We start from the raw sequence: 70,583 nt of genomic DNA, 5'->3' as shown, positions 1-70,583 counted from the left end.
ATATAGGAGGAGTATATATAGGACAGTGTGTGTATAGGAGGAGTATATATAGGACAGTGTGTATATAGGAGGAGTATATATAGGACAGTGTGTATATAGGAGTATATATAGGACAGTGTGTATATAGGAGGAGTATATATGGGACAGTGTGTGTATATAGGAGGAGTATATATGGGACAGTGTGTATATAGGAGGGGTATATATAGGACAGTGTGTGTATATAGGAGGAGTATATATAGGACAGTGTGTGTATATAGGAGGAGTATATATAGGACAGTGTGTATATAGGAGGAGTATATATAGGACAGTGTGTGTATATAGGAGGAGTATATATAGGACAGTGTGTATATAGGAGGAGTATATATGGGACAGTGTGTATATAGGAGGAGTATATATGGGACAGTGTGTGTATATAGGAGGAGTATATATGGGACAGTGTGTATATAGGAGGAGTATATATAGGACAGTGTGTATATAGGAGGAGTATATATAGGACAGTGTGTATATAGGAGGAGTATATATAGGACAGTGTGTGTGTATATAGGAGTATATATAGGACAGTGTGTATATAGGAGGAGTATATATAGGACAGTGTGTATATAGGAGGAGTATATATAGGACAGTGTGTGTATATAGGAGGAGTATATATGGGACAGTGTGTATATAGGAGTATATATGGGACAGTGTGTGTATATAGGAGGAGTATATATGGGACAGTGTGTATATAGGAGTATATATGGGACAGTGTGTGTATATAGGAGGAGTATATATGGGACAGTGTGTGTATATAGGAGGAGTATATATGGGACAGTGTGTGTATATAGGAGGAGTATATATAGGACAGTGTGTGTATATAGGAGGAGTATATATGGGACAGTGTGTGTATATAGGAGGAGTATATATGGGACAGTGTGTGTATATAGGAGGAGTATATATGGGACAGTGTGTATATAGGAGGAGTATATATAGGACAGTGTGTGTATATAGGAGGAGTATATATAGGACAGTGTGTATATAGGAGGAGTATATATAGGACAGTGTGTGTATATAGGAGGAGTATATATAGGACAGTGTGTATATAGGAGGAGTATATATAGGACAGTGTGTGTATATAGGAGGAGTATATATGGGACAGTGTGTGTATATAGGAGGAGTATATATGGGACAGTGTGTATATAGGAGGAGTATATATAGGACAGTGTGTATATAGGAGGAGTATATACGGGACAGTGTGTATATAGGAGGAGTATATATAGGACAGTGTGTGTATATAGGAGGAGTATATATGGGACAGTGTGTATATAGGAGGAGTATATATGGGACAGTGTGTGTATATAGGAGGAGTATATATGGGACAGTGTGTGTATATAGGAGGAGTATATATGGGACAGTGTATATATAGGAGGAGTATATATGGGACAGTGTGTGTATATAGGAGGAGTATATATGGGGACAGTGTGTGTATAGGAGGAGTATATATAGGACAGTGTGTATATAGGAGGAGTATATACGGGACAGTGTGTATATAGGAGGAGTATATATAGGACAGTGTGTGTATATAGGAGTATATATGGGACAGTGTGTATATAGGAGGAGTATATATAGGACAGTGTGTGTATATAGGAGGAGTATATATAGGACAGTGTGTATATAGGAGGAGTATATATAGGACAGTGTGTATATAGGAGGAGTATATATAGGACAGTGTGTGTATATAGGAGGAGTATATATGGGACAGTGTGTGTATATAGGAGGAGTATATATGGGACAGTGTGTGTATATAGGAGGAGTATATATAGGACAGTGTGTATATAGGAGGAGTATATATGGGACAGTGTGTGTATATAGGAGGAGTATATATGGGACAGCGTGTGTATATAGGAGGAGTATATATAGGACAGCGTGTGTATATAGGAGGAGTATATATGGGACAGCGTGTGTATATAGGAGGAGTATATATGGGACAGTGTGTGTATATAGGAGGAGTATATATGGGACAGTGTGTGTATATAGGAGGAGTATATATAGGACAGTGTGTGTATATAGGAGGAGTATATATAGGACAGTGTGTATATAGGAGGAGTATATATAGGACAGTGTGTATATAGGAGGAGTATATATGGGACAGTGTGTGTATATAGGAGGAGTATATATGGGACAGTGTGTATATAGGAGGAGTATATATAGGACAGTGTGTATATAGGAGGAGTATATACGGGACAGTGTGTATATAGGAGGAGTATATATAGGACAGTGTGTGTATATAGGAGGAGTATATATGGGACAGTGTGTATATAGGAGGAGTATATATGGGACAGTGTGTGTATATAGGAGGAGTATATATGGGACAGTGTGTGTATATAGGAGGAGTATATATGGGACAGTGTATATATAGGAGGAGTATATATGGGACAGTGTGTGTATATAGGAGGAGTATATATGGGACAGTGTGTGTATATAGGAGGAGTATATATGGGACAGTGTGTATATAGGAGGAGTATATATAGGACAGTGTGTATATAGGAGGAGTATATACGGGACAGTGTGTATATAGGAGGAGTATATATAGGACAGTGTGTGTATATAGGAGTATATATGGGACAGTGTGTATATAGGAGGAGTATATATAGGACAGTGTGTGTATATAGGAGGAGTATATATAGGACAGTGTGTATATAGGAGGAGTATATATGGGACAGTGTGTATATAGGAGGAGTATATATAGGGACAGTGTGTGTATATAGGAGGAGTATATATGGGACAGTGTGTGTATAATAGGAGGAGTATATATGGGACAGTGTGTGTATATAGGAGGAGTATATATAGGACAGTGTGTATATAGAGGAGTATATATGGGACAGTGTGTGTATATAGGAGGAGTATATATGGGACAGTGTGTGTATATAGGAGGAGTATATATAGGACAGCGTGTGTATATAGGAGGAGTATATATGGGACAGCGTGTGTATATAGGAGGAGTATATATGGGACAGTGTGTGTATATAGGAGGAGTATATATGGGACAGTGTGTGTATAAAGGAGGAGTATATATAGGACAGTGTGTGTATATAGGAGGAGTATATATAGGACAGTGTGTGTATATAGGAGGAGTATATATGGGACAACGTGTGTATATAGGAGGAGTATATATAGGACAGTGTGTGTATATAGGAGGAGTATATATAAGACAGTGTGTGTATATAGGAGGAGTATATATAGGACAGTGTGTGTATATAGGAGGAGTATATATAGGACAGTGTGTATATAGGAGGAGTATATATAGGACAGTGTGTATATAGGAGGAGTATATATGGGACAGTGTGTGTATATAGGAGGAGTATATATAGGACAGCGTGTGTATATAGGAGGAGTATATATGGGACAGCGTGTGTATATAGGAGGAGTATATATGGGACAGTGTGTGTATATAGGAGGAGTATATATGGGACAGTGTGTGTATATAGGAGGAGTATATATAGGACAGTGTGTATATAGGAGGAGTATATATAGGACAGTGTGTGTATATAGGAGGAGTATATATGGGACAGTGTGTGTATATAGGAGGAGTATATATAGGACAGTGTGTATATAGGAGGAGTATATATGGGACAGTGTGTGTATATAGGAGGAGTATATATGGGACAACGTGTGTATATAGGAGGAGTATATATGGGACAGTGTGTGTATATAGGAGGAGTATATATAGGACAGTGTGTGTATATAGGAGGAGTATATATGGGACAGTGTGTATATAGGAGTATATATAGGACAGTGTGTGTATATAGGAGGAGTATATATAGGACAGTGTGTATATATAGGAGGAGTATATATAGGACAGTGTGTATATAGGAGGAGTATATATGGGACAGTGTGTGTATATAGGAGGAGTATATATGGGACAGTGTGTGTATATAGGAGGAGTATATATAGGACAGTGTGTATATAGGAGGATATATATAGGACAGTGTGTATAGGAGGAGTATATATGGGACAGTGTGTATATAGGAGGAGTATATATAGGACAGTGTGTGTATATAGGAGGAGTATATATGGGGCAGTGTGTATATAGGAGGAGTATATATAGGACAGTGTGTGTATAGGAGGAGTATATATAGGACAGTGTGTGTATATAGGAGGAGTATATATGGGACAGTGTGTATATAGGAGGAGTATATATGGGGCAGTGTGTATATAGGAGGAGTATATATAGGACAGTGTGTATAGGAGGAGTATATATGGGACAGTGTGTATATAGGAGGAGTATATATGGGACAGTGTGTGTATATAGGAGGAGTATATATAGGACAGTGTGTGTATATAGGAGGAGTATATATGGGACAGTGTGTGTATATAGGAGGAGTATATATAGGACAGTGTGTATATAGGAGGAGTATATATGGGACAGTGTGTGTATATAGGAGGAGTATATATGGGACAACGTGTGTATATAGGAGGAGTATATATGGGACAGTGTGTGTATATAGGAGGAGTATATATAGGACAGTGTGTGTATATAGGAGGAGTATATATGGGACAGTGTGTATATAGGAGTATATATAGGACAGTGTGTGTATATAGGAGGAGTATATATAGGACAGTGTGTATATAGGAGGAGTATATATGGGACAGTGTGTGTATATAGGAGGAGTATATATGGGACAGTGTGTGTATATAGGAGGAGTATATATAGGACAGTGTGTATATAGGAGGAGTATATATAGGACAGTGTGTATAGGAGGAGTATATATGGGACAGTGTGTATATAGGAGGAGTATATATAGGACAGTGTGTGTATATAGGAGGAGTATATATGGGGCAGTGTGTATATAGGAGGAGTATATATAGGACAGTGTGTGTATAGGAGGAGTATATATAGGACAGTGTGTGTATATAGGAGGAGTATATATGGGACAGTGTGTATATAGGAGGAGTATATATGGGGCAGTGTGTATATAGGAGGAGTATATATAGGACAGTGTGTATAGGAGGAGTATATATGGGACAGTGTGTATATAGGAGGAGTATATATGGGACAGTGTGTGTATATAGGAGGAGTATATATAGGACAGTGTGTGTATATAGGAGGAGTATATATGGGACAGTGTGTGTATATAGGAGGAGTATATATAGGACAGTGTGTGTATATAGGAGGAGTATATACGGGACAGTGTGTATATAGGAGGAGTATATATAGGACAGTGTGTGTATAGGAGGAGTATATATGGGACAGTGTGTGTATATAGGATGAGTATATATAGGACAGTGGTGTATATAGGAGGAGTATATATAGGACAGTGTGTATATAGGAGGAGTATATATAGGACAGTGTGTATAGGAGGAGTATATATGGGACAGTGTGTATATAGGAGGAGTATATATAGGACAGTGTGTGTATATAGGAGGAGTATATATAGGACAGTGTGTGTATATAGGAGGAGTATATATAGGACAGTGTGTATATAGGAGGAGTATATATGGGACAGTGTGTATATAGGAGGAGTATATATGGGACAGTGTGTATATAGGAGGAGTAATATAGGACAGTGTGTGTATATAGGAGGAGTATATATGGGACAGTGTGTGTATATAGGAGGAGTATATATGGGACAGTGTGTATATAGGAGGAGTATATATGGGACAGTGTGTATATAGGAGGAGTATATATAGGACAGTGTGTGTATATAGGAGGAGTATATATGGGACAGTGTGTATATAGGAGGAGTATATATGGGACAGTGTGTATATAGGAGGAGTATATATGGACAGTGTGTATATATGGAGGAGTATATATGGGACAGTGTGTATATAGGAGGAGTATATATAGGGACAGTGTGTGTATATAGGAGGAGTATATATGGGACAGTGTGTATATAGGAGGAGTATATATGGGACAGTGTGTATATAGGAGAGTATATATAGGACAGTGTGTGTATAGGAGGAGTATATATGGGACAGTGTGTGTATATAGGAGGAGTATATATAGGACAGTGTGTGTATATAGGAGGAGTATATATGGGACAGTGTGTGTATATAGGAGGAGTATATATGGGACAGTGTGTGTATATAGGAGGAGTATATATAGGACAGTGTGTGTATATAGGAGGAGTATATATGGGACAGTGTGTATATAGGAGGAGTATATATGGGACAGTGTGTGTATATAGGAGGAGTATATATGGGACAGTTTGTGTATATAGGAGTATATATGGGACAGTGTGTATATAGGAGGAGTATATATAGGACAGTGTGTGTATATAGGAGGAGTATATATGGGACAACGTGTGTATATAGGAGGAGTATATATGGGACAACGTGTGTATATAGGAGGAGTATATATGGGACAGTGTGTGTATATAGGAGGAGTATATATAGGACAGTGTGTATATAGGAGGAGTATATATGGGACAGTGTGTGTATAGGAGGAGTATATATAGGACGGTGTGTGTATATAGGAGGAGTATATATAGGACAGTGTGTGTATAGGAGGAGTATATATGGGACAACGTGTGTATATAGGAGGAGTATATATAGGACAGTGTGTATATAGGAGGAGTATATATGGGACAACGTGTGTATATAGGAGGAGTATATATAGGACAGTGTGTATATAGGAGGAGTATATATGGGACAGTGTGTGTATATAGGAGGAGTATATATAGGACAGTGTGTATATAGGAGGAGTATATATAGGACAGTGTGTATATAGGAGGAGTATATATAGGACAGTGTGTGTATAGGAGGAGTATATATGGGACAGTGTGTATATAGGAGGAGTATATATGGGACAGTGTGTGTATATAGGAGGAGTATATATAGGACAGTGTGTATAGGAGGAGTATATATGGGACAGTGTGTATATAGGAGGAGTATATATGGGACAGTGTGTGTATATAGGAGGAGTATATATAGGACAGTGTGTGTATATAGGAGGAGTATATATGGGACAGTGTGTGTATATAGGAGGAGTATATATGGGACAGTGTGTGTATATAGGAGGAGTATATACGGGACAGTGTGTATATAGGAGGAGTATATATAGGACAGTGTGTGTATAGGAGGAGTATATATGGGACAGTGTGTGTATATAGGATGAGTATATATAGGACAGTGTGTATATAGGAGGAGTATATATAGGACAGTGTGTATATAGGAGGAGTATATATAGGACAGTGTGTATATAGGAGGAGTATATATAGGACAGTGTGTGTATATAGGAGGAGTATATATAGGACAGTGTGTGTATATAGGAGGAGTATATATAGGACAGTGTGTATATAGGAGGAGTATATATGGGACAGTGTGTATATAGGAGGAGTATATATGGGACAGTGTGTATATAGGAGGAGTATATATAGGACAGTGTGTATATAGGAGGAGTATATATGGGACAGTGTGTGTATATAGGAGGAGTATATATGGGACAGTGTGTATATAGGAGGAGTATATATGGGACAGTGTGTATATAGGAGGAGTATATATAGGACAGTGTGTATATATAGGAGGAGTATATATGGGACAGTGTGTATATAGGAGGAGTATATATGGGACAGTGTGTATATAGGAGGAGTATATATGGGACAGTGTGTATATAGGAGGAGTATATATAGGACAGTGTGTGTATATAGGAGGAGTATATATGGGACAGTGTGTATATAGGAGGAGTATATATGGGACAGTGTGTATATAGGAGGAGTATATATAGGACAGTGTGTGTATAGGAGGAGTATATATGGGACAGTGTGTGTATATAGGAGGAGTATATATGGGACAGTGTGTATATAGGAGTATATATAGGACAGTGTGTGTATATAGGAGGAGTATATATGGGACAGTGTGTATATAGGAGGAGTATATATGGGACAGTGTGTGTATATAGGAGGAGTATATATGGGACAGTTTGTGTATATAGGAGTATATATGGGACAGTGTGTATATAGGAGGAGTATATATAGGACAGTGTGTGTATATAGGAGGAGTATATATGGGACAACGTGTGTATATAGGAGGAGTATATATGGGACAACGTGTGTATATAGGAGGAGTATATATGGGACAGTGTGTGTATATAGGAGGAGTATATATAGGACAGTGTGTATATAGGAGGAGTATATATGGGACAGTGTGTGTATAGGAGGAGTATATATAGGACGGTGTGTGTATATAGGAGGAGTATATGTAGGACAGTGTGTGTATAGGAGGAGTATATATGGGACAACGTGTGTATATAGGAGGAGTATATATAGGACAGTGTGTATATAGGAGGAGTATATATGGGACAACGTGTGTATATAGGAGGAGTATATATAGGACAGTGTGTATATAGGAGGAGTATATATGGGACAGTGTGTGTATAGGAGGAGTATATATGGGACAACGTGTGTATATAGGAGGAGTATATATAGGACAGTGTGTATATAGGAGGAGTATATATAGGACAGTGTGTATATAGGAGGAGTATATATAGGACAGTGTGTATATAGGAGGAGTATATATAGGACAGTGTGTGTATAGGAGGAGTATATATGGGACAACGTGTGTATATAGGAGGAGTATATATGGGACAGTGTGTATATAGGAGTATATATAGGACAGTGTGTGTATATAGGAGGAGTATATATGGGACAGTGTGTGTATATAGGAGGAGTATATATGGGACAGTGTGTGTATATAGGAGGAGTATATATGGGACAGTGTGTGTATATAGGAGGAGTATATATGGGACAGTGTGTGTATATAGGAGGAGTATATATAGGACAGTGTGTATATAGGAGGAGTATATATGGGACAGTGTGTGTATAGGAGGAGTATATATGGGACAGTGTGTGTATATAGGAGGAGTATATATGGGACAGTGTGTGTATATAGGAGGAGTATATATGGGACAGTGTGTGTATATAGGAGGAGTATATATGGGACAGTGTGTGTATATAGGAGGAGTATATATGGGACAGTGTGTATATAGGAGGAGTATATATGGGACAGTGTGTGTATATAGGAGGAGTATATATGGGACAGTGTGTATATAGGAGGAGTATATATAGGACAGTGTGTATATAGGAGGAGTATATATGGGACAGTGTGTATATAGGAGGAGTATATATAGGACAGTGTGTATATAGGAGGAGTATATATAGGACAGTGTGTGTATATAGGAGGAGTATATATGGGACAGTGTGTATATAGGAGGAGTATATATAGGACAGTGTGTGTATAGGAGGAGTATATATAGGACAGTGTGTATATAGGAGGGGTATATATAGGACAGTGTGTATATAGGAGTATATATGGGACAGTGTGTGTATATAGGAGGAGTATATATGGGACAGTGCGTGTATATAGGAGGAGTATATATGGGACAGTGTGTATATAGGAGGAGTATATATAGGACAGTGTGTATATAGGAGGAGTATATATAGGACAGTGTGTATATAGGAGGAGTATATATGGGACAGTGTGTGTATATAGGAGGAGTATATATGGGACAGTTTGTGTATATAGGAGTATATATGGGACAGTGTGTATATAGGAGGAGTATATATAGGACAGTGTGTGTATATAGGAGGAGTATATATGGGACAACGTGTGTATATAGGAGGAGTATATATGGGACAACGTGTGTATATAGGAGGAGTATATATGGGACAGTGTGTGTATATAGGAGGAGTATATATAGGACAGTGTGTATATAGGAGGAGTATATATGGGACAGTGTGTGTATAGGAGGAGTATATATAGGACGGTGTGTGTATATAGGAGGAGTATATATAGGACAGTGTGTGTATAGGAGGAGTATATATGGGACAACGTGTGTATATAGGAGGAGTATATATAGGACAGTGTGTATATAGGAGGAGTATATATGGGACAACGTGTGTATATAGGAGGAGTATATATAGGACAGTGTGTATATAGGAGGAGTATATATGGGACAGTGTGTGTATATAGGAGGAGTATATATAGGACAGTGTGTATATAGGAGGAGTATATATAGGACAGTGTGTATATAGGAGGAGTATATATAGGACAGTGTGTGTATAGGAGGAGTATATATGGGACAACGTGTGTATATAGGAGGAGTATATATGGGACAGTGTGTATATAGGAGTATATATAGGACAGTGTGTGTATATAGGAGGAGTATATATGGGACAGTGTGTGTATATAGGAGGAGTATATATGGGACAGTGTGTGTATATAGGAGGAGTATATATGGGACAGTGTGTGTATATAGGAGGAGTATATATAGGACAGTGTGTATATAGGAGGAGTATATATGGGACAGTGTGTATATAGGAGGAGTATATATAGGACAGTGTGTATAGGAGGAGTATATATGGGACAGTGTGTGTATATAGGAGGAGTATATATGGGACAGTGTGTGTATATAGGAGGAGTATATATGGGACAGTGTGTATAGGAGGAGTATATATGGGACAGTGTGTGTATATAGGAGGAGTATATATGGGACAGTGTGTGTATATAGGAGGAGTATATATAGGACAGTGTGTGTATATAGGAGGAGTATATATGGGACAGTGTGTGTATATAGGAGGAGTATATATGGGACAGTGTGTATATAGGAGGAGTATATATGGGACAGTGTGTGTATATAGGAGGAGTATATATGGGACAGTGTGTATATAGGAGGAGTATATATAGGACAGTGTGTATATAGGAGGAGTATATATGGGACAGTGTGTGTATATAGGAGGAGTATATATGGGACAGTGTGTATATAGGAGGAGTATATATGGGACAGTGTGTGTATATAGGAGGAGTATATATGGGACAGTGTGTATATAGGAGGAGTATATATGGGACAGTGTGTGTATATAGGAGGAGTATATATGGGACAGTGTGTATATAGGAGGAGTATATATGGGACAGTGTGTGTATATAGGAGGAGTATATATGGGACAGTGTGTATATAGGAGGAGTATATATAGGACAGTGTGTATATAGGAGGAGTATATATAGGACAGTGTGTGTATATAGGAGGAGTATATATGGGACAGTGTGTATATAGGAGGAGTATATATAGGACAGTGTGTGTATAGGAGGAGTATATATAGGACAGTGTGTATATAGGAGGGGTATATATAGGACAGTGTGTATATAGGAGTATATATGGGACAGTGTGTGTATATAGGAGGAGTATATATGGGACAGTGCGTGTATATAGGAGGAGTATATATGGGACAGTGTGTATATAGGAGGAGTATATATAGGACAGTGTGTGTATATAGGAGGAGTATATATGGGACAGTGTGTATATAGGAGGAGTATATATAGGACAGTGTGTATATAGGAGGAGTATATATAGGACAGTGTGTGTATATAGGAGGAGTATATATGGGACAGTGTGTATATAGGAGGAGTATATATAGGACAGTGTGTATATAGGAGGAGTATATATAGGACAGTGTGTGTATATAGGAGGAGTATATATGGGACAGTGTGTATATAGGAGGAGTATATATAGGACAGTGTGTGTATAGGAGGAGTATATATAGGACAGTGTGTATATAGGAGGAGTATATATAGGACAGTGTGTATATAGGAGTATATATAGGACAGTGTGTGTATATAGGAGGAGTATATATGGGACAGTGCGTGTATATAGGAGGAGTATATATGGGACAGTGTGTATATAGGAGGAGTATATATAGGACAGTGTGTATATAGGAGGAGTATATATAGGACAACGTGTGTATATAGGAGGAGTATATATGGGACAGTGTGTGTATAGGAGGAGTATATATAGGACAGTGTGTGTATATAGGAGGAGTATATATAGGACAGTGTGTATATAGGAGGAGTATATATGGTACAGTGTGTATATAGGAGGAGTATATATGGGACAGTGCGTGTATATAGGAGGAGTATATATGGGACAGTGTGTATATAGGAGGAGTATATATAGGACAGTGTGTATATAGGAGGAGTATATATAGGACAACGTGTGTATATAGGAGGAGTATATATGGGACAGTGTGTATATAGGAGGAGTATATATGGGACAGTGTGTGTATATAGGAGGAGTATATATAGGACAGTGTGTATATAGGAGGAGTATATATGGGACAGTGTGTATATAGGAGGAGTATATATAGGACAACGTGTGTATATAGGAGGAGTATATATGGGACAGTGTGTATATAGGAGGAGTATATATGGGACAGTGTGTATATAGGAGGAGTATATATAGGACAACGTGTGTATATAGGAGGAGTATATATGGGACAGTGTGTGTATATAGGAGGAGTATATATGGGACAGTGTGTATATAGGAGGAGTATATATGGGACAGTGTGTATATAGGAGGAGTATATATGGGACAGTGTGTGTATATAGGAGGAGTATATATGGGACAGTGTGTATATAGGAGGAGTATATATAGGACAACGTGTGTATATAGGAGGAGTATATATGGGACAGTGTGTGTATATAGGAGGAGTATATATGGGACAGTGTGTATATAGGAGGAGTATATATAGGACAGTGTGTGTATATAGGAGGAGTATATATGGGACAGTGTGTATATAGGAGGAGTATATATGGGACAGTGTGTGTATATAGGAGGAGTATATATGGGACAGTGTGTGTATATAGGAGGAGTATATATAGGACAGTGTGTGTATATAGGAGGAGTATATATAGGACAGTGTGTATATAGGAGGAGTATATATAGGACAGTGTGTGTATATAGGAGGAGTATATATAGGACAGTGTGTATATAGGAGGAGTATATATGGGACAGTGTGTGTATATAGGAGGAGTATATATGGGACAGTGTGTGTATATAGGAGGAGTATATATGGGACAGTGTGTATATAGGAGGAGTATATATAGGACAGTGTGTATATAGGAGGAGTATATATAGGACAGTGTGTGTGTATATAGGAGTATATATAGGACAGTGTGTGTATATAGGAGGAGTATATATGGGACAGTGTGTATATAGGAGGAGTATATATAGGACAGTGTGTATATAGGAGGAGTATATATAGGACAGTGTGTGTATATAGGAGGAGTATATATAGGACAGTGTGTACATAGGAGGAGTATATACGGGACAGTGTGTGTATATAGGAGGAGTATATATGGGACAGTGTGTGTATATAGGAGGAGTATATATGGGACAGTGTGTGTATATAGGAGGAGTATATATGGGACAGTGTGTATATAGGAGTATATATGGGACAGTGTGTGTATATAGGAGGAGTATATATGGGACAGTGTGTATATAGGAGGAGTATATATAGGACAGTGTGTGTATATAGGAGGAGTATATATGGGACAGTGTGTGTATATAGGAGGAGTATATATGGGACAGTGTGTGTATATAGGAGGAGTATATATGGGACAGTGTGTATATAGGAGGAGTATATATAGGACAGTGTGTATATAGGAGGAGTATATACGGGACAGTGTGTATATAGGAGGAGTATATATGGGACAGTGTGTATATAGGAGGAGTATATATGGGACAGTGTGTGTATATAGGAGGAGTATATATAGGACAGTGTGTATATAGGAGGAGTATATATGGGACAGTGTGTGTATATAGGAGGAGTATATATAGGACAGTGTGTATATAGGAGTATATATAGGACAGTGTGTATATAGGAGGAGTATATATAGGACAGTGTGTGTATATAGGAGGAGTATATATGGGACAGTGTGTATATAGGAGGAGTATATATGGGACAGTGTGTGTATATAGGAGGAGTATATATGGGACAGTGTGTATATAGGAGGAGTATATATAGGACAGTGTGTGTATATAGGAGGAGTATATATGGGACAGTGTGTATATAGGAGGAGTATATATAGGACAGTGTGTGTATATAGGAGGAGTATATATAGGACAGTGTGTGTATATAGGAGGAGTATATATGGGACAGTGTGTGTATATAGGAGGAGTATATATGGGACAGTGTGTATATAGGAGGAGTATATATGGGACAGTGTGTGTATATAGGAGGAGTATATATGGGACAGTGTGTATATAGGAGGAGTATATATAGGACAACGTGTGTATATAGGAGGAGTATATATGGGACAGTGTGTGTATATAGGAGGAGTATATATGGGACAGTGTGTATATAGGAGGAGTATATATAGGACAGTGTGTGTATATAGGAGGAGTATATATAGGACAGTGTGTATATAGGAGGAGTATATATAGGACAGTGTGTGTATAGGAGGAGTATATATAGGACAGTGTGTGTATAGGAGGAGTATATATAGGACAGTGTGTATATAGGAGTATATATAGGACAGTGTGTATATAGGAGGAGTATATATGGGACAGTGTGTGTATATAGGAGGAGTATATATGGGACAGTGTGTATATAGGAGGGGTATATATAGGACAGTGTGTGTATATAGGAGGAGTATATATAGGACAGTGTGTGTATATAGGAGGAGTATATATAGGACAGTGTGTATATAGGAGGAGTATATATAGGACAGTGTGTGTATATAGGAGGAGTATATATAGGACAGTGTGTATATAGGAGGAGTATATATGGGACAGTGTGTATATAGGAGGAGTATATATAGGACAGTGTGTGTATATAGGAGGAGTATATATAGGACAGTGTGTATATAGGAGGAGTATATATAGGACAGTGTGTATATAGGAGGAGTATATATAGGACAGTGTGTATATAGGAGGAGTATATATAGGACAGTGTGTATATAGGAGGAGTATATATAGGACAGTGTGTATATAGGAGGAGTATATATAGGACAGTGTGTATATAGGAGGAGTATATATGGGACAGTGTGTATATAGGAGGAGTATATATGGGACAGTGTGTATATAGGAGGAGTATATATAGGACAGTGTGTATATAGGAGGAGTATATATAGGACAGTGTGTGTATATAGGAGGAGTATATATGGGACAGTGTGTATATAGGAGGAGTATATATAGGACAGTGTGTATATAGGAGGAGTATATATAGGACAGTGTGTATATAGGAGGAGTATATATGGGACAGTGTGTATATAGGAGGAGTATATATAGGACAGTGTGTATATAGGAGGAGTATATATAGGACAGTGTGTATATAGGAGGAGTATATATAGGACAGTGTGTATATAGGAGGAGTATATATAGGACAGTGTGTATATAGGAGGAGTATATATAGGACAGTGTGTGTATATAGGAGGAGTATATATGGGACAGTGTGTATATAGGAGTATATATGGGACAGTGTGTGTATATAGGAGGAGTATATATGGGACAGTGTGTATATAGGAGTATATATGGGACAGTGTGTATATAGGAGGAGTATATATGGGACAGTGTGTATATAGGAGGAGTATATATGGGACAGTGTGTATAGGAGGAGTATATATGGGACAGTGTGTATATAGGAGGAGTATATATGGGACAGTGTGTATATAGGAGGAGTATATATGGGACAGTGTGTGTATAGGAGGAGTATATATGGGACAGTGTGTGTATATAGGAGGAGTATATATAGGACAGTGTGTGTATATAGGAGGAGTATATATAGGACAGTGTGTGTATATAGGAGGAGTATATATAGGACAGTGTGTGTATATAGGAGGAGTATATATGGGACAGTGTGTGTATATAGGAGGAGTATATATGGGACAGTGTGTGTATATAGGAGGAGTATATATAGGACAGTGTGTGTATATAGGAGGAGTATATATGGGACAGTGTGTGTATATAGGAGGAGTATATATGGGACAGTGTGTGTATATAGGAGGAGTATATATGGGACAGTGTGTATATAGGAGGAGTATATATAGGACAGTGTGTGTATATAGGAGGAGTATATATGGGACAGTGTGTGTATATAGGAGGAGTATATATGGGACAGTGTATATATAGGAGGAGTATATATAGGACAGTGTGTGTATATAGGAGGAGTATATATGGGACAGTGTGTATATAGGAGGAGTATATATAGGACAGTGTGTGTATATAGGAGGAGTATATATGGGACAGTGTGTATATAGGAGGAGTATATATGGGACAGTGTGTGTGTATAGGAGGAGTATATATAGGACAGTGTGTATATGGACATTAGAGGAACAGCGGAGGTGAGAAGTTCAGCTACAGCAATATATATATATATACAGATGATGCGTATGTCACTTGTGGTGTGTTATATTCTCTCCGGTGAAGTAAATAATAGAAGGAAGATTTGTATTACAAAGTCGGTTCCGTCATGTGACCTCATTGTACAGACGGTGGCTCGGGTTTGTCAGGGATGAGAATGGGGCGGAGCCGACGGGATGTATATTGGGGGACACATTTCTGGTGCTCATATATCTGCTTCTATCAGCTCACTCCCTGCCTTACAGAGTCCCTTCTCCCAGAACCAGGTGTACGAGCCGCCCCGGGACCTCAACCGCTGCTGCGGACAGTGCCGAAACGTGTCCTGTATACAGGCCCTGCTCAACGGAACTCTTCTCACTCACAGGGTAAGTCCCACCGTCTGTACATCATCCATAACACCATCCATCCCATCCATCCATCCATCCCATCCATCTATACATCACATCAATCCAACCGTCTATACATCGTCCATAACACCATCCATCCATCCCATCCATCCCATCCAACTATCTATACATCCCATCCATCCAACCGTCTATACATCATCCATAACTCCATCCATCCAACCATCCATCCATCCAACCATCTGTACATTGTCCATAACACCATCCATCCCATCCAAACATCCATCCATCCAACCATCTATACATCGTCCATAACACCATCCATCCATCCCATCCAAACATCCATCCATCCCATCCAAACATCCATCCATCCAACCATCTATACATCGTCCATAACACCATCCATCCATCCCATCCAAACATCCATCCATCCCATCCAACCATCTATACATCCCATCCATCCAACCAACCAACCGTCTATACATTGTCCATAACACCATCCATCCATCCATCCATCTCACCATCCATCATCCATACCATCCAACCATCCCACCATCCATCATCCATACCATCTATCATCCAACCATCCATCATCCATACCATCCAACCATCCCACCATCCATCATCCATACCATCCAACCATCCCACCATCCATCATCCATACCATCCCACCATCCATCATCCATACCATCCAACCATCCCACAATCCATCATCCAACCATCCATCATCCATACCATCCAACCATCCATCCATCACCCATACCATCCAACCATCCATCCATCATCCATACCATCCAACCATCCATCATCCATACCATCCAACCATCCCACAATCCATCATCCAACCATCCATCATTCATACCATCCATCATCCATACCATCCATCATCCATACCATCCATCATCCATACCATCTATCATCCAACCATCCATCATCCATACCATCTATCATCCAAGCATCCATCATCCATACCATCCATCATCCATACCATCCAACCATCCCACCATCCATCATCCATACCATCCAACCATCCCACCATCCATCATCCATACCATCCATCATCCATACCATCCAACCATCCCACAATCCATCATCCAACCATCCATCATCCAACCATCCATCATCCATACCATCCAACCATCCATCATCCATACCATCCAACCATCCATCCATCCATCCATCCCACAATCCATCATCCATACCATTCAACCATCCATCATCCATACCATCCAACCATCCATCATCCATACCATCCAACCATCCCACCATCCATCATCCAACCATCCATCATCCATACCATCCAACCATCCCACAATCCATCATCCATACCATCCAACCATCCCACAATTCATCATCCAACCATCCATCATCCATACCATCCAACCATCCCACAATCCATCAGCCATACCATCCAACCATCCCACAATCCATCATCCATACCATGCATCATCCATACCATCCATCCATCCATCCCACAATCCATCATCCAACCATCCATCATCCAACCATCCATCATCCAACCATCCCACCATCCATACATTGTCTATACACCAGCCTGCCTTTCATTGACTGTGCTCCATCCCAGATACAGTAGTTGGATAGTGCCCTGTAGATAATGGGCTCTCTTCTCCTCTCCTGACCTGTAGATAATGGGCTCTCTTCTCCTCTCCTGACCTGTAGATAATGGGCTCTCTTCTCCTCTCCTGACCTGTAGATAATGGGCTCTCTTCTCCTCTCCTGACCTGTAGATAATGGGCTCTCTTCTCCTCTCCTGACCTGTAGATAATGGGCTCTCTTCTCCTCTCCTGACCTGTAGATAATGGGCTCTCTTCTCCTCTCCTGACCTGTAGATAATGGGCTCTCTTCTCCTCTCCTGACCTGTAGATAATGGGCTCTCTTCTCCTCTCCTGACCTGTAGATAATGGGCTCTCTTCTCCTCTCCTGACCTGCATATAATGGGCTCCCTTCTCCCCTCCTGACCTGTAGATAATGGGCTCTCTTCTCCTCTCCTGACCTGTAGATAATGGGCTCTCTTCTCCTCTCCTGTCCTGCAGATAATGGGCTCTCTTCTCCTCTCCGGACCTGTAGATAATGTACTCTCTTCTCCTCTCCTGACCTGTAGATAATGTACTCTCTTCTCCTCTCCTGACCTGCATATAATGTACTCTCTTCTCCTCTCCTGACCTGCATATAATGGGCTCTCTTCTCCTCTCCTGTCCTGCAGATAATGGGCTCTCTTCTCCTCTCCGGACCTGTAGATAATGTTCTCTCTTCTCCTCTCCTGACCTGTAGATAATGTGCTCTCTTCTCCTCTCCTGACCTGTAGATAATGGGCTCTCTTCTCCTCTCCCGACCTACAGATAATGGGCTCCCCTCCTGACCTGCAGATAATGGGCTCTCTTCTCCTCTCCTGACCTGCAGATAATGTGCTCTCTTCTCCTCTCCTGACCTGTAGATATTGGGCTCTCTTCTCCTCTCCTGACCTGCAGATAATGGGCTCTCTTCTCCTCTCCTGACCTGCAGATAATGGGCTCTCTTCTCCTCTCCTGACCTGCAGATAATGGGCTCTCTTCTCCTCTCCTGACCTGTAGATAATGGGCTCTCTTCTCCTCTCCTGACCTGTAGATAATGGGCTCTCTTCTCCTCTCCTGACCTGTAGATAATGTACTCTCTTCTCCCCTCCTGACCTGTAGATAATGGGCTCTCTTCTACTCTCCTGACCTGTAGATAATGGGCTCTCTTCTCCTCTCCTGACCTGCATATAATGGGCTCTCTTCTCCTCTCCTGACCTGCAGATAATGTGCTCTCTTCTCCTCTCCTGACCTGTAGATAATGGGCTCTCTTCTCCTCTCCTGACCTGTAGATAATGTACTCTCTTCTCCTCTCCTGACCTGCAGATAATGGGCTCTCTTCTCCTCTCCTGACCTGCAGATAATGTGCTCTCTTCTCCTCTCCTGACCTGCATATAATGGGCTCTCTTCTCCCCTCCTGACCTGCATATAATGGGCTCCCTTCTCCCCTCCTGACCTGCATATAATGGGCTCCCTTCTCCCCTCCTGACCTGCATATAATGGGCTCTCTTCTCCTCTCCTGACCTGCATATAATGGGCTCTCTTCTCCTCTCCTGTCCTGCAGATAATGGGCTCTCTTCTCCTCTCCTGACCTGTAGATAATGTGCTCTCTTCTCCTCTCCTGACCTGTAGATAATGGGCTCTCTTCTCCTCTCCCGACCTGCAGATAATGGGCTCCCCTCCTGACCTGTAGATAATGGGCTCTCTTCTCCTCTCCTGACCTGTAGATAATGGGCTCTCTTCTCCTCTCCTCTCCTGACCTGTAGATAATGGGCTCTCTTCTCCTCTCCTCTCCTGACCTGCAGATAATGGGCTCTCTTCTCCTCTCCTCTCCTGACCTGCAGATAATGGGCTCTCTTCTCCTCTCCTGATCTGTAGATAATGGGCTCTCTTCTCCTCTCCTGACCTGCAGATAATGGGCTCTCTTCTCCTCTCCTGACCTGTATATAATGGGCTCTCCTCTCCTGACCTGCAGATAATGGGCTCTCTTCTCCACTCCTGACCTGCAGATAATGGGCTCTCTTCTCCTCTCCGGACCTGCAGATAATGTGCTCTCTTCTCCTCTCCTGACCTGTAGATAATGGGCTCTCTTCTCCTCTCCTGACCTATAGATAATGGGCTCTCTTCTCCTCTCCTGACCTGTAGATAATGGGCTCTCTTCTCCTCTCCTGACCTGTAGATAATGGGCTCTCTTCTCCTCTCCTGACCTGCATATAATGGGCTCTCTTCTCCTCTCCTGACCTGCATATAATGGGCTCTCTTCTCCTCTCCTGACCTGTAGATAATGGGCTCTCTTCTCCTCTCCTGACCTGTAGATAATGGGCTCTCTTCTCCTCTCCTGACCTGTAGATAATGGGCTCTCTTCTCCTCTCCTGACCTGTAGATAATGGGCTCTCTTCTCCTCTCCTGACCTGTAGATAATGGGCTCTCTTCTCCTCTCCTGACCTGTAGATAATGGGCTCTCTTCTCCTCTCCTGACCTGTCGATAATGGGCTCTCTTCTCCTCACCTGACCTGTAGATAATGGGCTCTCTTCTCCTCTCCTGACCTGCAGATAATGGGCTCTCCTCTCCTGACCTGTAGATAATGGGCTCTCTTCTCCTCTCCTGACCTGTAGATAATGGGCTCTCCTCTCCTGACCTGTAGATAATGGGCTCTCTTCTCCTCTCCTGACCTGTAGATAATGGGCTCTCTTCTCCTCTCCTGACCTGCAGATAATGGGCTCTCTTCTCCTCTCCTGACCTGTATATAATGGGCTCTCTTCTCCTCTCCTGACCTGTAGATAATGGGCTCTCTTCTCCTCTCCTGACCTGTAGATAATGGGCTCTCTTCTCCTCTCCTGACCTGTCGATAATGGGCTCTCTTCTCCTCACCTGACCTGTAGATAATGGGCTCTCTTCTCCTCTCCTGACCTGCAGATAATGGGCTCTCCTCTCCTGACCTGTAGATAATGGGCTCTCTTCTCCTCTCCTGACCTGTAGATAATGGGCTCTCCTCTCCTGACCTGTAGATAATGGGCTCTCTTCTCCTCTCCTGACCTGTAGATAATGGGCTCTCTTCTCCTCTCCTGACCTGCAGATAATGGGCTCTCTTCTCCTCTCCTGACCTGTAGATAGTGGGCTCTCTTCTCCTCTCCCGACCTGTAGATAATGGGCTCCCTTCTCCCCTCCTGACCTGTAGATAATGGGCTCTCTTCTCCTCTCCTGACCTGCAGATAATGGGCTCTCTTCTCCTCTCCTGACCTGTAGATAATGGGCTCTCTTCTCCTCTCCTGACCTGTAGATAATGGGCTCTCTTCTCCTCTCCTGACCTGTAGATAATGGGCTCTCTTCTCCTGTCCTGACCTGTAGATAATGGGCTCTCTTCTCCTCTCCTGACCTGCATATAATGGGCTCTCTTCTCCTCTCCTGACCTGCATATAATGGGCTCTCTTCTCCTCTCCTGACCTGTAGATAATGGGCTCTCTTCTCCTCTCCTGACCTGTAGATAATGGGCTCTCTTCTCCTCTCCTGACCTGTAGATAATGGGCTCTCTTCTCCTCTCCTGACCTGCAGATAATGTGCTCTCGTCTCCTCTCCTGACCTGCAGATAATGGGCTCTCCTCTCCTCTCCTGACCTGCAGATAATGTGCTCTCTTCTCCTCTCCTGACCTGCAGATAATGGGCTCACTTCTCCTCTCCTGACCTGTAGATAATGTGCTCTCTTCTCCTCTCCTGACCTGCAGATATTGGGCTCATTTCTCCTCTCCCCACCTGCAGATAATGGTCTCTCTTCTCCTCTCCTGACCTGTAGATAATGGGCTCTCCTCTCCTGACCTGTAGATAATGGTCTCTCTTCTCCTCTCCTGACCTGCAGATAATGGGCTCTCCTCTCCTGACCTGTAGATAATGGGCTCTCTTCTCCTCTCCTGACCTGTAGATAATGGGCTCTCTTCTCCTCTCCTGACCTGTAGATAATGGGCTCTCTTCTCCTCACCTGACCTGCAGATAATGTGCTCTCTTCTCCTCTCCTGACCTGTAGATAATGGGCTCTCCTCTCCTGACCTGTAGATAATGGGCTCTCTTCTCCTCTCCTGACCTGTAGATAATGGGCTCTCTTCTCCTCTCCTGACCTGTAGATAATGGGCTCTCTTCTCCTCACCTGACCTGCAGATAATGTGCTCTCTTCTCCTCTCCTGACCTGCAGATAATGGGCTCTCCTCTCCTGACCTGCAGATAATGAGCTCTCCTCTCCTGACCTGTAGATAATGTACTCTCTTCTCCTCTCCTGACCTGTAGATAGTGGGCTCTCTTCTCCTCTCCCGACCTGTAGATAATGGGCTCCCTTCTCCCCTCCTGACCTGTAGATAATGGGCTCTCTTCTCCTCTCCTGACCTGTAGATAATGGGCTCTCTTCTCCTCTCCTGACCTGTAGATAATGGGCTCTCTTCTCCTCTCCGGACCTGCAGATAATGGGCTCTCTTCTCCTCTCCTGACCTGTAGATAATGGGCTCTCTTCTCCTCTCCTGACCTGTAGATAATGGGCTCTCTTCTCCTCTCCTGACCTGTAGATAATGGGCTCTCTTCTCCTCTCCTGACCTGTAGATAATGGGCTCTCTTCTCCTCTCCTGACCTGCATATAATGGGCTCTCTTCTCCTCTCCTGACCTGTATATAATGGGCTCTCTTCTCCTCTCCTGACCTGTAGATAATGGGCTCTCTTCTCCTCACCTGACCTGTAGATAATGGGCTCTCTTCTCCTGACCTGCAGATAATGGGCTCTCCTCTCCTGACCTGTAGATAATGGGCTCTCTTCTCCTCTCCTGACCTGTAGATAATGGGCTCTCTTCTCCTCTCCTGACCTGTAGATAATGGGCTCTCCTCTCCTGACCTGCAGATAATGAGCTCTCCTCTCCTGACCTGTAGATAATGGGCTCTCTTCTCCTCTCCTGACCTGTAGATAATGGGCTCTCTTCTCCTCTCCTGACCTGCAGATAATGGGCTCTCTTCTCCTCTCCTGACCTGTAGATAATGGGCTCTCTTCTCCTCTCCTGACCTGCAGATAATGGGCTCTCTTCTCCTCTCCTGACCTGTAGATAGTGGGCTCTCTTCTCCTCTCCCGACCTGTAGATAATGGGCTCCCTTCTCCCCTCCTGACCTGTAGATAATGGGCTCTCTTCTCCTCTCCTGACCTGTAGATAATGGGCTCTCTTCTCCTCTCCTGACCTGCAGATAATGGGCTCTCCTCTCCTGACCTGTAGATAATGGGCTCTCTTCTCCTCTCCTGACCTGTAGATAATGGGCTCTCTTCTCCTCTCCTGACCTGTAGATAATGGGCTCTCTTCTCCTCTCCTGACCTGTAGATAATGGGCTCTCTTCTCCTCTCCTGACCTGCAGATAATGGGCTCTCTTCTCCTCTCCCGACCTGTAGATAGTGGGCTCTCTTCTCCTCTCCCGACCTGTAGATAATGGGCTCCCTTCTCCCCTCCTGACCTGTAGATAATGGGCTCTCTTCTCCTCTCCTGACCTGCAGATAATGGGCTCTCTTCTCCTCTCCTGACCTGTAGATAATGGGCTCTCTTCTCCTCTCCTGACCTGTAGATAATGGGCTCTCTTCTCCTCTCCTGACCTGTAGATAATGGGCTCTCTTCTCCTGTCCTGACCTGTAGATAATGGGCTCTCTTCTCCTCTCCTGACCTGCAGATAATGGGCTCTCTTCTCCTCTCCTGACCTGTAGATAGTGGGCTCTCTTCTCCTCTCCCGACCTGTAGATAATGGGCTCCCTTCTCCCCTCCTGACCTGCATATAATGGGCTCTCTTCTCCTCTCCTGACCTGTAGATATTGGGCTCTCTTCTCCTCTCCTGACCTGCAGATAATGTGCTCTCTTCTCCTCTCCTGACCTGCAGATAATGGGCTCTCTTCTCCTCTCCTGACCTGTAGATAATGTGCTCTCTTCTCCTCTCCTGACCTGCAGATATTGGGCTCATTTCTCCTCTCCCCACCTGCAGATAATGGTCTCTCTTCTCCTCTCCTGACCTGTAGATAATGGGCTCTCCTCTCCTGACCTGTAGATAATGGGCTCTCTTCTCCTCTCCTGACCTGCAGATAATGGGCTCTCCTCTCCTGACCTGTAGATAATGGGCTCTCTTCTCCTCTCCTGACCTGTAGATAATGGGCTCTCTTCTCCTCTCCTGACCTGTAGATAATGGGCTCTCTTCTCCTCTCCTGACCTGTAGATAATGGGCTCTCCTCTCCTGACCTGTAGATAATGGGCTCTCTTCTCCTCTCCTGACCTGTAGATAATGGGCTCTCTTCTCCTCTCCTGACCTGTAGATAATGGGCTCTCTTCTCCTCACCTGACCTGCAGATAATGTGCTCTCTTCTCCTCTCCTGACCTGCAGATAATGGGCTCTCCTCTCCTGACCTGCAGATAATGGGCTCTCCTCTCCTGACCTGCAGATAATGAGCTCTCCTCTCCTGACCTGTAGATAATGTACTCTCTTCTCCTCTCCTGACCTGTAGATAGTGGGCTCTCTTCTCCTCTCCCGACCTGTAGATAGTGGGCTCCCTTCTCCCCTCCTGACCTGTAGATAATGGGCTCTCTTCTCCTCTCCTGACCTGTAGATAATGGGCTCTCTTCTCCTCTCCTGACCTGTAGATAATGGGCTCTCTTCTCCTCTCCTGACCTGTAGATAATGGGCTCTCTTCTCCTCTCCTGACCTGTAGATAATGGGCTCTCTTCTCCTCTCCTGACCTGTATATAATGGGCTCTCTTCTCCTCTCCTGACCTGTAGATAATGGGCTCTCTTCTCCTCTCCTGACCTGTATATAATGGGCTCTCTTCTCCTCTCCTGACCTGTAGATAATGGGCTCTCTTCTCCTCTCCTGACCTGTAGATAATGGGCTCTCTTCTCCTCTCCTGACCTGTAGATAATGGGCTCTCTTCTCCTCTCCTGACCTGTATATAATGGGCTCTCTTCTCCTCTCCTGACCTGCAGATAATGGGCTCTCTTCTCCTCTCCTGACCTATATATAATGGGCTCTCTTCTCCTCTCCTGACCTGTAGATAATGGGCTCTCTTCTCCTCTCCTGACCTGTAGATAATGGGCTCTCTTCTCCTCTCCTGACCTGTCGATAATGGGCTCTCTTCTCCTCTCCTGACCTGTAGATAATGGGCTCTCCTCTCCTGACCTGCAGATAATGAGCTCTCCTCTCCTGACCTGTAGATAATGGGCTCTCTTCTCCTCTCCTGACCTGTAGATAATGGGCTCTCTTCTCCTCTCCTGACCTGCAGATAATGGGCTCTCTTCTCCTCTCCTGACCTGTAGATAGTGGGCTCTCTTCTCCTCTCCCGACCTGTAGATAATGGGCTCCCTTCTCCCCTCCTGACCTGTAGATAATGGGCACTCCTCTCCTGACCTGCATATAATGGGCTCTCCTCTCCTGACCTGTAGATAATGGGCTCTCTTCTCCTCTCCTGACCTGTAGATAATGGGCTCTCCTCTCCTGACCTGTAGATAATGGGCTCTCTTCTCCTCTCCTGACCTGTATATAATGGGCTCTCTTCTCCCCTCCTGACCTGTAGATAATGGGCTCTCTTCTCCCCTCCTGACCTGTAGATAATGGGCTCTCTTCTCCTCTCCTGACCTGTAGATAATGGGCTCTCTTCTCCCCTCCTGACCTGTAGATAATGGGCTCTCTTCTCCCCTCCTGACCTGTAGATAATGGGCTCTCTTCTCCCCTCCTGACCTGTAGATAATGGGCTCTCTTCTCCTCTCCTGACCTGTAGATAATGGGCTCTCTTCTCCCCTCCTGACCTGTAGATAATGGGCTCTCTTCTCCCCTCCTGACCTGTAGATAATGGGCTCTCTTCTCCTCTCCTGACCTGCAGATAATGGGCTCTCCTCTCCTGACCTGTAGATAATGGGCTCTTCTCTCCTGACCTGTAGATAATGGGCTCTCTTCTCCTCTCCTGACCTGTAGATAATGGGCTCTCTTCTCCCCTCCTGACCTGTAGATAATGGGCTCTCTTCTCCCCTCCTGACCTGTAGATAATGGGCTCTCTTCTCCTCTCCTGACCTGTAGATAATGGGCTCTCTTCTCCTCTCCTGACCTGTAGATAATGGGCTCTCCTCTCCTGACCTGTAGATAATGGGCTCTCCTCTCCTCTCCTGACCTGTAGATAATGGGCTCTCCTCTCCTGACCTGTAGATAATGGGCTCTCCTCTCCTGACCTGTAGATAATGGGCTCTCCTCTCCTGACCTGCAGATAATGGGCTCTCCTCTCCTCTCCTGACCTGTATATAATGGGCTCTCCTCTCCTGACCTGTAGATAATGGGCTCTCCTCTCCTCTCCTGACCTGTAGATAGTGGGCTCTCCTCGCCTGACCTGTAGATAGTGGGCTCTCCTCTCCTCTCCTGACCTGTAGATAGTGGGCTCTCCTCTCCTCTCCTGACCTGCAGATAATGGGCTCTCTTCTCCTCTCCTGACCTGCAGATAATGGGCTCTCCTCTCCTGACCTGTAGATAATGAGCTCTCCTTTCCTGACCTGTAGATAATGGGCTCTCTTCTCCTCTCCTGACCTGTAGATAATGGGCTCTCCTCTCCTGACCTGCATATAATGGGCTCTCCTCTCCTGACCTGTAGATAATGTACTCTCTTCTCCTCTCCTGACCTGTAGATAATGGGCTCTCTTCTCCTCTCCTGACCTGTAGATAATGGGCTCTCCTCTCCTCTCCTGACCTGCATATAATGGGCTCTCCTCTCCTGACCTGTAGATAATGGGCTCTCCTCTCCTGACCTGCAGATAATGGGCTCTCCTCTCCTCTCCTGACCTGTAGATAATGGGCTCTCCTCTCCTGACCTGCATATAATGGGCTCTCCTCTCCTGACCTGTATATAATGGGCTCTCCTCTCCTGACCTGTAGATAATGGGCTCTCTTCTCCTCTCCTGACCTGTAGATAATGGGCTCTCCTCTCCTCTCCTGACCTGCATATAATGGGCTCTCCTCTCCTGACCTGTATATAATGGGCTCTCCTCTCCTGACCTGCATATAATGGGCTCTCTTCTCCTCTCCTGACCTGTAGATAATGGGCTCTCTTCTCTCCTGACCTGTAGATAATGGGCTCTCCTCTCCTCTCCTGACCTGTAGATAATGTGCTCTCTTCTCCTCTCCTGACCTGTAGATAATGGGCTCTCTTCTCCTCTCCTGACCTGCAGATAATGGGCTCTCCTCTCCTGACCTGTAGATAATGGGCTCTCTTCTCCTCTCCTGACCTGCAGATAATGGGCTCTCCTCTCCTGACCTGTAGATAATGGGCTCTCTTCTCCTCTCCTGACCTGCAGATAATGGTCTCTCTTCTCCTCTCCTGACCTGTATATAATGGGCTCTCCTCTCCTCTCCTCTCCTGACCTGCATATAATGGGCTCTCCTCTCCTGACCTGTATATAATGGGCTCTCTTCTCCTCTCCTGACCTGCAGATAATGGGCTCTCCTCTCCTGACCTGTATATAATGGGCTCTCTTCTCCTCTCCTGACCTGTATATAATGGGCTCTCTTCTCCTCTCCTGACCTGCATATAATGGTCTCTCCTCTCCTCTCCTGACCTGCAGATAATGGGCTCTCTTCTCCTCTCCTGACCTGTAGATAATGGGCTCTCCTCTCCTGACCTGCATATAATGGGCTCTCCTCTCCTGACCTGTAGATAATGGGCTCTCCTCTCCTCTCCTGACCCTTAGATAATGGGCTCTCCTCTCCTCTCCTGACCTGCAGATAATGGGCTCTCCTCTCCTCTCCTGACCTGCAGATAATGGGCTCTCCTCTCCTCTCCTGACCTGTATATAATGGGCTCTCTTCTCCTGACCTGTATATAATGGTCTCTCTTCTCCTCTCCTGACCTGCATATAATGGGCTCTCCTCTCCTGACCTGTAGATAATGGGCTCTCCTCTCCTCTCCTGACCTGTAGATAATGGGCTCTCCTCTCCTCTCCTGACCTGCAGATAATGGGCTCTCCTCTCCTCTCCTGACCTGCAGATAATGGGCTCTCCTCTCCTCTCCTGACCTGTATATAATGGGCTCTCTTCTCCTGACCTGTAGATAATGGGCTCTCCTCTCCTCTCCTGACCTGTAGATAATTGGCTCTCCTCTCCTCTCCTGACCTGCAGATAATGGGCTCTCCTCTCTTGACCTGCAGATAATGGTCTTTCTTCTCCTCTCCTGACCTGCATATAATGGGCTCTCCTCTCCTCTCCTGACCTGCAGATAATGGTCTCTCTTCTCCTCTCCTGACCTGCATATAATGGGCTCTCCTCTCCTCTCCTGACCTGCATATAATGGGCTCTCCTCTCCTGACCTGCATATATCCTGCTGTGGTGTCATGGTATAGAAGCCCCTCCAGCCCCCTAGTGTCAGGACTCAGCTTGCCCCCCTCCTTGTACATATACTGACTCTCTTCTCTCCTAGCCCGGTTCCTCCTGGATAGCTAAGTGCCTCAGATACGACTGTACAATCACGTCAGTAGGACCCGTGTTAGTGACCTCCGCCATCAACTGCCCCCCCTTTAATGAGACAGAATGTATAAAGGTCAGTGTATGATTCTCCTCCTAACCGTGACAACTGACACTTTGTAGGCTGACTTCTTCCTGCATGCTCCTGATGGGCTGACACCTGGCTCCTCGGGGGCCGTCCTCCTTCCTCATGGCCCAGGAGCTGCTTCGTCTGATTGGCTCAGCCCTACTGTGGCTGTCTGTGGCCTGCAATGCTCATCAAGTGTTGCTGTCCAACCAGACGATGTATAAATGAATGCTGATTGGTGGGTTCGGGGACCGGAGGAGCCGGTGTCAGCCCTGCCTCTCTGTATTATGTATGACGCTGTTCCATAGCAATGAGTAGGTGGATGTTACCGGCAGAGGCGTCTCCGAGGGTTACGGCAAAGACCCTTCTGAATGGACCGCCGCCATTTATATGAGTGGGTGATCTCTATGGACATCATAGAAACCTGCAAGGATCAGGAGCGCCCCCCCCCCTCCCATTATCAATCCATCGGTCTGGTACATTGTATAGGTCTCCCCCCCCCATTATCAATCCATCGGTCTGGTACATTAGACAGGTCTCCCCCCTCCCATTATAAATCCATCGATCTGGTACATTGTATAGGTCTCCCCCCTCCCATTATCAATCCATCGGTCTGGTACATTGTATAGGTCTCCCCCCTCCCATTATAAATCCATCGGTCTGGTATATTGTATAGGTCTCCCCCCTCCCATTATCAATCCATCGGTCTGGTACATTGTATAGGTCTCCCCCCTCCCATTATCAATCCATCGGTCTGGTATATTGTATAGGTCTCCCCCCCCCATTATCAATCCATCGGTCTGGTATATTGTATAGGTCTCCCCCCCCCCATTATCAATCCATCGGTCTGGTACATTGTATAGGTCTCCCCCCCCCATTATCAATCCATCGGTCTGGTATATTACACTGGTCTCCCCCCTCCCATTATCAATCCATCGGTCTGGTATATTAGACTGGTCTCCCCCCTCCCATTATCAATCCATCGGTCTGGTACATTGTATAGGTCTCTCCCCCCTCCCATTATCAATCCATCGGTCTGGTATATTAGACTGGTCTCCCCCCTCCCATTATCAATCCATCGGTCTGGTACATTGTATAGGTCTCCCCCCTCCCATTATCAATCCATCGGTCTGGTATATTACACAGGTCTCCCCCCTCCCATTATCAATCCATCGGTCTGGTACATTGTATAGGTCTCCCCCCCCCATTATCAATCCATCGGTCTGGTATATTACACTGGTCTCCCCCCTCCCATTATCAATCCACCGGTCTGGTACATTGTATAGGTCTCCCCCCCCCCCATTATCAATCCATCGGTCTGGTATATTACACTGGTCTCCCCCCTCCCATTATCAATCCATCGGTCTGGTATATTAGACTGGTCTCCCCCCTCCCATTATCAATCCATCGGTCTGGTACATTGTATAGGTCTCCCCCCTCCCATTATCAATCCATCGGTCTGGTACATTGTATAGGTCTCCCCCCCCCATTATCAATCCATCGGTCTGGTATATTAGACTGGTCTCCCCCCTCCCATTATCAATCCATCGGTCTGGTACATTGTATAGGTCTCCCCCCTCCCATTATCAATCCATCGGTCTGGTACATTGTATAGGTCTCCCCCCTCCCATTATCAATTCATCGGTCTGGTACATTGTATAGGTCTCCCCCTCCCATTATCAATCCATCGGTCTGGTACATTGTACAGGTCTCCCCCCCCCCCCCATTATCAATCCATCGGTCTGGTACATTGTATAGGTCTCCCCCCCCATTATCAATCCATCGGTCTGGTACATTGTATAGGTCTCCCCCCCCCATTATCAATCCATCGGTCTGGTATATTACACTGGTCTCCCCCCTCCCATTATCAATCCATCGGCCTGGTACATTGTATAGGTCTCCCCCCCCCATTATCAATCCATCGGTCTGGTACATTAGACAGGTCTCCCCCCTCCCATTATAAATCCATCGGTCTGGTACATTGTATAGGTCTCCCCCCCCATTATCAATCCATCGGTCTGGTACATTGTATAGGTCTTCCCCCTCCCATTATCAATCCATCGGTCTGGTACATTAGACAGGTCTCCCCCCTCCCATTATAAATCCATTGATCTGGTACATTGTATAGGTCTCCCCCCTCCCATTATAAATCCATTGATCTGGTACATTAGACAGGTCTTCCCCCTCCCATTATCAATCCATCGGTCTGGTACATTGTATAGGTCTCCCCCCTCCCATTATCAATCCATCGGTCTGGTACATTGTATAGGTCTCCCCCTCCCATTATAAATCCATTGATCTGGTACATTGTATAGGTCTCCCCCCTCCCATTATCAATCCATCGGCCTGGTACATTGTATAGGTCTCCCCCCTCCCATTATCAATCCATCGGCCTGGTACATTGTATAGGTCTTCCCCCTCCCATTATCAATCCATCGGTCTGGTACATTGTATAGGTCTCCCCCCCCCATTATCAATCCATCGGTCTGGTACATTAGACTGGTCTCCCCCCTCCCATTATAAATCCATCGATCTGGTACATTGTATAGGTCTCCCCCCTCCCATTATCAATCCATCGGTCTGGTACATTGTATAGGTCTCCCCCCTCCCATTATCAATCCATCGGTCTGGTACATTGTATAGGTCTCCCCCCCCATTATCAATCCATCGGTCTGGTACATTGTATAGGTCTCCCCCCTCTCATTATAAATCCATTGATCTGGTACATTAGACAGGTCTTCCCCCTCCCATTATCAATCCATCGGTCTGGTACATTGTATAGGTCTCCCCCCCCCATTATCAATCCATCGGTCTGGTACATTGTAAAGGTCTTCCCCCTCCCATTATCAATCCATCGGTCTGGTACATTAGACAGGTCTCCCCCCTCCCATTATAAATCCATTGATCTGGTACATTGTATAGGTCTCCCCCCTCCCATTATAAATCCATTGATCTGGTACATTAGACAGGTCTTCCCCCTCCCATTATCAATCCATCGGTCTGGTACATTGTATAGGTCTCCCCCTCCCATTATAAATCCATCTGCCTGGTATATTAGACAGGTCTCCCCCCTCCCATTATCAATCCATCGGCCTGGTACATTGTATAGGTCTCCCCCCTCCCATTATCAATCCATCGGTCTGGTACATTGTATAGGTCTCCCCCCTCCCATTATCAATCCATCGGTCTGGTACATTGTATAGGTCTCCCCCTCCCATTATAAATCCATCTGCCTGGTATATTAGACAGGTCTCCCCCCTCCCATTATCAATCCATCAGTCTGGTACATTGTATAGGTCTTCCCCCTCCCATTATCAATCCATCGGTCTGGTACATTGTATAGGTCTCCCCCCTCCCATTATCAATCCATCGGTCTGGTACATTGTATAGGTCTCCCCCCTCCCATTATCAATCCATCGGTCTGGTACATTGTATAGGTCTCCCCCTCCCATTATAAATCCATCGGTCTGGTACATTGTATAGGTCTCCCCCTCCCATTATAAATCCATCGGTCTGGTACATTGTATAGGTCTCCCCCCCCATTATCAATCCATCGGTCTGGTACATTAGACAGGTCTTCCCCCTCCCATTATAAATCCATCGATCTGGTACATTGTATAGGTCTCCCCCCTCCCATTATCAATCCATCGGTCTGGTACATTGTATAGGTCTCCCCCCTCCCATTATCAATCCATCGGTCTGGTACATTGTATAGGTCTCCCCCCCCATTATCAATCCATCGGTCTGGTACATTGTATAGGTCTCCCCCCTCCCATTATAAATCCATTGATCTGGTACATTAGACAGGTCTTCCCCCTCCCATTATCAATCCATCGGTCTGGTACATTGTATAGGTCTCCCCCCCCCATTATCAATCCATCGGTCTGGTACATTGTAAAGGTCTTCCCCCTCCCATTATCAATCCATCGGTCTGGTACATTAGACAGGTCTCCCCCCTCCCATTATAAATCCATTGATCTGGTACATTGTATAGGTCTCCCCCCTCCCATTATAAATCCATTGATCTGGTACATTAGACAGGTCTTCCCCCTCCCATTATCAATCCATTGGTCTGGTACATTGTATAGGTCTCCCCCTCCCATTATAAATCCATCTGCCTGGTATATTAGACAGGTCTCCCCCCTCCCATTATCAATCCATCGGCCTGGTACATTGTATAGGTCTCCCCCCTCCCATTATCAATCCATCGGTCTGGTACATTGTATAGGTCTTCCCCCTCCCATTATCAATCCATCGGTCTGGTACATTGTATAGGTCTTCCCCCTCCCATTATCAATCCATCGGTCTGGTACATTGTATAGGTCTCCCCCCCCCATTATCAATCCATCGGTCTGGTACATTGTAAAGGTCTTCCCCCTCCCATTATCAATCCATCGGTCTGGTACATTAGACAGGTCTCCCCCCTCCCATTATAAATCCATTGATCTGGTACATTGTATAGGTCTCCCCCCTCCCATTATAAATCCATTGATCTGGTACATTAGACAGGTCTTCCCCCTCCCATTATCAATCCATTGGTCTGGTACATTGTATAGGTCTCCCCCTCCCATTATAAATCCATCTGCCTGGTATATTAGACAGGTCTCCCCCCTCCCATTATCAATCCATCGGCCTGGTACATTGTATAGGTCTCCCCCCTCCCATTATCAATCCATCGGTCTGGTACATTGTATAGGTCTTCCCCCTCCCATTATCAATCCATCGGTCTGGTACATTGTATAGGTCTCCCCCTCCCATTATCAATCCATCGGTCTGGTACATTGTATAGGTCTTCCCCCTCCCATTATCAATCCATCGGTCTGGTACATTGTATAGGTCTCCCCCTCCCATTATCAATCCATCGGTCTGGTACATTGTATAGGTCTCCCCCTCCCATTATAAATCCATCGGCCTGGTACATTAGACAGGTCTACCCCCTCCCATTATCAATCCATCGGCCTGGTACATTGTATAGGTCTCCCCCCTCCCATTATCAATCCATCGGTCTGGTACATTGTATAGGTCTCCCCCTCCCATTATCAATCCATCGGTCTGGTACATTGTATAGGTCTCCCCCTCCCATTATAAATCCATCGGCCTGGTACATTAGACAGGTCTACCCCCTCCCATTATCAATCCATCGGCCTGGTACATTGTATAGGTCTCCCCCCTCCCATTATCAATCCATCGGTCTGGTACATTGTATAGGTCTCCCCCTCCCATTATAAATCCATCGGCCTGGTACATTGTATAGGTCTCCCCCTCCCATTATCAATCCATCGGTCTGGTACATTGTATAGGTCTCCCCCTCCCATTATCAATCCATCGGTCTGGTACATTGTATAGGTCTCCCCCTCCCATTATAAATCCATCGGCCTGGTACATTGTATAGGTCTCCCCCCCCATTATCAATCCATCGGCCTGGTACATTGTATAGGTCTCCCCCCTCCCATTATCAATCCATCGGTCTGGTACATTAGACAGGTCTCCCCCCTCACAGAGGGAATCTGGATACAGAGAATGGTCCTTCAATATCCGTATCCCTGGAAACATTTCCTCCAACCCAATCCATATCTATATATAACAACGTGAGAAGCAATGGCGGCACTCCCAGAACTGGGCACAAGGAATATCGAAGCCTTTATGGGGCAACCAATGTTCCATTGGCATGTAACCCACCTGTCCCACGTCCTTCGTAATGAAATGATGGGTCCCTCGGAAACATTGGCCGACTATTATAAAACGTCTATTGGGCGCACACACGGGGATCACCACAAAACTCTGGAGACGAGGGCGGCACTCACCGGGCTTGTTGTCACAAGGAGCATCCGCGTCTTGGAGGACAGGACACCGGACTTGTAGCCACAGACCCCCCGGGTTATATGCTGCAACCTTCAGGTGATTGGACACTGGAAATGGCTTTGCCGGGAAATGACCCCATCCACTCTGTGGGACTCAGTTTTTTTGCTGGTGTCCTTAGGTGATGGATCTCTTATGGAGACGTCTCGAAATTGTTCTTCTTATTGTTCAATACAACTGACACTTCTACCGAGATCCAACTGCTGATATCCTCAGGGCTCACTAGCAGGTTCTAGATCAGTTACCTTCAATGTACATCTTGGGAACTGTACCTGGACCTCACAGCAGCATGGGGAGGGGGGAGGGGGTGGCCTTTTAATGTTTGCTTCAGGCACGGGATCCTGAATTTGACACCGTGGTATGTGGTGCAGCAAGTGTAGTTAGCTGAAGGGTGTCATACCGGTCCAGGGTGGTAGTCCATTCCTATGGCACCCAGTTCCTGAAGACCCCTTCTGAAGTATGGCCATGATGGGTAAGGCTTGGTTCCCTCTGGGAAGCTGCAGTATGGATGTGGTAAGACGGGTCTCCCTGTAGGTATGATGGAGTCTTGTTTTTACATGTGGAGTGTTATTCAGCCCCGCTGGAACATCTCTACTTCATGGGGATAGTTCATGTTTCCATAATGCTCACCACTGGAAATCCGGTGGGTTCTTCGCACACAGAGTTGTTCTTTGGGTAGTGATGTAGTTGCAGTGCACCTTCAGGCTGACGCACTTCAGCCCGCCATTTCCTCTGAGAAGACATAGCGCGTGTTGTCTGACTATCCAGAGACACAGCAACAGGGCGTCAGTCAGTGCCCAGGTATAGCTGCTCTCTTCAGAAATACCCTCTTAATTTGTTTCTTGAGTCCCTTACAGGGGAGGTGTGAGACGAGGAACTGAAACGAGGACCAGATAGCTCGGCTACAGACGCCACTAGGGCAAGCCACCAAAATGTTCAGGGCAATAGGTATTCCCCTGTGTTGGAGCAAGGTCCTGCACTGGCAGTTCCCTTCCTTTAATTCCAGCTCCTTCTCAGGTGGTCTACCTGACCTGGTCTACCTGACCTGGTCTACCTGACCAAGCAATTTTCACTGCAACTATGTCTGATTTCATTTGGAGACTGTCAGGACCCAAAAGTGCTGTGCTACCTCTTCACCACCTGGCTATATTCCGGAGTATGACTATGATCCTCCTAACCCCTTCAAGGATGACATTGAGGAGGGTAAGGTGGCACAAGGAATGATGATCTCAGTTCCTTCAGAGGAAAGGTCAACGGGTTTGACTCAAATCTATTCACAGTTTGCCCCATTTTGGACCCAAAATGCCTAAACTGATATCTGTGTGTCTCTAAATTCCGCAAGATCTGTTATAACTTCTTTCAGATTAGGGGAATATCTTACTTCAGTGGACATCAAAGATGCTGATCTTCACATGCCCATCTGTCCTGCACACCAACGCTTTCTACGCTGTCCTGTGAGATACTAACATACTACATTTGCCATTCTGGTTTTCCTCTGCACCAAAAGTCTTCACAAAAGTGCTTGCTGTGCTCCTGGCCTAGCTAAGTTCTCACGGGGTACCTATATGAACTTCTGCCCAAGGATTCCTCAGCCATGGTTTTAGATGGGTGATCAGCTTCAAGAAGTCTGCTCTCTAGCCTTGCCATCATCTGGACTATTTGGGACTGATCTTGGAAGCAGCCCAGCCAAGAATGTCCCTTCCCCAGGAAAAGATTACTTCTCTGAGGTCCAACTGTCAAACTCTCAGATCAACCCTGCCCCCCACAACTCACTTCTATGTATGAGGGTCCTGGGCTTCATGGTTACCTGCATTGAGGCGTCCCCTGTGCTCAGCTCCACTGGAGACCCTTGCAGATCAACATTCTCACAATGTGGGACAAGCAGATCTTCTCTCTGGATTGCCCACTACTATTGTCCAACCATGAAAACATCTTCCTGGCATGGTGGACTTCTAACTGGGCCCTAGAATCTGGGAAATCCTCTCCCTGGAAGGTGGAAATGACAGACACAAACCTGATGAGTTGGGCGAGGTTTACAATTCCCTGACTGTCCTGTGAGCTTAGTCCCAACAGGAGTTGAAGCTCCTCCTCAACATCCTGGAACTGAGATCCATAAGACTGACTCTCCTACACGGTTGCCAAGTATGGGTGCAATGGGACGATACCCCATAAACCGCCAGGGGGTACCAGGCAGTCCTGAAGGAAGCGAGTCCAGACTCTCCTGGGCAGATGAACATATTCCAGCTCTCTACCATCTCTATACCGGAGTGGAAATGTGGTGAATATCACAATAAAAATACCTTTTGTTAATTATATCGAGGTCGAGCTGAAACATACAGCACTGGTTTCAACACCCCACCAAAAGTGACAGCTTCATCTCAGGGTCCTGGTTGTCAGGGAGCCAACACCGGCCAGCATCCTAGCAACCAGTGACTCCTCCCCACCCAGCTCAATCAGCTGTCAGCCGGAGATTTTCGACTGACAGATGAATGTAAGCAAAAAGATGGGGACAATAATAACAAAAACAAAATGCATTTGGGGTTCCAGACGACACTCTAGGCCCATCAGGTCTGGTATAAATTGTAAGGGTACACCAGACCTAGCATGAGGTCCCCCTAAATTCTATACCAGGCTCTTCTAGGCCATACAGACCCACCTTCAGACTCCCACAACCACCGGGCCAGGGGCTGCGAAGAGGTGGTCCTTGTCCTCATCAACATGGGGCACCCCTCCATGCTGAAGGCATGTGGCCTGGCATGGTTCAGGAGGGAGGGGGCACATGCTGTGTGCTCAGGTAAGGCTCTGGTTTGTGTTTTTGGGGGAATCCTGATTTTTTTTATTGGTCGTTAGGATGCTGGCGGGTGATGGCTCCCTGACAACCAGTAGCCCTGAGATGGGCCTGTTATATCACTACCACTGCTAAATGTTTCCTGTCCCACTCCAGCCTGAGGTCCGCTCTGCAACGAGCGCAAGAAATACCGCAAAACCAACAAAAATAATCAAACGCGTTTACACGATCCTTCGAGGATTGGATACTTCGGAGGTGATCACATGACGTGACAGATTCAGGCAACTGACTAACCGCCAATCTATATATAGACTGTAGATACAGAGATGTATGGATATGGGGATCTCTACAGATACAGAGGAATGATCCCATAGGGGAGGGATTAGTGAGGTCACAAGGAGATGAATTCTGATTGGCTGTGATAAGTCGCGGATCATGTGATCCCTGCTATGGAAGTATGTAGCTAATATTGGCTGATTGGCAGAAATGATTCCTCCGATTTTTCTCTCTCGTCTTCTAGATGGGCGGATATGTCGTCTCCTTCCTGGACGGGTGCTGCAAAACGTGTAAGTAAACCGCCGGCTATGGAGCTCTCATAGGAGGAGCGCAGAACAACATACCACCTATATACTCCGTGTACATACCCGACCATACTATATATACCACCTATATACCCCGTGTACATACCCGACCATACTATATATACCACCTATATACCCCGTGTACATACCTGACTATACTATATACATCACCTATATACCCCGAATACATACCCGACCATACTATATATTACCTATATACCCCGTGTACATACCCGACCATACTATATATATATCACCTATATACCCCGTGTACATACCCGACCATACTATATATATATCACCTATATACCCCGTGTACATACCCGACCATACTATATATATCACCTATATACCCGTGTACATACCCGACCATACTATATATCACCTATATACCCCGTGTACATACCCGACTATACTATATACATCACCTATATACCCCGAATACATACCCGACCATACTATATATATATATCACCTATATACCCCGTGTACATACCCGACCATACTATATATCACCTATATACCCCGTGTACATACCCGACCATACTATATATATATCACCTATATACCCCGTGTACATACCCGACTATACTATATATATATCACCTATATACCCCGTGTACATACCCGACTATAATATATATATCACCTATATACCCCGAGTACATACCTGACTATATTATATACATCACCTATATACCCCGAGTACATACCCGACTATACTATATATATCACCTATATACCCCGTGTACATACCCGACCATACTATATATATATCACCTATATACCCCGAGTACATACCCGACTATACTATATATATCACCTATATACCCCGAGTACATACCCGACTATACTATATATATCACCTATATACCCCGTGTACATACCCGACCATACTATATATATATCACCTATATACCCCGAGTACATACCCGACTATACTATATATATCACCTATATACCCCGTGTACATACCCGACTATACTATATATATCACCTATATACCCCGAGTACATACCCGACTATACTATATATATCACCTATATACCCCGTGTACATACCCGACCATACTATATATATATCACCTATATACCCCGAGTACATACCCGACTATACTATATATATCACCTATATACCCCGTGTACATACCCGACTATACTATATATATCACCTATATACCCCGAGTACATACCGACTATACTATATATATCACCTATATACCCCGAGTACATACCCGAGCATACTATATATATCACCTATATACCCCGAGTACATACCCGACTATACTATATATATCACCTATATACCCCGAGTACATACCCGAGCATACTATATATATCACCTATATACCCCGAGTACATACCCGACTATACTATATATATCACCTATATACCCCGTGTACATACCCAACTATAATATATATATATCACCTATATACCCCGAGTATACTATATATATCACCTATATACCCCGTGTACATACCCGACCATACTATATATATCACCTATATACCCCGTGTACATACCCGACCATACTATATATATCACCTATATACCCCGTGTACATACCCGACTATACTATATATATATCACCTATATACCCCGTGTACATACCCGACCATACTATATATATATCACCTATATACCCCGAGTACATACCCGACCATACTATATATATATCACCTATATACCCCGAGTACATACCCGACCATACTATATATATATCACCTATATACCCCGTGTACATACCCGACCATACTATATATATATCACCTATATACCCCGTGTACATACCCGACCATACTATATAAATATCACCTATATACCCCGAGTACATACCCGACTATACTATATATATCACCTATATACCTTGAGTACATACCCGACTATACTATATATATCACCTATATACCCCGTGTACATACCCGACCATACTATATATATATCACCTATATACCCCGAGTACATACCCGACTATACTATATATATATCACCTATATACCCCGAGTACATACCTGACTATACTATATATATCACCTATATACCCCGAGTACATACCCGACTATACTATATATATCACCTATATACCCCGAGTACATACCCGACTATACTATATATATATCACCTATATACCCCGAGTACATACCCGACTATACTATATATATCACCTATATACCCCGAGTACATACCCGACTATACTATATATATATCACCTATATACCCCGAGTACATACCCGACTATACTATATAATATCACCTATATACCCCGTGTACATACCCGACCATACTATATACATCACCTATATACCCCGAGTACATACCCGACTATACTATATATATCACCTATATACCCCGAGTACATACCCGACTATACTATATACATCACCTATATACCCCGTGTACATACCCGACTATACTATATACATCACCTATATACCCCGAGTACATACCCGACTATACTATATATATCACCTATATACCCCGAGTACACACCCGACTATACTATATATATATCACCTATATACCCCGAGTACATACCCGACTATACTATATATATCACCTATATACCCCGAGTACATACCCGACTATACTATATATATCACCTATATACCCCGAGTACATACCCGACTATACATATCACCTATATACCCCGAGTACATACCCGACTATACTATATATATCACCTATATACTCCGAGTACACACCCGACTATACTATATATATATCACCTATATACCCCGAATACATACCCGACTATACTATATATATCACCTATATACCCCGAATACATACCCGACTATAATATATATATATCACCTATATACCCCGAATACATACCCGACTATAATATATATATCACCTATATACCCCGTGTACATACCTGACTATACTATATACCCCGTGTACATACCCGACTATACTATATATATCACCTATATACCCCGAATACATACCCGACTATAATATATATATATCACCTATATACCCCGAATACATACCCGACTATAATATATATATCACCTATATACCCCGTGTACATACCTGACTATACTATATACCCCGTGTACATACCTGACTATACTATATATATATCACCTATATACCCTGTGTACATACCTGACTATACTATATATATATCACCTATATACCCTGTGTACATACCTGACTATACTATATACCCCGTGTACATACCTGACTATACTATATACCCCGAGTACATACCCGACTATACTATATATATCACCTATATACCCCGTGTACATACCTGACTATACTATATACCCCGAGTACATACCCGACTATACTATATATATCACCTATATACCCTGTGTACATACCTGACTATACTATATATATATCACCTATATACCCTGTGTACATACCTGACTATACTATATATATATCACCTATATACCCTGTGTACATACCTGACTATACTATATACCCCGTGTACATACCTGACTATACTATATACCCCGTGTACATACCTGACTATACTATATACCCCGTGTACATACCTGACTATACTATATACCCCGAGTACATACCCGACTATACTATATATATCACCTATATACCCCGTGTACATACCTGACTATACTATATACCCCGAGTACATACCCGACTATACTATATATATCACCTATATACCCTGTGTACATACCTGACTATACTATATATATATCACCTATATACCCTGTGTACATACCTGACTATACTATATATATATCACCTATATACCCTGTGTACATACCTGACTATACTATATACCCCGTGTACATACCTGACTATACTATATACCCCGTGTACATACCTGACTATACTATATATATATATTACCTATTGTCAGAGATGCGGGTGTGACCAGAAGTGTGTGGACTGACACAGGGAAACGCAGGCTTCAGATATGGTATAAATAAGACAATTTATTAAGACTAACAATACAAATACAAACGCAGCGCACCAAACCCCAAGCTAACACAAATACATACAACAAACCCCAAGCTAACACAAATACATACAACAAACCCCAAGCTAACACAAATACATACAACAAACCCCAAGCTAACACAAATACATACAACAAACCCCAAGCTAACACAAATACATACAACAAACCCCAAGATAACACAAATACATACAACAAACCCCAAGCTAACACAAATACATACAACAAACCCCAAGCTAACACAAATACATACAACAAACCCCAAGCTAACACAAATACATACAACAAACCCCAAGCTAACACAAATACATACAACAAACCCCAAGCTAACACAAATACATACAACAAACCCCAAGCTAACACAAATACATACAACAAGGTGAAACAAACCCAAACCTAAACTGATATAGATACACAGGTACATACACATATAGAGCATAACGTAGTCAGGCAGGCCGGGTCGATAACTATCGGGCAGGTAGGTACAGGAGGAGCAGGCGGAGAGTAGTCAGGTCACGAGCCGGGTACAGCAACTAACGGACAGGTAGGTACAGGGGGTCAGGCAGAGAATGGTCGGGGTCACAAGCCAGGGATCAAACAGGAGAAGTCAGCAGAGGTCAGGATCAGGCAGGGTCGGCAACAAGGCAGGCAGAAACAGGAACAGGAATGCAGGTTACAAGGTACAGGGGCCCATGGAAAAACACACACCAAGGCGCAGACTGCAGGTCTGGCCATCCCTTAAATACACCACCTGCAATCAGCCCCAGGTGATGGCTAATTGCCGAAGTGAACCTCTGGTTGTTGAGAGCACCCGCTGGCCAGCCCTGGTACTGCAGCCCACAAGGCAGGTGAGTCCCACCACTATTGGCAAGTCCATTCCTGACACCTATATACCCCGTGTACATACCTGACTATACTATATATCACCTATATACCCCGAGTACATACCTAATTATACTATATATATCACCTATATACCCCGAGTACATACCCGACTATACTATATATATCACCTATATACCCCGAGTACATACCCGACTATACTATATATATATCACCTATATACCCCGAGTACATACCCGACTATACTATATATATATCACCTATATACCCCGAATACATACCCGACTATACTATATATATCACCTATATACCCCGTGTACATACCCGACTATACTATATATATCACCTATATACCCCGAGTACATACCCGACTATACTATATATATCACCTATATACCCCGAGTACATACCCGACTATACTATATATATATATATCACCTATATACCCCGTGTACATACCCGACTATACTATATATATCACCTATATACCCCGTGTACATACCCGACTATACTATATATATCACCTATATACCCCGAGTACATACCCGACTATACTATATATATCACCTATATACCCCGAGTACACACCCGACTATACTATATATATATCACCTATATACCCCGAGTACATACCCGACTATACTATATATATCACCTATATACCCCGAGTACACACCCGACTATACTATATATATATCACCTATATACCCCGAGTACATACCTGACTATACTATATATATATCACCTATATACCCCGAGTACATACCTGACTATACTATATATATATCACCTATATACCCCGAATACATACCCGACTATAATATATATATATCACCTATATACCCCGAGTACATACCCGACTATAATATATATATATCACCTATATACCCCGAGTATAGGTCTGATGTGTACATTCCAGGCTGTTCTGTTCCGGGGTCACACACTCTGGTTGTCACACACTCAGGGGGGTCACACACTCTGGGGGGTCACACACTTCGGGGGTCACACACTTCGGGGGTCACACACTCCGGGGGTCACACACTCGGGGAGGTCACACACTCGGGGGGGGTCACACTCTCCCTGGGTCACACACTTGGGGGGGGTCACACACTTGGGGGGGGGGGGTCACACACTTGGGGGGGAGTCACACACTCGGGGAGGTCACACACTTGGGGGGGGGGGTCACACACTTGGGGGGGGTCACACAATCGGGGGGGGGGGGTCACACACTCTGGGAGATCACACACTCAGGGGGGTGTCACACTCTCCCTGGGTCACACACTTGGGGGGGTCACACACTTGGGGGGGTCACACACTTGGGGGGGTCACACACTTGGGGGGGGTCACACACTCTGGGGGTCACATACTCTGGGGGTCACATACTCGGGGGGGGTCACACACTCGGGGGGGGTCACACACTCGGGGGGGGGTCACACACTCGGGGGGGGTCACACACTCCCTGGGTCACACACTCGGGGGGGGTCACACACTCTGGGGTGTGTCACACTCGGGGGGGGTCACACACTCGGGGGGGTCACACACTTCGGGGGTCACACACTTGGGGTCACACACTCGGGGGGTCACATACTCGAGGGGGGGGTCACACACTCTTGGAGATCACACACTTGGGGGGGGTCACACACTCTGGGAGATCACACACTCAGGGGGGTGTCACACTCTCCCTGGGTCACACACTTGGGGGGGTCACACACTTGGGGGGGTCACACACTTGGGAGGGGTCACACACTTGGGGGGGTCACACACTCGGGGAGGTCACACACTCGGGGGGGTGTCACACTCTCCCTGGGTCACACACTTGGGGGGGTCACACACTTGGGGGGGTCACACACTCTGGGGGTCACACACTCTGGGGGTCACATACTCCGGGGGTCACACACTCCAGGGGTCACACACTCGGGGGGGTCACACTGGGGGGGGTCACACACTCTGGGGGGGGTCACACACTCCCTGGGTCACACACTCTGAGGGTCACACACTCGGGGGGGTTACAGACTCGGGGGGGTCACACACTCTGGGGTCACACACTCTGGGGTCACACACTCTGGGGTCATACACTCTGGGGGTCACATACTCTGGGGGTCACACACTCTGGGGTCACACACTCTGGGAGATCACACACTCGGGGGGGTGTCACACTCTCCCTGGGTCACACACTCGGGGGGGTCACACACTTCGGGGGTCACACACTCGGGGTCACACACTCGGGGGGGTCACACACTCGGGGGGGTCACACACTCGGGGGGGCGGGGTCACACACTCTTGGAGATCACACACTCGGGGGGGTGTCACACTCTCCCTGGGTCACACACTTGGGGGGGTCACACACTTGGGGGGGTCACACACTTGGGGGGGGTCACACACTTGGGGGGGGTCACACACTCTGGGGGTCACACACTCGGGGAGGTCACACACTCGGGGGGTGTCACACTCTCCCTGGGTCACACACTTGGGGGGGGGTCACACACTTGGGGGGTCACACACTTGGGGGGGTCACACACTCCGGGGGTCACATACTCCGGGGGTCACACACTCGGGGGGGGGTCACACTGGGGGGTCACACACTCTGGGGGGGGTCACACACTCTGGGGGGGGTCACACACTCTGGGGGGGGACACACACTCTGGGGGGGGGTCACACACTCGGGGGGGTTACAGACTCGGGGGGGTCACACACTCTGGGGGTCATACACTCGGGGGGGTCACATACTCTGGGGGTCACACAATCTGGGGGTCACACACTCTGGGAGATCACACACTCGGGGGTGTCACACTCTCCCTGGGTCACACACTCGGGGGGGTCACACACTTCGGGGGTCACACACTCGGGGTCACACACTCGGGGGGGGTCACACACTCGGGGGGGTCACACACTCTTGGAGATCACACACTCGGGGGGGTGTCACACTCTCCCTGGGTCACACACTTGGGGGGGTCACACACTTGGGGGGGTCACACACTCTGGGGGTCACACACTCGGGGAGGTCACACACTCGGGGGGTGTCACACTCTCCCTGGGTCACACACTTGGGGGGGTCACACACTTGGGGGGGGTCACACACTTGGGGGGATCACACACTTGGGGGGGGTCACACACTTGGGGGGGGTCACACACTCGGGGGGGGTCACACACTCCGGGGGTCACACACTCGGGGGGGGGTCACACACTGGGCGGGTCACACAGTCTGGGGGGGGTCACACACTCTGAGGGTCACACACTCGGGGGGGTCATACACTCGGGGGGGTCACACACTCTGGGGGTCACACACTCTGGGGGTCACACACTCTGGGAGATCACACACTCGGGGGGGTGTCATACTCTCCCTGGGTCACACACTTGGGGGGGGTCACACACTTGGGGGGGGTCACACACTTGGGGGGGGTCACACACTCTGGGGGTCACACACTCTGGGGGTCACACACTCTGGGGGTCACATACTCCGGGGGTCACACACTCGGGGGGGTCACACAACCTGCATTCCTGTTCCTGTTTCTGCCTGCCTTGTTGCTGACCCTGCCTGATCCTGACCTCTGCTGACTTCTCCTGTTTGATCCCTGGCTTGTGACCCCGACCATTCTCTGCCTGACCCCCTGTACCTACCTGTCCGTTAGTTGCTGTACCCGGCTCGTGACCTGACTACTCTCCGCCTGACCCCCTGTACCTACCTGTCCGTTAGTTGCTGTACCTGGCTCGTGACCTGACTACTCTCCGCCTGCTCCTCCTGTACCTACCTGCCCGATAGTTATCGACCCGGCCTGCCTGACTACGTTGTGCTCTCTATGTGTATGTACCTGTGTATCTGTATCAGTTTAGGTTTGGGTTTGTTTCACCTTGTTGTATGTATTTACACACTCCGGGGGTCGCACACTCGGGGGGGGTCGCACACTCGGGGGGGGTCGCACACTCGGGGGGGGTCACACACTCGGGGGGGTCGCACACTCGGGGGGGTCACACACAATTTCTCCAATTTGCAGGACATTTGTAAAATTTCCTCCACTACACACAGCATCTTCCCTGGAATCCAGAACTAAGTGTGGCCCCCGAGGGCGGAGGATGGACAGCTTATTCCATCATACAGAGCCGAAAAAAAAAACAATCAGTGGGTCCAGTGTCCGCTCCTGGGGCCGGGAAGTGTCCGCTCCTGGGGCCGGGAAGTGTCAGCTCCTGGGGCCGGGAAGTGTCAGCTCCTGGGGCCGGGAAGTGTCAGCTCCTGGGGCCGGGAAGTGTCAGCTCCTGGGGCCGGGAAGTGTCAGCTCCTGGGGCCGGGAAGTGTCAGCTCTTGGGGCCGGGAAGTGTCAGCTCCTGGGGTCGGGAAGTGTCAGCTCCTGGGGTTGGGAAGTGTCAGCTCCTGGGGTCGGGAAGTGTCAGCTCCTGGGGCCGGGAAGTGTCAGCTCCTGGGGCCGGGAAGTGTCCGCTCCTGGGGCCGGGAAGTGTCAGCTCCTGGGGTCGGGAAGTGTCAGCTCTTGGGGCCGGGAAGTGTCAGCTCTTGGGGCCGGGAAGTGTCAGCTCTTGGGGCCGGGAAGTGTCAGCTCTTGGGGCCGGGAAGTGTCAGCTCTTGGGGCCGGGAAGTGTCAGCTCCTGGGGCCGGGAAGTGTCCGCTCCTGGGGCCGGGAAGTGTCAGCTCCTGGGGCCGGGAAGTGTCAGCTCCTGGGGCCGGGAAGTGTCAGCTCCTGGGGCCGGGAAGTGTCAGCTCCTGGGGTCGGGAAGTGTCAGCTCCTGGGGTCGGGAAGTGTCAGCTCTTGGGGCCGGGAAGTGTCCGCTCCTGGGGCCGGGAAGTGTCCGCTCCTGGGGCCGGGAAGTGTCCGCTCCTGGGGCCGGGAAGTGTCAGCTCCTGGGGCCGGGAAGTGTCAGCTCCTGGGGCCGGGAAGTGTCAGCTCCTGGGGCCGGGAAGTGTCAGCTCTTGGGGCCGGGAAGTGTCAGCTCCTGGGGTCGGGAAGTGTCAGCTCCTGGGGTCGGGAAGTGTCAGCTCCTGGGGTCGGGAAGTGTCAGCTCCTGGGGCCGGGAAGTGTCAGCTCCTGGGGCCGGGAAGTGTCCGCTCCTGGGGCCGGGAAGTGTCAGCTCCTGGGGTCGGGAAGTGTCAGCTCCTGGGGCCGGGAAGTGTCAGCTCCTGGGGCCGGGAAGTGTCAGCTCTTGGGGCCGGGAAGTGTCAGCTCTTGGGGCCGGGAAGTGTCAGCTCTTGGGGCCGGGAAGTGTCAGCTCTTGGGGCCGGGAAGTGTCAGCTCTTGGGGCCGGGAAGTGTCAGCTCTTGGGGCCGGGAAGTGTCAGCTCTTGGGGCCGGGAAGTGTCAGCTCCTGGGGCCGGGAAGTGTCCGCTCCTGGGGCCGGGAAGTGTCCGCTCCTGGGGCCGGGAAGTGTCAGCTCCTGGGGCCGGGAAGTGTCAGCTCCTGGGGCCGGGAAGTGTCAGCTCCTGGGGCCGGGAAGTGTCAGCTCCTGGGGCCGGGAAGTGTCAGCTCCTGGGGTCGGGAAGTGTCAGCTCTTGGGGCCGGGAAGTGTCCGCTCCTGGGGCCGGGAAGTGTCCGCTCCTGGGGCCGGGAAGTGTCCGCTCCTGGGGCCGGGAAGTGTCAGCTCCTGGGGCCGGGAAGTGTCAGCTCTTGGGGCCGGGAAGTGTCCGCTCTTGGGGCCGGGAAGTGTCCGCTCTTGGGGCCGGGAAGTGTCCGCTCCTGGGGCCGGGAAGTGTCCGCTCCTGGGGCCGGGAAGTGTCAGCTCCTGGGGCCGGGAAGTGTCCGCTCTTGGGGCCGGGAAGTGTCAGCTCCTGGGGCCGGGAAGTGTCCGCTCTTGGGGCCGGGAAGTGTCAGCTCTTGGGGCCAGTCCTGAGTTGGATTTTGTGTGTTTCAGGTAAGGAAGATGGAAAGTTCTGTAAGCGGGTGACGGTCCGGATGACGATCAGGAAGAACGATTGTAGAAGTAACACCCCAGTAAGTACATTGTGTGCTCCGCCCATTTCTTGGCTCCTCCCCCATGAAATGACTCTAAGGTGTCTCCCCGCCCTATGGTCACCTCCCCGTACTCACACTTCACACCTTCCCTAATCCAGACCGCACCATGTCCAGACATCACTGCGGAACCCTCAGGAAACACTCTCAGTACCCAGTGTGAAGGGGCCCTGGAGCTCTTCATGTAGTACAGACAGTACTGAGCAAAATGGGCCCCTGGTGCTCCGTATGATAGGACCCCTCATGTAGTACAGATTGTTGTTGAAGCCTCCTTTTCTGAAGTTGATTGGCCAAAAAAAAAAAGAAAATCCTCATTTTCTGGGAAATAAATGCAGTCTATATGTCCCCCATCCCCCCATGATGTGATCATTTCTTGAGGACAGTTCTAGGGTGTTGTGATGGTTACAGGGCGCGGTGATGGTTTCAAGGCACGGTGATGGTTCCAGGGCACGGTGATGGTTCCAGGGCACGGTGATGGTTCCAGGGCTCGGTGATGGTTCCAGGGCTCGGTGATGGTTCCAGGGCTCGGTGATGGTTCCAGGGCTCGGTGATGGTTCCAGGGCTCGGTGATGGTTCCAGGCCACGGTGATGGTTACAGGGCTCGGTGATGGTTTCAAGGCACGGTGATGGTTCCAGGGCTCGGTGATGGTTCCAGGGCTCGGTGATGGTTCCAGGGCTCGGTGATGGTTCCAGGGCTCGGTGATGGTTCCAGGCCGCGGTGATGGTTCCAAGGCACGGTGATGGTTCCAAGGCTCGGGGCTGGTTCCATGGCTCGGGGCTGGTTCCATGGCTCGGGGCTGGTTCCATGGCTCGGGGCTGGTTCCATGGCTCGGGGCTGGTTCCATGGCTCGGGGCTGGTTCCATGGCTCGGGGCTGGTTCCATGGCTCGGGGCTGGTTCCAGGGCTCGGTGCTGGTTCCAGGGCTCGGTGCTGGTTCCAGGGCTCGGTGCTGGTTCCAGGGCTCGGTGCTGGTTCCAGGGCTCGGTGAGGGTTCCAGGGCTCGGTGAGGGTTCCAGGGCTCGGTGAGGGTTCCAGGGCGTGGTGAGGATTCAGGGCTCGGTGCTGGTTCCAGGGCTCGGTGCTGGTTCCAGGGCTCGGTGCTGGTTCCAGGGCTCGGTGCTGGTTCCAGGGCTCGGTGCTGGTTCCAGGGCGTGGTGAGGATTCAGGGCGTGGTGCTGGTTCCAGGGCTCGGTGCTGGTTCCAGGGCTCGGTGCTGGTTCCAGGGCTCGGTGCTGGTTCCAGGGCTCGGTGCTGGTTCCAGGGCGTGGTGAGGATTCAGGGCATGGTGATGGTTCCAAGGCTCGGTGCTGGTTCCAGGGCGTGGTGATGGTTCCAAGGCTCGGTGCTGGTTCCAGGGCGTGGTCATGGTTCCAAGGCTCGGTGCTGGTTCCAGGGCGTGGTCATGGTTCCAAGGCTCGGTGCTGGTTCCAGGGCGTGGTCATGGTTCCAAGGCTCGGTGCTGGTTCCAGGGCGTGGTCATGGTTCCAAGGCTCGGTGCTGGTTCCAGGGCGTGGTGATGGTTCCAGGGCGTGGTGAGGATTCAGGGCATGGTGATGGTTCCAAGGCTCGGTGCTGGTTCCAGGGCGTGGTCATGGTTCCAAGGCTCGGTGCTGGTTCCAGGGCGTGGTCATGGTTCCAAGGCTCGGTGCTGGTTCCAGGGCGTGGTCATGGTTCCAAGGCTCGGTGCTGGTTCCAGGGCGTGGTCATGGTTCCAAGGCTCGGTGCTGGTTCCAGGGCGTGGTCATGGTTCCAAGGCTCGGTGCTGGTTCCAGGGCGTGGTCATGGTTCCAAGGCTCGGTGCTGGTTCCAGGGCGTGGTGATGGTTCCAGGGCGTGGTGAGGATTCAGGGCATGGTGATGGTTCCAAGGCTCGGTGCTGGTTCCAGGGCGTGGTCATGGTTCCAAGGCTCGGTGCTGGTTCCAGGGCGTGGTCATGGTTCCAAGGCTCGGTGCTGGTTCCAGGGCGTGGTCATGGTTCCAAGGCTCGGTGCTGGTTCCAGGGCGTGGTGATGGTTCCAGGGCGTGGTGAGGATTCAGGGCATGGTGATGGTTCCAAGGCTCGGTGCTGGTTCCAGGGCATGGTCATGGTTCCAAGGCTCGGTGCTGGTTCCAGGGCATGGTCATGGTTCCAAGGCATCTGTGCTGGTTCCAGGGCTCGGTGCTGGTTCCAGGGCTCGGTGATGATTCAGGGCGCAGGCTCATCGTACAACTCCCAGTCGTAGTGAATAGCCTTGTTCTTCAGATTTGGACCTTGCTGTCCCTTTCAGGCTCTGCTCTCCTCCGCAGGTGAACATCGTGTCCTGTGATGGGAAGTGCCCCTCCGCCAGTATCTACAACTACAACATCAACACCTACGCCCGCTTCTGCAAGTGCTGCCGGGAGCTGGGCCTCCAGCGGCGGGTTGTCCAGTTATATTGCACCGGAAACTCCACTTGGGTCAATTATTCTATCCAAGAACCGACAGACTGTTCCTGCCAGTGGTCCTGAATCCAATGGACTCCGAGCAAGGCAGGAGAACCGGCGTCCAGGTGGATGGTGGTGGGCTTGTGTTCTGGTCCACCTAGTCAGGACGGTTTCCATGTGCGATTCCCAGGAAAAGTGCCAATCTTCCACCAGACTATTTATCACAAGAACTTCTTCAGCCAGGCAGACGTCCTCACGCTTCTCTTGCACCCCCTAGATTGTGCATGTTCTCCCAGCATTGCCTCCACCTACAACTGGAAATTGCTCGTCACTCCGCGGCATGCCCTGTGTGTGTGTGTCACCCGCTCGCCATGCGTGCTAATAGTGACCTCTGTGCCAAGGACCCTCCACTGGAAGCCACCGCCGGGGTACACTGACCCCTCAATGCAGCCAATGGTAAGCCATGGAGGACCGCTGCAGAGTCAATGGCTTCCATGTTCTCCATCCGCTCTCTGCTAATAGTGACATCATCAGTCCGAGCCACGGCTGAACACGAAGCACACGGCTCATAATGCCAAGGTGGCCAGTGACCCCCCCATACTCCTGACCCCCATCATACGGAACCTCACTGGCCCCTCTCCTCTGTAATGACCCATTTCACCATTGGGTGGTGCTGTCACTCGTTACCCCATCCTGCAGGTTTGCTATATAATGTGACCCACAGAGCTTACACTCTAACAGCCCACAATGGACTCTCCCACGTTCTGTGGGGACCGACATGTGGCCTTTAACTTATTTTCTGTAGTCTGCCATCGCAATGCACATTTGGTTGGAAGTAAATTGTATGATTGATGTCAAATGAGATGATTGGTCCAAAGATCTCCACCTCCACCCATAACTGAACTTCACACCATGGCAGGACAGGGAGGACCTGAAGACCACACATGGGGGGGGAGGGGAGGAGAGTGAGGCAATGTACTGGAGACCGTACACTGGGGGGGGGGGGGGGAAATGGACAGTGCTGGAGACCGCACACGGGGGGGACTGGGACACTACTGGAGACCACAGGGGGAGGGGAGAGACTGGGACACTACTGGAGACCACAGGGGGAGGGGAGAGACTGGGACAGAGCTGGAGACCACAGGAGCGGGGGGAGAGACTGGGACAGTGCTGGAGACCACAGGGGGAGGGGAGAGACTGGGACACTACTGGAGACCACAGGGGGAGGGGAGAGACTGGGACAGAGCTGGAGACCACAGGGGGAGGGGAGAGACTGGGACAGAGCTGGAGACCACAGGAGCGGGGGGAGAGACTGGGACGGTGCTGGAGACCGCAGAGGGAGGGGAGAGACTGGGACGGTGCTGGAGACCACGCACAGGAGCGAGGGGAGAGACTGGGACGGTGCTGGAGACCACAGGGGGAGGGGAGAGACTGGGACGGTGCTGGAGACCACGCACAGGAGTGAGGGGAGAGACTGGGACGGTGCTGGAGACCACGCACAGGAGCGAGGGGAAAGACTGGGACGGTGCTGTAGACCACGCCCAGGAGTGAGGGGAAAGACTGGGACGGTGCTGGAGACCGCAGGGGGAGGGGAGAGACTGGGATGGTGCTGGAGACCACGCACAGGAGCCAGGGGAGAGACTGGGACGGTGCTGGAGACCACGCACAGGAGCGAGGGGAATGACTAGGACAGTACTGGAGACCGCAGGGGGAGGGGAGAGACTGGGACGGTGCTGGAGACCACGCACAGGAGCGAGGGGAGGGACTGGGACGGTGCTGGAGACCACGCACAGGAGCCAGGGGAGAGACTGGGACGGTGCTGGAGACCACGCACAGGAGCGAGGGGAGAGACTGGGACGGTGCTGGAGACCGCAGAGGGAGGGGAGAGACTGGGACGGTGCTGGAGACCACGCACAGGAGCGAGGGGAGAGACTGGGACGGTGCTGGAGACCACAGGGGGAGGGGAGAGACTGGGACGGTGCTGGAGACCACGCACAGGAGCGAGGGGAGAGACTGGGACGGTGCTGGAGACCACGCACAGGAGCGAGGGGAGAGACTGGGACGGTGCTGTAGACCACGCCCAGGAGTGAGGGGAAAGACTGGGACGGTGCTGGAGACCGCAGGGGGAGGGGAGAGACTGGGATGGTGCTGGAGACCACGCACAGGAGCCAGGGGAGAGACTGGGACGGTGCTGGAGACCACGCACAGGAGCGAGGGGAATGACTAGGACAGTACTGGAGACCGCAGGGGGAGGGGAGAGACTGGGACGGTGCTGGAGACCACGCACAGGAGCGAGGGGAGGGACTGGGACGGTGCTGGAGACCACGCACAGGAGCCAGGGGAGAGACTGGGACGGTGCTGGAGACCACGCACAGGAGCGAGGGGAGAGACTGGGACGGTGCTGGAGACCACGCACAGGAGCCAGGGGAGAGACTGGGACGGTGCTGGAGACCGCAGAGGGAGGGGAGAGACTGGGACGGTGCTGGAGACCACGCACAGGAGCGAGGGGAGAGACTGGGACGGTGCTGGAGACCGCAGGGGGAGGGGAGAGACTGGGACGGTGCTGGAGACTACGCCCAGGAGTGAGGGGAGAGACTGGGACGGTACTGGAGACCAACCACACATGGGGGGAAAGGAAAGCCAGCTGGTGGACCTCATCACCATATCTATTAAGGTATCTGGATGAAGAACAGGCATCCATTTTTGAAGAGAAGGATTGGCTTCTGATTGGCTGGGGCAGCAGTGGGGGTGGAGCTCTGTATCTCACCTTTGCTCCTCTCTGCATTTCGAGACCCTGAAGGATCCTGTCCAATCCCAGGTCATGGTTGAGCTCTGTGCATCAAAGTGGACCTGTCTTCAACCCCTCCTGGTGGTCATGGGCCCCTCGGCTTCCTCCCCCAGCTGGATGTGTACGTTGTCCTTGGCTCTGTAATGTCCTCTTCTCTGCGCCCAGGACACACACAATCCAATTTTCTGCCCCGAATCCTCCACTTCCTGCTGGAATCAATGAGCACTTTGTCCTCCAGGATGAACTGCGGAGAATTCCCGAGAAGTCCCAATTTTATGGCGCTTGTGGAAAGACGAGATCTGAAATGGAGAATAAAGAGTGTAGGGGAGGCTGCAATGTCTCCCATAGTCCACGAGGACCACCCCTCAACACCCCAACAGAGATCTATCACCCTACAGTCCACGAGGACCATCCCACCCCTCAACACCCCAACAGAGATCTATCACCCTACAGTCCACGAGGACCATCCCACCCCTCAACACCCCAACAAAGATCTCTCACCCTACAGTCCACGAGGACCATCCCACCCCTCAACACCCCAACAAAGATCTCTCACCCTACAGTCCACGAGGACCATCCCACCCCTCAACACCCCAACAGAGATCTATCACCCTACAGTCCACGAGGACCATCCCACCCCTCAACACCCCAACAGAGATCTATCACCCTACAGTCCACGAGGACCATCCCACCCCTCAACACCCCAACAGAGATCTATCACCCTACAGTCCACGAGGACCATCCCACCCCTCAACACCCCAACAGAGATCTCTCACCCTACAGTCCACGAGGACCATCCCACCCCTCAACACCCCAACAGAGATCTATCACCCTACAGTCCACGAGGACCATCCCACCCCTCAACACCCCAACAGAGATCTATCACCCTACAGTCCACGAGGACCATCCCACCCCTCAACACCCCAACAGAGATCTATCACCCTACAGTCCACGAGGACCATCCCACCCCTCAACACCCCAACAGAGATCTCTCACCCTACAGTCCACGAGGACCATCCCACCCCTCAACACCCCAACAGAGATCTCTCACCCTACAGTCCACGAGGACCATCCCACCCCTCAACACCCCAACAGAGATCTCTCACCCTACAGTCCACGAGGACCATCCCACCCCTCAACACCCCAACAGAGATCTCTCACCCTACAGTCCACGAGGACCATCCCACCCCTCAACACCCCAACAGAGATCTATCACCCTACAGTCCACGAGGACCATCCCGTCCCACCACTAAATATTTATTTTGGAGCGCTTTCCTTCGATGTACAGAAATGTGAATATATAGAGTTGTGTAAAATCGGTGTTCTCGGAGGATTGGGGCCGATTGAAAACAAACGATCCATATGTCTGAGGAGATCATTCAAACACCGAACACATCGAATTTCATTGACACTCCATCGGGGTGGACTGACCATTTAGGCACTCGGCACTGCCCGAGGGCCCGGAGTCAGTAGGGGGCCCCATGAGTTGTCAGTCTGCCCTGCGCTCTATCTAGCCATCCGCACACATAACCCGTCATCCACTTTCCAGCATGCGGGTTTATATACAGGTGTAGCACTGCGCGGCCGTAATCTGGGCATCACTGGCCCAAATCTCCACACAGCACCTTCATGACATCTGTCTGCAATATGTACTGTCTGTGACACCCAGGGATACCAGTCAGTCTGTCGGCTCCATGTGCCTATTGGTGAGGAATGAAAAAGGGACACAGACAGTTCTTATTGCAGGTCTGTACACGTGTATTATAGATGAGGAGGGGTTTGTAGAAGAAGAACCGCAGAGCTGACACTCCAATGATCAAGACTGCAGAATGGGCGAGTCTGACCCCTGCTGGACGCCGATGGAACTGCAGGAACATTCTCCAAACCTCTGCGACCACTAAATCTGCTCATTATTATCATTATTATTATTATTATTATAGAGGATTTATATGGCGGCAGAAGGTTCACTCAGCTGTACATTATAGGGGGACAGAACATGAGACAATACAGTAACAATACAATACATGAGGGGGGGAGGGCCCTGATCCTGGGAGCTTACAATCTAAGAGGGAGGGGCCCTGATCCCGGGAGCTTACAATCTAAGAGGGAGGGGCCCTGATCCCGGGAGCTTACAATCTAAGAGGGAGGGGGTAAAGGTACAGGAGGAAGTGGCTGTGGGGGATGGAGTGGTGGGAGGAGTGGAGGAGATCGGTGTTAGGTGAGGGTGGGGTAGGCTTCCCTGAAGAGATGGGTTTTCAGGGTGCGCCTGAAGGTGAGTAGAGTAGGTGACAGTCTGATGGATTGGGGTAGGGAGTTCCACAGGATGGGGGAAGTCCTGGAGAAGTCCTGCAGTCGGGTGTGGGAGGAGGAGACCAGGGAACTGGAAAGTAGGAGGTCCTGTGAGGAGCGAAGATTACGGGTTGGGTGGTATTTGGGTATCAGGTCGGTGAGGTAGTTTGGGGCGGAGTTATGAATGGCTTTGTATGTCAGTGTTAGTAGTTTGAATTTAATATGTTGGGCAATCGGGAGCCAGTGGAGGGAATGACAGAGGGGGGTGGAGGACACTGAATGGAGGCCAGTGGAGGGAATGACAGAGAGGGGTGGAGGACACTGAATGGAGGCCAGTGGAGGGATTGGCAGAGGGGGGTGGAGGACACTGAATGGAGCCCAGTGGAGGGAATGACAGAGGGGGGTGGAGGACACTGAATGGAGGCCAGTGGAGGGAATGACAGAGGGGGGTGGAGGACACTGAATGGAGGCCAGTGGAGGGATTGGCAGAGGGGGGTGGAGGACACTGAATGGAGGCCAGTGGAGGGAATGACAGAGGGGGGTGGAGGCCAGTGGAGGGAATGACAGAGGGGGGTGGAGGCCATGACAGAGGGGGGTGGAGGCCAGTGGAGGGAATGACAGAGGGGGGTGGAGGGAATTACAGAGAGGGGTGGAGGACACTGAGTGGAGGCCAGTGGAGGGATTGGCAGAGGGGGGTGGAGGCCAGTGGAAGGATTGGCAGAGGGGGTGGAGGACACTGAGTGGAGGCCAGTGGAGGGATTGGCAGAGGGGGGTGGAGGCCAGTGGAAGGATTGGCAGAGAGGGGTGGAGGACACTGAGTGGAGGCCAGTGGAGGGATTGGCAGAGGGGGGTGGAGGACACTGAATGTAGGCCAGTGGAAGGATTGGCAGAGGGGGGTGGAGGACACTGAGTGGAGGCCAGTGGAGGGATTGGCAGAGGGGGGTGGAGGACACTGAATGGAGGCCAGTGGAAGGATTGGCAGAGGGGGGTGGAGGACACTGAATGGAGGCCAGTGGAAGGATTGGCAGAGGGGGGTGGAGGACACTGAGTGGAGGCCAGTGGAGGGATTGGCAGAGGGGGGTGGAGGACACTGAATGGAGGCCAGTGGAGGGAAGGACAGAGGGGGGTGGAGGCCAGTGGAGGGAATGACAGAGGGGGGTGGAGGGTATGACAGAGGGGGGTGGAGGCCAGTGGAGGGAATGACAGAGGGGGGTGGAGGCCAGTGGAGGGAATGACAGAGGGGGGTGGAGGGAATTACAGAGAGGGGTGGAGGACACTGAGTGGAGGCCAGTGGAGGGATTGGCAGAGGGGGGTGGAGGCCAGTGGAGGGATTGGCAGAGGGGGGTGGAGGACACTGAGTGGAGGCCAGTGGAGGGATTGGCAGAGGGGGGTGGAGGACACTGAATGGAGGCCAGTGGAAGGATTGGCAGAGGGGGGTGGAGGACACTGAGTGGAGGCCAGTGGAGGGATTGGCAGAGGGGGGTGGAGGACACTGAATGGAGGCCAGTGGAGGGATTGGCAGAGAGGGGTGGAGGACACTGAGTGGAGGCCAGTGGAGGGAATGACAGAGGGGGGTGGAGGACACTGAATGGAGTCCAGTGGAGGGATTGGCAGAGGGGGGTGGAGGCCAGTGGAGGGATTGGCAGAGGGGAATGGAGGACACTGAGTGGAGGCCAGTGGAGGGAATGACAGAGGGAGGTGGAGGCCAGTGGAGGGATTGGTGGAGGACACTGAGTGGACACGGGGGGGGTGTGTATATGGGGGGTGTACACGGGTGGGTGTATACGGGGGGGGTGTATATGGGTGTGTGTGTATGTTGGTGGGTGTACACGGAGGGGTGTATATGGGGGGGTCTACACGGGGGGGGTGTATATGGGGGGGTGTATATGGGTGGGTGTACACGGGGGGGTGTATATGGGGGGGTGTATATGATATGGATGGGTGTACACGGGGGGGTGTACACAGGGGGGGTGTATATGGGTGGGTGTACACGGAGGGGTGTATATGGGGGGGTGTACACGGAGGGGTGTATATGGGGGGGTCTACACGGGGGGGTGTATATGGGTGGGTGTACACGGAGGGATGTATATGGGGGGGTCTACACGGGGGGGTGTATATGGGGGGGTGTATATGGGTGGGTGTACACGGGGGGGTGTATATGGGTGGGTGTACACGGGGGGGGTGTATATGGGTGGGTGTACACGGGGGGGGTGTATATGGGGGGGTGTACACGGGGGGGTGTACACGGAGGGGTGTATATGGGGGGGTCTACACAGGGGGGTGTATATGGGTGGGTGTACACGGGGGGGTGTATATGGGGGGGTGTATATGGGGGGTTGTACATGGGGGGGGTGTGTATATGGGTGGGTGTACACGGGGGGGTGTACACGGGGGGGGGTGTATATGGGTGGGTGTACACGGGGGGGTGTACACGGAGGGGTGTATATGGGGGGGCCTACACGGGGGGTGTATATGGGGGGTTGTACACGGGGGGGGGGTGTATATGGGTGGGTGTACACGGGGGGGTGTACACGGGGGGGTGTACACGGGGGGGGGGTGTATATGGGTGGGTGGAGGAATCTGTTCGATTTCCATTGTTCAGCTTATTGGGGCTGCTTCTCGTTTCTTGGGGATTGCAGAGCTGGGATATACCTAATCCACTGATCCTTTGAGCACAAGGCCGCTCCCCCCCCACCTGGAGCAGATGACAATGACTCTAGGCCTCCACCTGGGGCAGATGACGGTGACACTAGGCCTCCACCTGGGGCAGATGACGGTGACACTAGGCCTCCAGCCGGAGAAGGTAATGGAGACACAAGGTCTTGGGCTGGGGCAGATGACGGACACTAGGCCTCCAGCCGGAGCAGGTAATGGAGACACAAGGCCTTGGGCTGGGGCAGATAACAAGGATACTTGGCCTCCAGCCGGAGCAGGTAATGGAGACACAAGGCCTTGAGCTGGGGAAGAAAACAAGGATACATGGCCTCCAGCCGGAGCAGGTAATGGAGACACAAGGCCTTGGGCTGGGGCAGATAACAAGGATACTTGGCCTCCAGCCGGAGCAGGTAATGGAGACACAAGGCCTTGGGCTGGGGCAGATGACGGACACTAGGCCTCCAGCCGGAGCAGGTAATGGAGACACAAGGCCTTCACCTGGGGCAGATGACGGACACTAGGCCTCCAGCCGGAGCAGGTAATGGAGACACAAGGCCTTGGGCTGGGGCAGATGACGGACACTAGGCCTCCAGCCGGAGCAGGTAATGGAGACACAAGGCCTTCACCTGGGGCAGATGACAGACACTAGGCCTCCAGCCGGAGCAGGTAATGGAGACACAAGGCCTTCACCTGGGGCAGATGATGGACACTAGGCCTCCAGCCGGAGCAGGTAATGGAGACACAAGGCCTTCGGCTAGGGTAGATGACGGTGACACTAGGCCTCCAGCCGGAGAAGGTAATGGAGACACAAGGCCTTCACCTGGGGCAGATGACGGACACTAGGCCTCCAGCCGGAGCAGGTAATGGAGACACAAGGCCTTCGGCTGGGGCAGATGACGGACACTAGGCCTCCAGCCGGAGCAGGTAATGGAGACACAAGGCCTTGGGCTGGGGCAGATAACAAGGATACTTGGCCTCCAGCCGGAGCAGGTAATGGAGACACAAGGCCTTGGGCTGGGGCAGATGACGGACACTAGGCCTCCAGCCGGAGCAGGTAATGGAGACACAAGGCCTTGGCTGGGGCAGATAACAAGGATACTTGGCCTCCAGCCGGAGCAGGTAATGGAGACACAAGGCCTTGGGCTGGGGCAGATGACGGACACTAGGCCTCCAGCCGGAGCAGGTAATGGAGACACAAGGCCTTGGCTGGGGCAGATAACAAGGATACTTGGCCTCCAGCCGGAGCAGGTAATGGAGACACAAGGCCTTGGGCTGGGGCAGATGACGGACACTAGGCCTCCAGCCGGAGCAGGTAATGGAGACACAAGGCCTTGGCTGGGGCAGATAACAAGGATACTTGGCCTCCAGCCGGAGCAGGTAATGGAGACACAAGGCCTTGGGCTGGGGCAGATGACGGACACTAGGCCTCCAGCCGGAGCAGGTAATGGAGACACAAGGCCTTGGGCTGGGGCAGATGATGGACACTAGGCCTCCAGCCGGAGCAGGTAATGGAGACACAAGGCCTTGGGCTGGGACAGATGACGGACACTAGGCCTCCAGCCAGAGCAGGTAATGGAGACACAAGGCCTTCACCTGGGGAAGATGATGGACACTAGGCCTCCAGCCGGAGCAGGTAATGGAGACACAAGGCCTTCGGCTGGGGTAGATGACGGTGACACTAGGCCTCCAGCCGGAGAAGGTAATGGAGACACAAGGCCTTCACCTGGGGCAGATGACGGACACTAGGCCTCCAGCTGGAGCAGGTAATGGAGACACAAGGCTTTCGGCTGGGGCAGTTGACGGACACTAGGCCTCCAGCCGGAGCAGGTAATGGAGACACAAGGCCTTGGCTGGGGCAGATAACAAGGATACTTGGCCTCCAGCCGGAGCAGGTAATGGAGACACAAGGCCTTGGGCTGGGGCAGATGACGGACACTAGGCCTCCAGCCGGAGCAGGTAATGGAGACACAAGGCCTTGGGCTGGGGCAGATGACGGACACTAGGCCTCCAGCCGGAGCAGGTAATGGAGACACAAGGCCTTGGGCTGGGGCAGATGACGGACACTAGGCCTCCAGCCGGAGCAGGTAATGGAGACTCAAGGCCTTCACCTGGGGCAGATGATGGACACTAGGCCTCCAGCCGGAGCAGGTAATGGAGACACAAGGCCTTCGGCTAGGGTAGATGACGGTGACACTAGGCCTCCAGCCGGAGAAGGTAATGGAGACACAAGGCCTTCACCTGGGGCAGATGACGGACACTAGGCCTCCAGCCGGAGCAGGTAATGGAGACACAAGGCCTTCGGCTGGGGCAGATGACGGACACTAGGCCTCCAGCCGGAGCAGGTAATGGAGACACAAGGCCTTGGCTGGGGCAGATAACAAGGATACTTGGCCTCCAGCCGGAGCAGGTAATGGAGACACAAGGCCTTGGGCTGGGGCAGATGATGGACACTAGGCCTCCAGCCGGAGCAGGTAATGGAGACACAAGGCCTTCACCTGGGGCAGATGACAGACAGTAGGCCTCCAGCCGGAGCAGGTAATGGAGACACAAGGCCTTCACCTGGGGCAGATGATGGACACTAGGCCTCCAGCCGGAGCAGGTAATGGAGACACAAGGCCTTGGGCTGGGGTAGATGACGGTGACACTAGGCCTCCAGCCGGAGAAGGTAATGGAGACACAAGGCCTTCACCTGGGGCAGATGACGGACACTAGGCCTCCAGCCGGAGCAGGTAATGGAGACACAAGGCCTTCGGCTGGGGCAGATGACGGACACTAGGCCTCCAGCCGGAGCAGGTAATGGAGACACAAGGCCTTGGCTGGGGCAGATAACAAGGATACTTGGCCTCCAGCCGGAGCAGGTAATGGAGACACAAGGCCTTGGGCTGGGGCAGATGACGGACACTAGGCCTCCAGCCGGAGCAGGTAATGGAGACACAAGGCCTTGGCTGGGGCAGATAACAAGGATACTTGGCCTCCAGCCGGAGCAGGTAATGGAGACACAAGGCCTTGGGCTGGGGCAGATGACGGACACTAGGCCTCCAGCCGGAGCAGGTAATGGAGACACAAGGCCTTGGGCTGGGGCAGATGACGGACACTAGGCCTCCAGCCGGAGCAGGTAATGGAGACACAAGGCCTTGGGCTGGGGCAGATGATGGACACTAAGCCTCCAGCCGGAGCAGGTAATGGAGACACAAGGCCTTGGGCTGGGACAGATGACGGACACTAGGCCTCCAGCCAGAGCAGGTAATGGAGACACAAGGCCTTCACCTGGGGAAGATGATGGACACTAGGCCTCCAGCCGGAGCAGGTAATGGAGACACAAGGCCTTCGGCTGGGGTAGATGACGGTGACACTAGGCCTCCAGCCGGAGAAGGTAATGGAGACACAAGGCCTTCACCTGGGGCAGATGACGGACACTAGGCCTCCAGCTGGAGCAGGTAATGGAGACACAAGGCTTTCGGCTGGGGCAGTTGACGGACACTAGGCCTCCAGCCGGAGCAGGTAATGGAGACACAAGGCCTTGGCTGGGGCAGATAACAAGGATACTTGGCCTCCAGCCGGAGCAGGTAATGGAGACACAAGGCCTTGGGCTGGGGCAGATGACGGACACTAGGCCTCCAGCCGGAGCAGGTAATGGAGACACAAGGCCTTGGGCTGGGGCAGATGACGGACACTAGGCCTCCAGCCGGAGCAGGTAATGGAGACACAAGGCCTTGGGCTGGGGCAGATGACGGACACTAGGCCTCCAGCCGGAGCAGGTAATGGAGACACAAGGCCTTGGGCTGGGGCAGATAACAAGGATACTTGGCCTCCAGCTCAGGGAAGACACTTGTCTGTGACATTCAGAGTTCATTGCACCCAGCTAGTCCCATGGGACTGGAGGAGGGGGGAGTCGGTAATTTGTTTTGCAGCTGTTCAGCTCCTGGCTCAGCTCAGCTGCCAGAACAAATGTGTTTTACAAATGAAAATCCAAGATGTGGGATTTGGGGCTCCTGGAGGCACGAGATATGAGCTGCCTCATTGTTCATGTGGCACGGGTCGGTAAAGGGGGGCTGATGTGCAGATTATAGCCAAGTGGGGACAACACGTCAGCGGTCACGCAGGAATGACAGACGTGTGCTGGCTTCATGGGATGAACATTCCATTGTTGGCCGGGACAGACAGCCACAAAGCTAAAGGAGGGCTCAGCAAAGATCTGCTGCGGTCCTGGATTCACTATGAAGGCACTTCCCACATCCCCACCTTATTGCTGGGACCCCCCTGGATCACAAACACCCAACATCCAAACCCCGGGCAGCTCCACTCATGGCTGCATGAGACACCAAATGGCCTCCAGGAGGCTCTTCACTGGTCTGACTCTAATGACTGGTAGCCATGGGTTACAGCACACGGACCGTTCACACTCATTGGCCAGGAGTGCTGTGTGATCAGCGGCTAGTATGGGGCATGGGCCGGTCTTCACCCTAGAGAGGTCCAATCATCTGACTCCTTCCCAGTACCTAGAACCTGGGAGGAACCTTTCCCGTCTCTGGGGTACCTATACAGCGCCCTGTCTTCCTTCCCCCTATAATAACATGTTACCTGCTCTGTGTGACGGTACTGCACAGAGCGCCCCCTGATACTCCACTTCTGGGTCCCCCCAATCCTCCACTTCTGGGTCTCCCCTGAACCTCCACTTCTAGGTCCTCCCTGATCCTCCACTTCTGGGTCCCCCCTGAACCTCCACTTCTAGGTCCCCCCTGAACCTCCACTTCTGGGTCCACCCTGATCCTCCACTTCTGGGTCCCCCCTCAACTTCCACTTTTGGTTCCCCCCCGATCCTTCACTTTTGGGTCCCTCCTGAACCTCCACTTCTGGGTCCCCCCTGATCCCCCACTTCTGGGTCCCCCCTGATCCTTTACTTCTAGGTTCCCCCTGATTCTCCACTTCTTGGTCCCCCAATCCTCCACTTCTGGGTCCCCCCAGAACAGATTGCTCCTCAAGCTGAATTCTATGGTGGCACACCTGCAGGCTCACACCCAGGCTGGGCTGTGTACATCCATAGACACACACAGTGCAGCTTGGCCCTGCCCCCCAGTCCCTCCTCCTAGGATTTGATTGACATTAGCAGGAGCCTATGACTCCCACTGCTCTCAGTGTAGCCTGTGAGAGGGGAAAGCACAGCATCAATAGAGGAGTCAGGTAAGTGTTTATGGAGGGGGATGGGGAAGCAGGCAGTGGATGGGAATACATTGAGGTAGAGAACCTTTATGGGTTAATTCACTACAACCGATGCAGACAGAATCTGGTGCAGATCTCCATAGCGACCAATCAGCTTCCAGGTTTTATTGCCAAAGCTTCACTGAACAAGGTGAAGTTAGAATCTGGTGCAGCTCTGCATGGGAGCCAATCAGCTTCTGAGAGCTCCAGTTTCATTGAAATGTTCAGGAACTTTGTGGAAGACTTCTGTGCAGAACATTGCAGCTTGATCAGCAGATCAGGTAGGTACACACAATTGTAGTTCCTTTTGTCCAGTAGATGTCCCCATGCCCAGGACTGGGGTTGCTCCTGCTAGGAGAGGAATGCCCTGGGTAAGGGTATATTAGGAAGGCAGAGACCCCTTCCATTGGGTGCTCCAAGGAGAGTGATCATTGGTGGTCTCTGTGGGTGGACTGGACCAGATCGTCATGTAAGCAGCTGGGACTTATTCAGTTCCCTTTAGGAAGGCTGGAGCTTTGGAAGGACTGAGTACATTTTTGGGACTACTCCCACCCCCCTGCTATAGGATGCCAGGCTTCGGGACACCCCTTCTGTGAGTAATGGATCTCCGGTCTCTCCTCTCATGCCAGAACCTGAATCAGGCTGGACTGTCTGTAACTCCAAGGATGGAAGTGTGGAAATCTCTTGTAATGATTAAGTGAAGACATTCCTGGTGTGGACTCCTTCTCCTCACCTCCATATGGGGGCATATCCTGGAAATGAAACTTGTGCCCATGGGGCAGAGTGGGGTCCACTGGTGTATTACCTGAAGGAGTTGTACAGAGGCCTGTCTACAGGTACCGGTTATGCCAGGACAGGTCACCCCACAGACATCCCCACACACAAGGCTGAGTAGGAAAGGTCCCCAGGGGTCTGTGTGCCCATGGTACGCTGTTACAGCAAGGAAACTACCCCGGGTCTGGGCAGTTCTGGGCTTTCCCATAGCATAGCAAGGACAATGAAGTTACCGTCAATGGTAGATCTGTTCCATCTCTATGGGAGATTCTTGGGGTCTCTGGAAGTTCCTGGGGGACGAGAAAAGCACATGCCCCCTTTTCTTCTACCCTCCAAAACATGATATGGCTTCTTCCACTGCAGAAAGAACTTCATTCGTCTTCAACAGGCTTCCTCTCTCCTGATTGGAGGACTGTCCATCAGTCAGAACTATGATTCCAGCATGATGGGGGAGGATGCAAGGTCAGATCTCAAAAAGACCTCACTACATCATCTCACATGTCCAGTCCATGAAGCTCCACTCCCTTCCCACCTTCCATGAAGCTTCACACCTTCTCACCTTCCATGAAGTTCCACTCCTTTCCATCTTCCATGAAGCTCCACTCCTTTCCATCTTCCACGAAGCTCAACCCCCTTTGACCCTTTCATGAAGCTCCACCCCTTCTCACCTTCCATGAAGCTCCAACCCTTTCCACCTTCCATGAAGCTCCACACCTTCTCACCTTCCATGAAGCTCCAACCCTTTCCACCTTCCATGAAGCTCCACCCCTTCTCACCTTCCATGAAGCTCCAACCCTTTCCACCTTCCATGAACTCCCACCTCCTGTAGACATGTCACGGAAACTTCTGGGTGGGATTTTGGTGAAGGACCCAGAAACCAGTTGGATTTACCATTATTAGACATCTGTTCAATGTTGGTGTCACTGGAGACTAGAAGTTGCACAAGAAATCCACTCTCATCGTCTTGTTGGGTAGATCAGAGATCATTGTGTATATGGGACTTTGCAGGTGTCATAATGGGCGTCAATCACATGGAAATCCTTCCTTGTATTCACTAAATAAAATCAAAGTTTACGTATTGGAATGACACCATGTGACACCATGTGACATGACGGACTCCGCTCCCATATTATACGATGATGCCTCATGTCATATGTATTAAATGGCGCCGGACATATCGTCCTCCTACATAACTCCTCACAGATCTTCTCCAATGAACACGATGTGGGTTGCTCTGACGCGTTTTGCCTTCAACTTTCTCAGGGGAAGTAAGACTTTGTGGATATATAGTGAATGTTCGTTCCTCTGGGGGCCCCAGAGGGGAGACAGTAGGGGTCCCGGTATCTCCCCGGTGATACATTTAGTCTATAGTTGCCATATCTGGAATGTACTGTTGCCGTTATCTGGGCCCCCGGGGGTTGTACACAGCTGGGTGGATGGAATACCGAGAGACTCAAACTGCCACCCAGACCGATGACCAGCAGATCTTCCATACAACATACGTGTCCCCCCCATTACTCCCCTCCCTTCCCCCACCCGCATGGTCTGCTTCCATCGCACATTTATTGATGGAATTTTTTAGCGGTATCACCTGAAAGTGTGACGGCGCACTTCACCCAACCCGTACGTGGCGAGATCATCTGATTGGATGGTAGCACATGCTGGACAGTTAGGAGCCTTTCTGAGGCCCAGAAGCCGTTCAGTCCAGACTACCTTGTTCACCTTAACTAATGGTACGGGAGAGAGGTGGGCCACCGGAGGGTCCACTATAATCATGTATGGGGGGTGGGGGGCTCTCCGTACACGGGGTGATCCCCCCCCTACAGGGAATGCTCAGAACAAAGCGGCACGCAAAGGGTTAATGTGAGAGTCCGGGGGCTCAATCCTCATCTCTCTGTTCTTGTCGACTATTCGGTGACCACAATTAGGAGTATCAGTTACTGCATCTGTCAGAGCGGGCGCTCAGCCATGACATGACGCAGGGCGTGCACAGGGCGCGCTCATAGTGTACCGCCCACATCACCAGCAGCTGCACCCACTATATATATATACAGTATATACACGCCGGTCCGGGGATCTCTGTATTCTGATTATTTCATGAATTTTCACATATCTCAGCCTTCACATTCCATGCAAAAGACACGCATGAAGATCCCACATCCGTGTGCACATGTGGCCTTAGTGATCTATACACACATGAGATATCAGTGATCTATACTACATTGCCCCAGGTATTGGCCACCCTGCCTTCCCACGCACATGACCTTTAATGGCCCCCCAGTCTTAGTCCGTAGGGTTCAATATTGAGTTGGCCCCACCCTTCCCACGCATATGACCTTTAATGGCCCCCCAGTCTTAGTCCGTAGGGTTCAATATTGAGTTGGCACCGCCCTTTCCACACACATGACCTTTAATGGCCTCCCAGTCTTAGTCCATAGGGTTCAATATTGAGTTGGCCCCGCCCTTCCCACGCACATGACCTTTAATGGCCCCCCAGTCTTAGTCCGTAGGGTTCAATATTGAGTTGGCCCCGCCCTTTCCACGCACATGGCCTTTAATGGCCCCCCAGTCTTAGTCCGTAGGGTTCAATATTGAGTTGGCCCCGCCCTTCCCACGCAGATGACCTTTAATGGCTCCCCCAGTCTTAGTCCGTAGGGTTCAATATTGAGTTGGCACCGCCCTTTCCACACACATGACCTTTAATGGCCTCCCAGTCTTGGTCCATAGGGTTCAATATTGAGTTGGCCCCGCCCTTCCCACGCACATGTCCTTTAATAAGCCCCCAGTCTTAGTCTGTAGGGTTCAATATTGAGTTGGCCCCGCCCTTTCCACACACATGACCTTTAATGGCCTCCCAGTCTTAGTCCGTAGGGTTCAGTATTGAGTTGGCCCCACCCTTTACACGCACATGTCCTTTAATGGCCTCCCAGTCTTAGTCCGTAGGGTTCAATATTGAGTTGGCCCCGCCCTTTCCACGCACATGACATTTAATGGCCTCCCAGTCTTAGTCCGTAGGGTTCAGTATTGAGTTGGCCCCGCCCTTTCCACGCACATGACCTTTAATGGCCCCCCAGTCTTAGTCCGTAGGGTTCAATATTGAGTTGGCCCCGCCCTTCCCACGCAGATGACCTTTAATGGCTCCCCCAGTCTTAGTCCGTAGGGTTCAATATTGAGTTGCCCCCGCCCTTTCCACACACATGACCTTTAATGGCCTCCCAGTCTTAGTCCGTAGGGTTCAGTATTGAGTTGGCCCCGCCCTTCCCACGCAGATGACCTTTAATGGCCTCCAAGTCTTAGTCCGTAGGGTTCAATATTGAGTTGGCCCCACCCTTCCCACGCACATGTCCTTTAATAAGCCCCCAGTCTTAGTCTGTAGGGTTCAATATTGAGTTGGTCCCGCCCTTTCCACACACATGACCTTTAATGGCCTCCCAGTCTTAGTCCGTAGGGTTCAGTATTGAGTTGGCCCCGCCCTTTCCACGCACATGACCTTTAATGGCCCCCCAGTCTTAGTCCGTAGGGTTCAATATTGAGTTGGCCCCGCCCTTTCCACGCACATGGCCTTTAATGGCCCCCCAGTCTTAGTCCGTAGGGTTCAATATTGAGTTGGCCCCGCCCTTCCCACGCAGATGATCTTTAATGGCTCCCCCAGTCTTAGTCTGTAGGGTTCAATATTGAGTTGGCCCCGCCCTTCCCACACACATGGCCTTTAATGGCCTCCCAGTCTTAGTCCATAGGGTTCAATATTGAGTTGGCCCCGCCCTTTCCACGCACATGACCTTTAATGGCTTCCCAGTCTTAGTCCGTAGGGTTCAATATTGAGTTGGCCCCGCCCTTTCCACACAAATGACCTTTAATGGCCTCCCAGTCTTAGTCCATAGGGTTCAATATTGAGTTGGCCCCGCCCTTTCCACGCACATGACCTTTAGTGGCCTCCCAGTCTTAGTCCGTAGGGTTCAATATTGAGTTGGCCCCGCCCTTTCCACGCACATGACCTTTAGTGGCCTCCCAGTCTTAGTCCGTAGGGTTCAATATTGAGTTGGCCCCGCTCTTTGCCTCTTCTGGGAAGGCCCCCCACAAGGTTTAGGAGGGTGTCTATGGGAAGGTTGGACCATTCTTCCAGAAGCACATTTGTCAGGTCAGGCACTGATGTCGGGGGAGGGGCACTGATGTCGGGGGAGGAGGCACTGATGTCGGGGGAGGAGGCCTGGCTCGCAGTCTCCGCTCTGATTCATCCCAAAGGTGTTCTATGGGGTTGAGGTCAGGACTCTGTGCAGGACAGTCAAGTTCCTCCACCCCAAACTGGCTCCTCCATGTCTTTATGGACCTTGCTTTGTGCACTGGTGTGCAGTCATGTTGGAACAGGAAGGGGCCATCCCCAAACTCCTCCCACAAAGTTGGGAGCATGAAATTGTCCAAAATGTCACCTTAAGAGTTCCCTTTACTGGAACTAGGGGGCCAAGCCCAACCCCTGAAAAACAACCCCCCACCATAATCCCCCCTCCACCAAACTTTACACTTGGCACAATGCAGTCAGGCAAGTACCATTCTCCTGGCCACCGCCAAACCCAGACACATCCATCGGATTGCCAGACAGAGAAGTGTGATTGGTCACTCCAGAGAACACACCTCCACCGCTCTAGAGTCCAGTGGCGGCATGCTTTACACCACGGCATCCGACGCTTTGCATTGCACTTGGTGATGGAAGGCTTGGATGCAGCTGCTCGGCCATGGAAACCCATTCCATGAAGCTCTCTATGCACTGTTGTTGGGCTCATCTGAAGGCCACACCAAGTTTGGAGGTCTTTAGCTATTGACTCTGCAGACAGTTGGCGACTTCTGCGCACTGTGCGCTTCAGCATGCACCGACCCCGCCCTGTCATGTGACGTGGCCTACCACTTGGTGGCTGAGTTGCTTTGGGCAATATAGAGTATATACAGTGCTAGGCCCCACTATGGACATGGATATAGAGATGACACAAGATTCTCAGAGTTGCAGTTTTAGAAGCTCCGGCGTGTTCATTGTGAGCGGATGAAGCTGTGTATTACGTGTTCTCTGGGTTTTGTAATCCCGGATTGGGGCCCGGATTGGGGCCCCGAGTTTAGAAACTTCAAGGAAATTTAGGTGGACTAAGAAAGAATGACATTAAAGGTCCTCTGCGTGGAAAGGTCGGCGGCCCAATACTTTTGGCAATACCGTGTATATCTCTAGGCTCGGAGTGAATGAAGTCCTAATGATGGTTCATGTGTTGACCTGTTCATGGGGCGCACTTACTTTTTCCCTGTCTGTATAACTTTCTAATGGATTCTAGCACAACTCATCCAGGAAGAGTTCAGGGTGAGAGGTGCTGGGAAGACACAGACATACCCCACACATTACCTTCCATATCCCCCCTAATCCCCTCGTTATCCTCCTCTATTCTGATATCACTCTCCGGCTGGGAGATTACGGAAGATTTTCTCCTTAGTGATGGAGCCATTGGCTAGATGAAAGGAAAGTCATTGTGAAGTGTTGGGTGTCAATGAAGCCCCCAATGAGGAGCTCTCTGAACTGCAATCATCATCCTGCGTATGGGAGCCACGTCATTGGAGAGCAGTGTGAACCGGCCACTCAGTCAGAAATCTGCACTTTGTATAATCTAATTACAGAAAATCTCTTCTTATTCCTACAAACGGGGGCCCCTCCTCAATAAAGGGGCCAATCTTTGACTGTCGATGAGCAGACCAAGCCTGAACATGGATCATGTATCAGGAGAAGTCATATCCACTCAAATAACAAACCTTAGAGCGGGATTTCCAGAAATATTGTTCAGGAATGAAGGAGAACAAATGTATTTTACAGACAGGAATTCTGGGAGATGAATTGGTATCTCCAAAATTATGACATTATCACCATGACAACCAACTCCGAGTTCCTGGTTCTGTATTTAT

General features: G+C 49.2%; 1 protein-coding gene across 1 annotated transcript; it reads left to right on the top strand.

The window, feature by feature from the left end:
• Window positions 1-16,344: 16,344 nt before the first annotated feature.
• Window positions 16,345-51,806, top strand: LOC149428529 (otogelin-like protein). The gene is made up of 5 exons (XM_089667298.1): window positions 16,345-16,473; window positions 28,466-28,585; window positions 37,744-37,789; window positions 48,448-48,527; window positions 50,831-51,806. Exons 3-5 carry the CDS (start codon window positions 37,744-37,746, stop codon window positions 51,029-51,031), a joined length of 327 nt encoding a protein of 108 aa, XP_089523424.1. The 5' UTR covers window positions 16,345-16,473; window positions 28,466-28,585; the 3' UTR covers window positions 51,032-51,806.
• Window positions 51,807-70,583: the final 18,777 nt, after the last annotated feature.

The sequence above is a fragment of the Staurois parvus genome, unplaced genomic scaffold (assembly GCF_062004578.1).
Source record: "Staurois parvus isolate SC_StPar_1 unplaced genomic scaffold, SC_StPar_1.0 ptg003160l, whole genome shotgun sequence".
Lineage (NCBI taxonomy): Eukaryota > Metazoa > Chordata > Amphibia > Anura > Ranidae > Staurois > Staurois parvus.
Note: the sequence above shows the minus strand (reverse complement) of the source record. Positions and strands in the feature narration are given on the sequence as shown.

What these genes read in the sequence shown, in the direction of transcription:
- LOC149428529 (XM_089667298.1), top strand. Translation starts at nt 37,744, where the DNA reads ATGGGCGGATATGTCGTCTCCTTCCTGGACGGGTGCTGCAAAACGT. An exon ending in GGACGGGTGCTGCAAAACGT is followed by an intron (nt 37,790 to 48,447) that starts GTAAGTAAACCG and finishes TGTGTGTTTCAG; the next exon opens with GTAAGGAAGATGGAAAGTTC. An exon ending in ATTGTAGAAGTAACACCCCA is followed by an intron (nt 48,528 to 50,830) that starts GTAAGTACATTG and finishes TCTCCTCCGCAG; the next exon opens with GTGAACATCGTGTCCTGTGA.